General features: G+C 56.2%; 3 protein-coding genes and 2 pseudogenes across 3 annotated transcripts; all 5 read right to left on the bottom strand.

Moving 5' to 3' along the window:
• Positions 1–2293: 2293 nt before the first annotated feature.
• LOC116742279 (voltage-dependent N-type calcium channel subunit alpha-1B-like) lies at positions 2294–18186 on the bottom strand. The gene is given in 8 exon segments (XM_032609603.1): positions 2294–2830; positions 3214–3443; positions 3683–3890; positions 5184–5204; positions 5206–5301; positions 5451–5586; positions 16390–16806; positions 18182–18186. Coding segments are annotated over 8 exon segments (1650 nt in total).
• A 967-nt stretch (positions 18187–19153) lies between these two features.
• On the bottom strand, positions 19154–21120 carry LOC116742278 (annotated as a pseudogene).
• Positions 21121–27076: 5956 nt separating this feature from the next.
• LOC116742277 (voltage-dependent N-type calcium channel subunit alpha-1B-like) lies at positions 27077–33558 on the bottom strand. Its single transcript, XM_032609602.1, is given in 8 exon segments — positions 27077–27613; positions 27997–28226; positions 28466–28673; positions 29968–30084; positions 30234–30369; positions 30723–30734; positions 33205–33291; positions 33395–33558. Coding segments are annotated over 8 exon segments (1491 nt in total).
• A 7694-nt stretch (positions 33559–41252) lies between these two features.
• Positions 41253–46260, bottom strand: LOC116742276 (annotated as a pseudogene).
• A 5584-nt stretch (positions 46261–51844) lies between these two features.
• Positions 51845–58325, bottom strand: LOC116742275 (voltage-dependent N-type calcium channel subunit alpha-1B-like). Its single transcript, XM_032609601.1, is given in 8 exon segments — positions 51845–52381; positions 52765–52994; positions 53234–53441; positions 54736–54852; positions 55002–55137; positions 55491–55502; positions 57972–58058; positions 58162–58325. Coding segments are annotated over 8 exon segments (1491 nt in total).
• Positions 58326–70570: the final 12245 nt, after the last annotated feature.

The following is a 70570-nucleotide window of genomic DNA, read 5'->3' as shown; positions in this document are numbered from 1 at the left end:
ATCAAATATAATTAAAATTTAACAAATGAATACATTTTATCAAAAAGTACGAAGATATACATGTCATGCACATACTTGAATATATGTATATATTTTACATGCACACAGACCTTATTCAAACTACAGCCACTGCTTGACTGGTTCCAGATGCAGACAACTGGTTGATGCTCTTCAAATTTGGCAACTCACTATGAGATTTTCGGGGAAACGTGACAGCTGAGAAGAGACAGTACAGAAACAAAACGCAGAGTCGGGAAAACAAGGCAGTATATCCCCCGCTCTCTGTAATTTTCACCAATTCCAGTGTCTAGAAGAATCCAGACAAGCCAGCATGGCTGTGTGGGTCCGGAAAAGTGGATTCTCTGCCCAACATGGCCTGGGGAAGCAGCTGTGGTTCTGCACAGAATGAATACACTCAAAATAATGTGGGGGGGGGACCAGAGACAAAACATCTACCAAAATACACAAGCTTCTGCTCTGCAGCAGGAGCCAGGGAGGACATGCACAGCCCGAGATTCCGATTTTAATTATATCCTACTTGAGTAAAATACTCTGTTATTTTAAAGTTTCAGAGTGTTGTGCCTTCAAGTAAGGAAATTCTATAAAATGGTTTGGTCACAATCATGCTCAAACCCTAGAACAGGTGGCGGTCTTGTGTGTTTTATTTCTAATATTAACTGTGTGTCTTTTGTTGCATAGCCCTATGGGTTAACGGCATCCACTCACGGGGACACACAGATACGCACACACACACCTCACACTCCAAGTTTCTTTAGGAGAATCATGGGGTAAAAGCCAATGCGAACACTCAAATGGTCCAGCAAAGAGATCATCTCACATTTCAAACTACGGAGGACACGTCCGAATCTACTCATCTAAATGCTCCTTTTGTTCACAAAACAGAGGGTCTCCAGTGCTTTATGCACCACGTCCTAACAGTGGCCTTTTTTGAATGTGGCCCTGAAGCGGGACTTCGTTTGGCTGCCTGCTTTCCCACCTCTTGTGCCAGAAAGAGTGTGGGCTCAGACGCCCAGCTCAGCAGCTGCAGCTGAGCTGCTCCTTCCTCCGAGCTCCGGCCTCATTTCCGTTTGGTTCCCAGCTGCCCTCATCTGCTCAGACGCGGGCACTCCTCCTGCCCCCACCCCATCCAATCCCCCGCTTCCCACCAGCCTCTCCCCGATGAGTCTTCTGTGAAAAGAAATTTGCACAACTACAGAGATCGCGCCCTGCCTGTCAGGCACCCCGTCCCTGAGAATCGGGTGTAGAAAGACTGACCGGCCCACGCGGGCCATGCTACACATGCCCGGCAGCCTCTACTGGTTCGAGGAAAAAGGGCAAACGGCCGCTTCATTCCAACTACGACGGACCTACTGGATGTTCTGCACGTTCTCCATTACATCCGCTTTCTACTCAGTTGCTGTTTGGAATAGTTTCCACAAAGCCCACTCGCAGTCCACACAGGCCTCCCGTCCCGCCCCCGGGAGCCTGCGCGAGGGGCTAGGAGGTCAGGCACTTGGTCGAGAGCCGCGGGAGGGGTGGTCTGGTCGGCCGCCTGGACTGGACACAGAGCATGTCCTCGAGCAAGCCGAGAACACACATCCTGAGAGGCTGAGGTCCTCCTATAGGTTTCATGTTTTCCAGTCATGTTAACATTCCCTTCCCCGTTATTCTGGTTTTTTAATTTTATTTTCTGATCAAGTATATAGAGTCAACAAACGAGTGAAGGGTGTCGTGACTGAAAATCAAAACCAACAGCAAGAACGTTGTCCAGATTTGGTCCCTGTCGGGGCTGACTGTGTCTGGCAGAGGACAGAGCATCTGCGTGTGTTTCTAGTGCCTATTTGCCATTTTAGGTACGAAGGGCGCCACCGGACTGTTGGTGTGCGGGGGCTGACGAGACCTGCTCGGTTTACCACCGACTCTGTCCTGAGGTCTCGCCCGCTCCTCTGCACCACACGTTTGGATGAAGGATGATCCGCACAAGATTCAGACCTCCTGCAAAACGTTCCCAGGACACACCTCGGATGCTGGGTCCTTCACCCAGTGCCGCTCAGCACACACAGCCGCGTCCTGTGTAGGCTCTGAGCTGTGAGACCCAGGGAGGCAGCGCGGGAGGGGTAGAGGGGGAGCCACATCCCTCTACAAACCGCTCTACCCAGCGCGAGGAAGGAGACACAGGGGCGAGGCTCTACTCCCGGGGCTGCGGCCCCCGCCTCAGCGCCCGAGCGCTCCCGGAGCCCAGCGCGGATGATAAAACTCATCACCTGGGACGCGCCCGCCGGTCGCGGTGCGGCTAGCACCAGTGGTCTTAGTCGGGGTGGTGGTAGCTGTGCCGCACCCGGCCGTCCCCGCCAGAGCTGAGCCCCAGAGTGCAGTGGTAGCCGTTGGGCACCCGGCGGAGGGGGTGCGACTGGGAGGTCAGGGAGGACACGTAGGAAGTCCGGGACGAGCGGCCCGAGTTGGTGGCCACGGCCTCCTCGAAGGTGAGCGTGTCCTCAGGCTGGGTGCGGGCAGCAGCCTCGCTGTCCAGATGCCGCCCCAGGTATGGGTCGGAGCCGATCCGAGAGCTGGGGGCCAGGGGCTGGCTGAGGGGCTCTCTCTGTAGCAGGGTGTTGTGTTCTGAAAGGCTACGGCTAAGCCGGCTGGGGGAGAAGGCAGGGAGGCTGGTCTGAGCCCCAGCAAAGTGGACGGGCGAGGAATTGGCCGTCTTATAGGCGACGCTGGGACGGAGCGTCAGCGGGGTCTGGGGCAGCTGCCTCAGCCCGCCGCGGCCAGGGGTGCTAGCACCAGATGTTGGCAGCAGGGGGCTCCCGTTCGCTGAAGCACTGCCCTGCAGGAAACGGGAACGCAGCAACCCCCAAAGGACAGGGCGAACAGAGCACAGCACAGGGGAGAGCCATGGCGGGGGGCGGGGGCGGGCAGCTAGGATGGACCTGGGGCGGCTCCAGGAGGGTGGGATGGCAGTCTGGGGATGGTGGTGACAGCAAGAGATAGGCTCAGGGCCAGGGACCAGGAGCCCACAGCCCAGCCCAGCTCAGTCAGAAGGAAAGCAAAGAAGGGACTGGACAGCAGGAGGGCCAGGGCTCCGCCCGGCAGGATGGACGGGCCCGGGAAGCAAGGAGCGCAGGCTTGGGCCTAGGAACCAGGACGGGAAGGGGCTCCCTCCCGGACCCCAGGGAGCGCGGGCGAGGCGGGGTCCTGAGGCCCACGTACCTGTCTCGGGGGTCCTGGCTCCTGCCCAGCGGCTGGCGACGCAGGGTGACTGCTAAGGGAGAGCTGGGACTGTGGCGGCTCACGGACCCCAAAGCGGTCGCAGGAGTAGAAGCGCTGCTTCTCGGAGGAGGCGGAGGGCTGCCTTCGCTCCTGGGACCGGCTGCGCTCCCGCCAGCAGCCTGCTGGCCCGTCCCCTGAGGGCGGTCCTGGCCCCGCGGCGCTGTTGGGTGCTGGCGGGGGGAGAGGAGAAGTCAGCACAGCCAAGCCGGCGGCGAGACAGACCCCACCCCGGCCTGGCCCCCCAGGGCCAGTAGAGGGTCCCAGGGCAGAGCTGGGTTGGGGGGCTCCTGCCTGGTCTCAGGCTCAGGGCTGGCTGTGGGGTTGTGAGGTGCAGAAAGGAAGAGGGTTCCCATGTGCTCTTGAGCCCCCAACTCGAGCCACCGCCCCTCGAAAGACCCCTCGCACGCACCGCCATCTATGTCTGCGGACAGGCTGGGCCCCTTCTCCAGGGACCTCGGCTTCCTGTCCCTGCGGCGATGGCAGCGGTGGTGATGGTGGGGGGCGGCCTGGCTGGCCGGAGCGCGGTCCAGGGCGGCGTTGCACAGACGAGCCACGAGGGGGCGCTGGGGCGCCAGAGTGGAGATGGAGCGCTTCATGGGGCTGGCGCCTGGGGCCGGCTGCGGGCGGGGACACGGGTGGGCGCACGGCCTGAGAGTGGGGTCCAGGGAGGCCCAGGGCGGCGGGGAGGCCGCCATGACCCGGGGCTGGGCAGACCACAGGACACGTCCCATCGGGAAGAATGGGCCTGGGACTCTATCCCTGAAGTTGGGGCGTCTCCCCAGACAAGGGAGGCTGTGTCCCAGGGTGCTGGTGGGGGAGGGGGGAGCATGGCGCCACGGAGGGCCTGGCCTACGGTCTGGCAGGGTCCCTGGGGAGGCCCACGCGGGGCTGGGGTTCAGGGACCACCAAGCCCTGCCCTCTCCCTGGACTGGTCTTGCCCACCCGAGACCCACCGCTTCTTCAGAAGCGCTCTTTGCACAAAATGCTGTTTGTGTGCCTGTCTGTCTCTCCCAGGCCGGGCGGGGCCCAGGAGGCCTCTTGGCCTCAGCGTCCCTACAGGACAGGGAGGTGCAAGGAAGAGGGAGCCTATTGGCCTGGCTGGAAGGATCCCGGGAGGGGGGGCCCAGAGCTGCCTCAGCGGCCACAGTGAGACCACTGTGCCAGCCCTTTCGTCCATCCAGCACCGTGAGGCTGCTCTCCCAGGGCTGAAAGCACAACCCACGGAAACGGACTCACCCAGAGCCACTGCTCGGGCTCAAGCATCAAGGAGGGAGAAGAGGCGCCAGCATGGCACCAAAGGGAGGTGGCCAGGCCAGGAGGGCACCAGGCGCAGTGGGCAGAGACGGGGGAGTGAGGGGGTTGGAAGAGGAATGCTCAAACCAGGGCTGAGCCCGGGAAACAGTACTGCAGCCCCCTGGCCAGGGGCTTCCTGCCAGGTGGTCAAGCGAGTCCCAGAGAAAGAACGTCCAGTGTCCAGAGAGGGAGCAGGGTCACCCCCAGGGCCTCCGAGAGGACATGAGGGAAAAGGGTGGCTTGAGGAGGCCCTGTGTGTGATTTCTGGGGGAGTGAAGAGCTGGAGTGGGAGAGGTGTGTCCCAGAGACAGGGAAGGGCTTGGTCAGTGACACGGGGCAGCGGGGACTCTTGCTGGCCTGGCCACACCTCTCGAGGCCAGCATCGTGTTCTGAGGGTTCCAGTGACACGGGGCAGCGGGGACTCTTGCTGGCCTGGCCACACCTCTCGAGGCCAGCATGGTGTTCTGAGGGTTCTGAGGGCCGGTGGTGTCCAGGCTACAGTGCATTCGGGGAGGCACCACCCCAGCAAAGCCCGCATGTGGGACACAAGCTCCTCCATGCCAAGTCTCCTCAGCCCCAACCCCCTCCCATGACCCCAACCCTCCCAGACCACCCACCTGAGTCTCTGCTGCCAGGCGGTGGCATGGAGGCCGCTTGGCCCTGGCTCTCCAGCTCGGGATGGGGCTCCCCGTCAGGGCCTCTCAGGGCCATGCTCTGCATCTGGACATCCACAGCCTGGGGGGGACAGCAGCCCCCCAGTCACACCCACCCCCATCGCACTCTCACCTTCTCCCCCATGCCAGCCTCCCCCATCCTGCTCTCGCCCTCACCCTCCCACTCTCACCCCACCCCCAACTCGAACCCCCAGCCCTGGGACCCCTCACTGGTTTTCCTGTCTGCACCACCGGGATCTCCGTGGAGTGGCCATGCTCCAGGGGCATCGTCACCTCGCAGGGCACCTCCTGGGTCCTCTGAGTGCCCCAGGAGACCGACTCCTTTATGCCACCCTCCTGGGTATGTCTGTGGAGGAGAGAGGATTGTCCTGTGGGCCTGGAGGTCCATGGACCACAGAACCTGGCTCCCACCCGCCAGAAACCTCCACCCCGACCCTGTTCTGGGCTAGAAGGAGCCCAGAGGAAGGAGGCCCCTTGAGTGTGGCCACTCTCCAGTGGAGGTACAGCAGTGGTCGTGCCCGCTCAGAGTTGATGGGCAGAGAGCCAGGAATCTCAGGGAGCAGCAGAGGGGCGAGACCAGGACAAACAGACAGGAGTCTCTGCCTGGGCCTAGACCCTCTTGGACATGGCGCTCTGTGCATCTCCTGACCCTCTCCAGCTCACCAAGCCCATCCACTTCCACCCACCACAAGGCCTCACCTGGTCTCTTCACTGCCAGAACATGGAGTTGGCCAGCACACCCGGGGAGGAACTCCAAAGGCTACCCCATCACGGCCCTGGCTGCCCACCCTGGCCCCAGGTGTCAGTGTGGACACAGCTCTCCTTCTTGGGGACAAAGCTACAACCTTTCATGCACGGCCTCCAGGCAGGCTCGACTCACATGCCGGGCAAGGGAGGACCAAGGAAGACACTAGAGGCGTCTGCATATGGCCTGGAGGAGCCACTTAGCTCCCAGAGGCTGTGCTGAGCCAGGGGAGAGATGCAAGCCCAGAATCGGAGCACAGAGACAGACAGCGTGGACAGAATCAGAAAGATGAAAGCTCTGGTGGGAAGCCTGCTCAGAGAGGGAGACAGCAGTCAGGCCCCAGACACATGCTGGCTGAGTTTTGGGAGCATTGAGGGCTCTTGAGAGGGCGGAGCGCTGGAGGGATGGAAGGTGCTTACTCACCAAGGGGGTGACGGAGGATGCAGGGGCAGGTGGGAGCAGGTTTGGGGATGAGGCCATGTGGCCTGCTCGCCCACCCGGGAAGGAGGCCTGGCGGTGTCCTCAGTTTACCCCCCTCCTCGCAGCTCAGCCCGCTGGGCCCTCAGCAGCAGGATGGGAGGGACATGGGACCACCCAGGCCCCAGAGGCTGTTCTCACCCCGCAGGGCCCTCTGGAGCCCCAGGAATGAAGGCAGGATGCCTCTCTCCAGCACCCTTCCTTCTTAAGGCTCCGTGAACCCACGAAGCCCTAGAGAAAACGCTCCCTCCCCAGCCCGGGAAGTTCTGCACATGCGGGGCTGGGGGCAGGCTCCTCAGGTGCACCCTGCAGAGACCTTGCAGGCCGCTGCTCCCCCAGGGTCAGACCCTCAGGGCTAGACAACTCCACCCACATCAGGGGCTTAGGGGACGGAGGAGCAGAGTGTGGTCCTGAGCTCAGAACAAAAACAGGCTCTGTCAAAAAAGCTGGTCTGTCCCCTCCTTTCTAGGGAAGAGAAGGGAAGGAGAAGAGGCAGCTGGTGGGCTCCAGCTCCATGTTCCCGAGCCTCCCCGGGGGCTCTCAGAGGCGCAGCCCTGGGGGACAAGGGGCCAGTGCAGGGACACCTCGTGGTGTCTGCTTCCCTCTGTTTGGGAAGGAAGCAGAGATGTTCGGGGCAGAGAAGAGAAAGAAACAGTGAGACAGCACAGCAGCAGACAAACAGATGGACAAGCCCCAGAAGAGACACTGGAGCCCGGCCGCAGCACAGACAGCCTGCGGGTTGTGGGCGTGGGGTCTACCTTGTATGCAACTTGAGCAGGGCATTTCTTCCCCAGCCCCAGGGGCGGGGACATGTGTTTCAGCATCTCAAACGTATCATTGTAACTGATGCGCCCACTGGAGGCCCGGCCCACAGGACAGAGGCAGAGTGGGGTCCACGGGAGGGGCGCAGCAGGAGGGAAGGGGGAGGAAGCAGACAAGAAAACAGAGCCAGTTAACCAGCATCGGATTAAACGAAAAAAACAGGTCAAATGAGGGATTTCTCTGCTGAGCTCGATCCCCTCCTTGCCTCCAGCCTCACCTCCGCACTCTGGTCCCACGCAGGGAGCGGGCAGGGGGGCATCTGAGCTAATGAACATGGAGGGAATGACAGGCTGCATCGGGGCGGCTTTGGGTTGTCAACTCTGATTTTACACTTTCAGAAGCCACGGGTAATGCCAAATTGGAAAAGAGCTGTTTCACCATGCCAGGGCAGCTGGTAGAGTTAAGTGACCAGCAAGGCCGGCTGGAGATCCACAGCAGAAACATCAGCTTGCCTGATGAGCAAATTCACGCTCAATTTGCTTCCAAGTTAGCCGAGAGGCTTAAGAAGTGGAGAAAAGTCTAAAGCAGGCCAGAAAACTAGAGCGAGAGCCACGCTGTTCTGCAGGGAGCCCCGAGGCTCCAGAGACGAAGTCCACGGGGCCAAGGCCAGCTCCAGGCCCAGAGACACCCGAGGCCGGCCCGGGGCAGGGCTGCTGCTGGGTCACGGCTGGGTGGAAAATGAGAGACTGCAGAGGGGGCGGGGGGGGCAGCTGGGGTGAGATGTGGCTTGGTGCCCCTCTTGTACCCTCCTGACAGCATGCCAGGAAGGGCTGGGACCAACATAAGGGATAAGGCTCCAGACTCAGGGAGGTGTCCAGGGGTTGTTGACTGTGTCCTCCTCCGAGGCAGACAGGCCACCAGTCCTGAAGCCTCACCTCCACCCCTGGGATGGCTGCCTACGGGACCTGCTTGGGCTCCCAGAGACACAGGCAGGTTCAGGCCACCAAAGAGAGAAGGCGGACAGCCTTCTCCTGGCAGGTGGATCCACCCCAGGGTCTGGACCTCCTCCCAGGGCTCCTGGACTCAGCTGAGTGGCTCCATCCAGAGGTGAAGAAGGACCTGTCTTTGGGCCCCCACTGCCTCTGCCCTCTCCTCCCCCCAGGAACCAGAAAGCCCTGGGTTGTTGGACTCTACTGACCAGAGGGGCAGCTGCTCCTGGTCTACCGGCACCACACCCCGCTCCTCGGGGGCCCTTGGCCTCTGGACTGTCTGACCTTCAGTCCACCTTCAAGAGCCCGGAGGCAAATCCGGGTGAGACGCCTGCTTCCTTGGCACGGGGGGGACCCGGTCCCCATCCTCACGGCCCGGCCAGAAAGCTCTGTGCACACCGTCTCATGAGGCTGCCTGTCCCCAGCCAGCTGGAGGGGTCGGGAGTCAGATGGGGAACCGAAGTGTCCCGGAGGTTGGAGTGCGGGCAGGACAGGGCAGGAGGGACGAGAGGTGAGGTGTCATCATTCCCAAACCAGGCAGGCAGTGTGTGCTGTGTTTGCATTTCGGGCAGGGAAGAGTACGTCAGTTGGAGGCTCTGAAGTAGCACACCTGGCTGGCCAACCTACGAGGGCAGTTCTTCCCTAAGCCAACGGGTGGCGCAAGACAACGCAACAAACTGTACATATCCTTATAATGAATCCGGCAACTGGAAAAGGAAACGTCACAGGCCATGGCAACCGAGGCACGAGGAGCCCGTCCCGCCCGCCCAGCCTTGCGCAGTCCGGAGGTGGAGCCGAGGCAGGCTGGACAGGCGGCTCCCGGCTGGGGCCTGGGCCGGAGAGCCCCAGGAGGCGCGGCGGCCCGCAGACAGTTTCCAGAGCCCACTGCAGCCGGGAGACGTTCCCTACAGAACAGCCTCGGGCCCTGTGTGTCCGCTCTGCACACAGCACCACTGGGCCTCGTTCACGGCTGTCTGGCCGCCCCTCCCCTCACTCCCTGAGTGCCTGAGCCCCCAGGGCCCCCTTGGCCGAGCCTTCTCTGCACACCTGGCTCTCCTGACTATCCCTGCCTCTCTGAGCACACCGTGTCCTTCCCTGGGGTCTGCGGGTCTGGCTAAGGGTCCCCCTTGTCCCTGGGTGGGCACCCCAGCCCACACTGACGCTTGCCTTTCCGGCAAGATGGCCCCCTCAGTCTCACCAACTCCAAACTGTGTTGCGTTTACTTCTGGGAAAGAGGGATTGAAGAGGAAGCCCCATTCCAGCCTCACACAAGGTGTTTGCTAACCTTGTGGACCCAAGGGACCAGCACAAAGAGGCTGGAAGCCTGGCGGAGGCACAGCCCCTACCGTCACCCCTGTTCCTCGGCCCATCTTCTCTCTTCTGCCATCAAACCCCTCAGCCGCCACCAGAGGAAAAGTGGGGGCCTGATCCTGTCACTCTGGTTCCAAAGCTTTTCTCTCTGTCTATAAAATGAAGTCGAGGGGCTTCCCTGGTGGTGCAGTGGTTGAGAGTCCGCCTGCCGATGCAGGGGACGCGGGTTCGTGCCCCGGTCTGGGAAGATCCCACATGCCGCGGAGCGGCTGGGCCCATGAGCCATGGCCGCTGAGCCTGCGCGTCCGGAGCCTGTGCTCCACAACGGGAGAGGCCACAACAGTGAGAGGCCTGCGTACTGCAAAAAAAAAAAAAAAAAAATGAAGTGGAAGTTAGCTGTTTGGCCACCCTTACAGCCCCTCTGCGATGCACCCTCCCCCGTGAGCCAGGCACCCAGCCCCTTCCCGTGCCCCCGCCCCCACCCTCCTCTAGAGCGAGCTCCATCCACCCCGCTCCTTCAGTCAGCTCAGCTGCCACCTCCGCTGACCCACCAGCCAGAGGTAAGCTCTCTCTCCGCAGACACACCTGGCCTGCAGCTCCTCTGCCCCACGCCCGGCTGGGCCGAGCAGAGCTGAGAGCACACGCCTGCTTCCCTGTGGGCCCCAGGCCCCAGCACATGGCACAGACTCAGGGACGTTTACTGGACAGATGGGTGACCACGAGGGTGAGCAGACAGATCGCTCACGGTAGCGGGTAGTGACCCTCCTGCTGAGTCTCCACACTTCACCACGAAGCGCTGAGGCAACAGCAAAAGGGAGGGTGGGGGAAGGCGGCGCCAGAAAGCAACAACTCCACGCCTTCCTCATCCCCCCACAGCATGCATGTGTACACACACATGTGCACGTACACGCCCAAGCACACCTGCATTCACACACACATACACACACGCGCGCAAAGATGCGCTGCAGTCACGTGCTCACAATCACACGTGCTGCTGCACATGCAAAAACACGTGCACACACACACGTGTGCCCGCCTGCACGTAAACACACTCACAAGCACTCGGGTGCACACAGACCTGTGCGCAGACAGCACACACATGCACGTACTGTGCACACTCACGTAACACACACACACACACAGAAGCTCAGGAAGCTTCATAAAGTTTGTTTTTGCTTCAGCCTCCCCAAGAATGGGGAGACGGCAGATGGTCCCTGGGAAATAAAGATGGTCACGGCCCTGCAGCTGTCACAGAGGCTAGTTGAAGGCTCAAGCACGCTCTGCCCTGCCCAGTCGTGGGGTACAGACCCAGCCTGCTCAGCTGCCCCAGCCTCTCGTGGGAGAAGCAAGTCTGAGTGTCAGTTGCAGGTCGTGCCTGTGCTACTTCCGGACTGGGGGTCTTGTGTTATCTTGCTCTGGGCTGACGCTTACATTTTGCTATCTACTCTTCCGTAAGCACTTCACCATATTCCTGAAGGCCTATGCCTTCCAGAGGCCCCAGTTCTAGAACCCTGGATTTGGGAAACAGTCAGCCGTCTCTGCACAATCACAAAGCTGCCGTCTGACCCACGTCCACTTCTTGTGTGTCCTAATTCTGCTCCACCTGGGGCTGACTGGTGAGGTGCTGGCTCTACAGTCCATAAAGATCTGGGAGACATGATCCTCCTCTCGCAGGCCTGCACTGACTTGCCTTTGCCTGTTAGTCCAAGGCATGCTCTATACAACATCTGTGTTTTTCTCCTCTAGAAAAATATATGCCCAGAAGCAGCAGCATCTCTTCAGACCACAGTCAGGATGACCCTCCTGGAATGAGCCTCAATCCTGCCTCACTGGACTCTCTCCCCGCCCTCTGCCTGACAAGGACCAGGCCTTGGGTGTGGTCAGTCTCCCCTCCAGTCTGACTGGGCCTTCCTGACCAGAGAACCCAGGAATACCCCTGAGCCTGTGGACTCAAGCATGTGCTGTGGGCAAATGTGCTGATGCATCAAAAAAAATGATGGGACTCTCCAAGACCATGAAAAATCACATACAACACAAACCATAAATAACAGCCAGGCTTGTTCTACACTGTGTGAAAACTGTCAATTTTTCACTACACTGGAACACACTCAGAGATGCTCTGGGCCTGGAAGAGCCCCAGGGCCCTGGTGCTGCCCAGACCGGAAAGGGCCTCACATAACGCCTTCTGGATCTTCACTGTGATGGGAAGGGGGATCCAGGGAGACTGCATAAGAAGTGGGTACGGGAGCCCAGCCAAGCTGCCAGGATTTTGGGGCCTGGAAAGCTCCAGAGTATTCCCCTTGCTGAACATGGATTCAGAGTCCCAGGTGCTCTGTGGGTAGCAGGATCCTCCCATGAGGACGCTGACCCTCTCCTAAAGGCCTCTGCCACACAAAGGGTGACCAAACACAGAGCTGCGCCACAGGGACGCGGGCAGGCCAGGGAGCCTGAGGGAGAGGAGGCGGGAAGCGGCGGCACCCCAGTTCTAGGGTCTTCTCGTCCCCCTGGAGCCCCCGCCCTGGGGCACAGCTCACTCCCGGGCTCACCGTGAGTGGCGCGCTGAGCAGGCCTGAGCCTTGCCGACGGCCGGATCTCTCGGGCCCTCTGCGTCCTGTGTTCTGCTGCAGAGAGTACACCCTTAGTAACTCCTAACTCCTCAAGCCACGGATCGAGAGGGTGAGTGAAGGAGCGAGCAGGGAATGAGTGAGCGATGAAGGAACAGACAAAATCGGCAGATGGTGGATCCGTGCTGCCGTGCTGACCCCGAGGACGAAATGTCACAGGCGTGCAAGCCTCTCCCACGAAACACAGTCTCCACCGCCTCCTGACCCCAAGCCACTCCATTCAGGACCCCCTTGCTCCACACCCTAAACTATAACCTAATCCTAACAAGAAGCCTATCCCTAACCCGTACCCTAACCCGTACCCTAACCCTAACCCTAACCCTAACCCGTACCCTAACCCGTACCCTAACCCTAACCCGTACCCTAACCCGTACCCTAACCCGTACCCTAACCCGTACCCTAACCCGTACCCTAACCCGTACCCTAACCCGTACCCTAACCCGTACCCTAACCCGTACCCTAACCCTAACCCGTACCCTAACCCGTACCCTAACCCGTACCCTAACCCGTACCCTAACCCTAACCCGTACCCTAACCCGTACCCTAACCCGTACCCTAACCCTAACCCTAACCCGTACCCTAACCCGTACCCTAACCCTAACCCGTACCCTAACCCGTACCCTAACCCGTACCCTAACCCGTACCCTAACCCGTACCCTAACCCTAACCCGTACCCTAACCCGTACCCTAACCCGTACCCTAACCCGTACCCTAACCCCTAACCCCTAACCCGTACCCTAACCCGTACCCTAACCCGTACCCTAACCCTAACCCGTACCCTAACCCGTACCCTAACCCGTACCCTAACCCTAACCCGTACCCTAACCCGTACCCTAACCCTAACCCGTACCCTAACCCTAACCCGTACCCTAACCCTAACCCTAACCCGTACCCTAACCCTAACCCTAACCCGTACCCTAACCCTACCCCTAACCCGTACCCTAACCCTACCCCTACCCTACCCTAACCCGTACCCTAACCCGTACCCTAACCCGTACCCTAACCCTAACCCGTACCCTAACCCTAACCCGTACCCTAACCCGTACCCTAACCCGTACCCTAACCCTAACCCGTACCCTAACCCTAACCCGTACCCTAACCCTAACCCTAACCCTAACCCGTACCCTAACCCGTACCCTAACCCTAACCCGTACCCTAACCCGTACCCTAACCCTAACCCTAACCCGTACCCTAACCCGTACCCTAACCCTAACCCCTAACCCTAACCCCTAACCCGTACCCTAACCCGTACCCTAACCCGTACCCTAACCCGTACCCTACCCTAACCCGTACCCTAACCCTAACCCGTACCCTAACCCGTACCCTAACCCGTACCCTAACCCTAACCCGTACCCTAACCCGTACCCTAACCCGTACCCTAACCCGTACCCTAACCCTAACCCGTACCCTAACCCGTACCCTAACCCGTACCCTAACCCGTACCCTAACCCGTACCCTAACCCTAACCCCTAACCCTAACCCTAACCCTAACCCTAACCCTAACCCTAACCCCTAAACCCTAACCCTAACCCTAACCCTAACCCTAACCCTAACCCCTAACCCGAACCCAAACCCTAACCATAAACCGAACCCTAACCCTAAACCGAATCCTAACCCCTTAACCTAAAAAACCCTAAACCCTAAACCTAACCCTAAGCACCTAACCCCTGATACTAACCCTAACCTAAACCCTAACCCTTACCCCCAACTCCAACCCTAAACGCTACCCGAACCCTAACCCTATACCTAATTCTTACCCCTAATTATTTTTTGGGGGTTTATTTTAAATAATGTTTTTCTGGGGTAAAAATATAGCACAACAACTAAATAATACAGACACTAACCTGATTGTCCCTCAATATCTAAGTCTTAAATACTTGGTATTTCTGTTCTATCGACTGTTATGTAGCCTATAAAAAGTGTGAGAGCTAAATCTGTTTTTCTATAGTGAGAAACATGATGTTCCACATGTAAGGAACACCTGCGTATAAATGAGAAAGTTACACACTACGTTGGTCGTTTCAGGGAGTGGGAAAGGATGGCAAGTGGTAAAATATTATCTTTTCCCTTTAATCTTTTTAAATTTCACTTGTTACAAAGAAATTTGAAATATAATTGTAGTTTTTAAAAGTAACAATGGAAATTTGAAAGAAAAAAATATATATTGTGTGTTTAATTACATTTCATAGAATTATTATCCTGAATAATAATTCTGTTAGTACACCAGTATAGAGACTATTTCTTAATATTTAGGTGAGAACTATTTCCTTCTGTTTTGAGAATAATTCTGTAAACTCATTTCCAGTAATGGCACTCTTCCCCAAATCAAAGGTTTAGCAAGGGAGATGCAAGCAGAATACTCATGAAAAACACAAAGCAATACAACAGCAACCAAAACAGTTCCTAACTTCAATAACAGCTCAATTTAGAAAGAGGGCTTATATCTTCAGACAAACGCATTCCTTCCTTGACTTCCTAACCAGTCAAAATCTGTGTATTCTACCAGAAAACCTGTGATAGTTATTCCCATAAAGTACCCTTTACTGCTTCATGCCTCCGTTACATTTCCCAAGCACTAGTGTTGAATGTACAGGTTAAAACAAATCCTAACGGTGATTCATTTTATAATGTGTGCTCTTTGTCGTATCCTAGGTGCCAAAGTCTTCTCCATGGCTGGGACCTCAAATAATATTCCTTTATGATGCCTATCTGGAGAGGGGGAAGGTTTAATAAATACCTAACCCTAAGCGTACCCTAACCCGTACCCTAGCCCTAACCCGTACACTAACCCTAATATATACCCTAACACATACCCAAACCCTAACCTGTAGCTGTACCCTAACCTGTACCCTAAACCGTACCCTAACCCTAACCCGTACCCTAAACCCTAACCTGTACCCTAACCCCAACCCCTAACCCCCAATCTTAACCCTAACCCTAAACCCTAACCCTAACCCCCTAACCCCTAACCCCTAACCCCTAAACTTAACCCTAACCCGAGCCCCGACCCCTGACCCTGACCCTGACCCTTCCCTGTAAAAACAAGTTCATCTGACTATAATTCATTCCAAGAACACAACCCTATTGAGGGAGAGAGGAAATAGCTACTCTAAGCTCTGGATGATAGACCAAAAAACAGATGTAAAGAAAGCTACATCACTGCTGTTTTCGACTCCAACAGACAGGTATAATGAAGCAAGGAATCCCCCTGGTCCTCCAGGATCTGCCTGGGGACCTAATCTGGGAAATTCATATAGATCAAGACATGGCTCTGAGCTGAATTTCTGCAAAACAAGACAATCCCGTGCAAAGAACAACCCAGTAGAGCTTTGTATCCCATCAGCTACAGGAAGAGAATGGCTGCAAGCTACTGAAAGCCAGCAGCATTTACAATTTAACTCCCATGGCCTCTGCAGTGGTACGTCTGAGTTTTCTGTTTGCTTCCCTTTTCTGACTCTCTTCTCAATATATGCACATTTCTTAATATAATGTCATAGTGGAAGCAAAACAGACCTTCAATTTTTAGACCTCAATTTATAAAACAATTAGAGGTTCTAGGAGTTTTGCTTTTAAATTCAAGTACCACATAATTTGAAAATCGTACAAGTTCTAATTATTCAGTTCCAATACACCAAACACTGGAGAGGTCCCTCTCAGCGGAAGCGCCACCGAATCCACAATGAAAGGGCAACAAGGTGCCCTCCTCCCTTCTCTTCTGCCAGGGTGACCACTATGTGTTTAAATCCACGCCCCCTAGCAAGTTTCTAAGGTGAAATTCTGACACCCTTCCCTTTCCCATCCCAGCAGCTGGCCAAGGGCCGGCGGGGCTGGAGAAGTGCAGTAACCAAGGCTGGGCCAGCTGGCCAGAGTGGGGGTTGGCGGGGGGCGGGCGGGGGCTCCCAGCACGTGAAATCACCATGCAGGATAAATCCCTTGGACTTCCCATGGGCCAAGGGCGAGTCTCTCGAGGCACCCGGCCCCTCTCAGGTTCTGCTTGCAGAGACATCGCCGGGGAGGGGCACTTGGCTGCTTAGGAAAAACGCGCACGAGTGAGCTTTACACCCGCAGATGTACTGTAAAACTGGAGTGGGTAGGCTCGGGCTCGTCCTCAAAGCCTTTACTCCAAAGGCGAGCCCTTCCTGCTGCCGCCAGGTTAGGGAGCTTCGCGACTGTACCAAACAGCTCTGGTGTAATTCGTCGTTCTCTCCTCCACCCACCCCACCGAGCCCCTGTCCCCTTACCTGCGGTCCGCTGCCCTCCGCTCCGCGCTCGGATGCCGCTGGGGTGCCAGAGACCCACGGGACGGGTCGTTCCCAGCCGCCGCGCGCTGGCTCCCTAGAACACCGCCGGCTCGCGCGGCGCCGACGGCGAAGAGCCCCGTAGGACCCCCCGTGCCAGGTGCGCTCTGGCCGGGACGCCCACTTCCGGGAGAGTCGCCGCCGCGCTCAGGTGAGCCGCAGCCAATGCCGAGCAAGACCCGCCCCGGCGGCGCCGCGTCCGCGCGGCACAGCACGATCTTGGCGCTCCGGGCACCGGCGCCGCGGGCCGAGCCTCTCCTCTCCTGAGAGCCCGCTAACGATACCCCGGCGCGCGGGGCACCGCGGCGCGGAGACCGCTCCAGGCTGGACTCACCGCCACCGACGCCGCCAGGAGGAGCGCTTGGCGGAACTCGGCAAACAACCCAATGGAAATGGAAAAAGGACTTGAAAAGACCCTTCTCCGGAGAAGACATACAAATGGTCAACAAGCACATGAAGAGACGTTAATCATCATGAGTCGTGATGAAATGCAAGTTAACACCACAGCGCCATATACCCCTCCACACACCAGAAGGCCCACAATCAAGAAAGCTAAAACTAACAAGTGTTGGCAAAAATTTAGAGAAACTGATACAGAATTTCCCATAGGAAAATGAATAAGTTCTGGAGGTGGATGCTGAGAAGATTTGTACAACAACGTGAATGTAGTTAATGCCATGGAACTGTACGCTCAAAATGATTTAAATGGCAAATGTTATGTTATGTGGGGGGGGGAGGTTAACATAATTTAGCCCCTGCTTTATACCAGACCCCAGAGTCAAAGCTTCTCATCCATTTTCTCACTTTTACTTAACCTCCTAGGATCTTCACACTCCATTTAACAGATGAAGCTAAGCCTGAGAGGTTAAACTAAGTGACTTGCCCGAGGCTCAGTCGGCCAAGTCTACACTGTTCAATGTTACTGTATTTACTGAGCACCTACCGAGCAATACCTCCAGCACCTGCTAGAGACATTGTGGGAGGACCAGGGTGAACGGGGGCTGAAAGCAGGTTACAAAACATGGGCAGATCCTGGGGCCCTGCTCTCAGACACTGAAGTTTCTTGGAGTGGAGGGGATGGCCTGTGTCACGCTTGTGGAGCCTTTTATTCCACCCCACCGCACCCCCACAGAGGAGGGAAGCAGCTGGCCTGATACTGAATATTAGCTCAGCTGGGGAGGAGTCCTGGGGCTCTGAAGAAGGCATCTCCTGCCCCACTCCCAACATTGCCCCCTAGAGTCCAGTATGTGGGCACAAGCATCCCTGTGGCGGGCAGGACGCACATCTCACGGCACCCCTCTCCTCCCGCCGTGCAGTAGTGACACTGTACCCATACACGTGCCAGAAGGACAACGAACTCTCCTTCTCTGAGGGCACCATTATCTGCGTCACCCGCCGCTACTTCCGATGGCTGGTGTGAGGGCATCGGCTCAGAGGGGTCTGGATTCCTCCCCGGGAACTATGTGCAGGCCAGCTGCTGACAGCCTGGGATCTCTGGGATGCTGACCCAGGCACCGCCTTCAGTGAGCCTCTTGAGACCACTCCAAAGCCTGCTCCAGTCAAGACTGGACCAGTCCTACACGCCTCCTGGGCTGTGAGCTGTGTCTGTTCCTTCCCCCCATTGCAGTGGGAATGGGTCCTGGTAAAGACAGAGGAGGTACCCAGAGGCCTGCTGGAGACAGGAAAGTACTGGAAGCCAGGGAGTTTGGTGACCTTATCCACAGGGGACCCTTACGCCATGCAAGACAGGGTCTCCAGCTGCAAGTGCCAACTTTGAATACAATTCTGATGACCTCCTGATGATTGCCCTGCAGGGCTAGCGGGCCGAGGGACTGAAAGGCAGCCCACTTGTACGGCTCCCGCTAATTGAGCCTCCTCTGCCTGCCCTAAGCAGCAGAATCTCCCATGTCCTCGGTGCTCACGGAGCCTCCACACTAGACCCCTGTGCCCCTCCGCTCTCCCATGTCCTCGGTGCTCACGGAGCCTCCACACTAGACCCCTGTGTCCCTCCGCTCTCCCATCTCCTCGGTGCTCACGGAGCCTCCACACTAGACCCCTGTGCCCCTCTGCTCTCCCATCTCCTCGGTGCTCGCGGAGCCTCCACACTAGATCCCTGTGTCCCTCTGCTCTCCCATGTCCTCGGTGCTCACGAAGCCTCCACACTAGACCCCCGTGCCCCTCTGCTCTCCCATCTCCTCGGTGCTCGCGGAGCCTCCACACTAGATCCCTGTGTCCTCCGCTCTCCCATCTCCTCGGTGCTCACGGAGCCTCCACACTAGACCCCTGTGCCCCTCCGCTCTCCCATGTCCTCGGTGCTCACGGAGCCTCCACACTAGACCCCTGTGCCCCTCCGCTCTCCCATCTCCTCGGTGCTCACGGAGCCCTCCACACTAGACCCCTGTGCCCCTCCGCTCTCCCATCTCCTCGGTGCTCACGGAGCCCTCCACACTAGACCCCTGTGTCCATCCGCTCTCCCATCTCCTCGGTGCCCACGGAGCCCTCCACACTAGACCCCTGTGCCCCTCTGCGGAGGTGGGCTGCACCCTGCTCTTCTGCCTGCTGCCTGCTTTGTTGTGTATTCAGGCTTGGTTCCCCAAGCTGGGCACTCCTCCAAGAGTGGGGACCAGCTCCCTCACTTAAGTGGGGCTCTCTGAGAGCAGAGATCACCTCGCCCTCATCCCTCAGACTGCAGCGTGAGAGATCTCACTCAGCTCTGCCCCTTCACCTCCTTTAGCTCTGAAACACCAAAAGAGGGAGGTGGGCCTTGGGTTTCCACTGGCTCTGCTTTAAAGCATCATGGCTTTCTGTTCCATACGGGAGGAGGGGGACTCAGAGGGCCCAGTCAGTGGGGCGACTTTGGTTAAGTCCCTGGTTTCTTGCTGCATAGACGAGGCTGGGGTGCGAGGAGACATCTTCGGGCTCTGTGAGGTCCCTGGCTGGCCAGACCCGAGCCCCGGGATAGTGTGCTACCTCTTTCCACCAACAGGAGGTGACTGTTCCCTCTAGCTTTTTTTCCTGTGGGGATGCTGACAGGGTGGGGGGCGGGGCGGGAGGCAAGGAGTGTAGTGTAGGGTCACAGTAGGTAAAGCAAGATCTAGGCCTGGGACCGTCGGCAGGGAGCGCCACCTCTCTCCGCAGGGAATCCGGTGCGGGGGAGGTCGGGGTGGGGGGAACATTTCGGGACCTGGGTCCCCTGGACAGAAGACTGGAGGACGGAGGCCATGCAGCCCAAGGCAACAGTTAACCATGACGCGGCGAGACATGTTCCTTCTCTACCCTGACAGGGAACCCCGTCCTCCCAGCTGGGAGGACAAGGTTTTTGGAAACACTGCTGCCTGCTCAGATATGCGCGCCACCCTGGCGCGGCCAGACTCTGGAATTCGCTTGCAGTGGAACTGGGGGAGGCAGCCGAGCTGGGTTAACTGCACAGATGGGGACAGCTCCCAGCTCCCTCCTCCAGTCCCCAAATGGACCACCCTGGGATTCCAGGAAATCCCGGAGGGATATACCAAAACGAAAGGGAGAGGGAGTAATAAAACTAGCTTTCTCTTTCCGGACCCCCACCGCCCACCCCTCCCTGCCCGGGTGCCCTCTGCAGGCCACGTCCTCAGCACCTGTTGCAGGTGTAGGCACACTTCGGTGGAGGTTTCCCAGGGCACCACCCTGGCGCGGAAGGAGCTGGACTCGGCCTTCTGCGCCTCCTGCATAAGGCGGTGCATGGGGTAGCGATGGCGCAGGAAGGCCGCGTCGCCGCCTGCCAGCAGCCCCATGGGGCAGAAGTCGTTGGCGCCGTCGCTCACGTAGAAAAGGCGCTCGAAGTGCACGCCGTCGTGGGCCCGCTCGCGCAGGTAGTCGCTGAGCACCTTGTGCTTGCACATGTTGGCGGGGCAGCGAGCGCAGCTGTGCGCGTGGAAGGGCCGCAGCGCCAGCAGCCCGCAAGGGTCGCGCCCCGAAGGGTTGCTGAAGATGCGCCGGAACAGGCCGTGGTGGCTGGCGGCGCGCAGCGCACTCTCCACGCCAAAGGTGTTGGCGTCTGAGATGAGAATAACCTCAAAGCAGGCGCCCTGCTTGGCCACAAACTGCAGCAGCTCGCCCATGCCGGGCGACAGGGGGATGGCCTCGTACATGGCGCGCAGGTCCCGCGGCCGCACGCCCTACTCGCCCAGGTACTGGAAGACGCGCTGCATGTACTCGTTGTAGAAGCCCTCGCGCTAGGTGGCACGCAGGCTCTCAGGCAGCCGCTGGCCCGCCGCAGCCCGCGCACGACAGACTCGTCGCTGTTTTCGTCCACGATAGTCTCGTCAAAGTCGAAGGTCAGGAGGAAGCGCGGCACGCCCGGCGCAGCCATCCCGCTGTCCTCTACCAGCTTTGTCCTGAGCGATCAAATCTTTTTGTGGTCACCAAAAAGAGTCCCTCAGAGGAAAGGGGGACAGAACCTCTGAGCTTCTCCTTCAGGGTGGGGAGCGGCGGCTGCAGAGGTCTGTCCCGGCTGAGTTTGGAGTGTAAAGAGTGGGGAGAGCGCCTAACTGAGGTATTTGGGCGCAGGATGGAGCAAGGGGTGCTTACGGGAATTGGAGGGGACGCTGTGTCTTATCCATCCCCGGATTTCTGGGCTCCGGCTCTCACGAGTCCCTCCAGTCCAGAGGGTCCGTGAATGATGTGCATCTGGGCCGTTCCCTCCACTTGCCCCCCATCCCCATGTTACGTATTTTTAACCACAATAAAAAAAAAAATGAATGAAGCACTGATAATACATGTTACAACATGGATAAACATTGAAAACATTCTAAGTCAAAGAAGTCATATTGAAAAGGCCACTCGTATCACAATCATCTTGTGTGCTTTAAATCCATAGCAGTTTTGAAAATGAGGGGATGGGACTTCCCTGGTGGTCCAGTGGTTAAGACTCTGCGCTCCCAATGTAGGGGGCACAGGTTCGATCCTTGGTCGGGGAACTAAAATCCCGTGTGCAAAGCATGGCCAAAAAATAAAATAAAATAAACGTCATTGGCCTGGTTTTGGGTCATAGCATCGCCCTTGAACCCATCAGAGCACCCATAGGATGTAACATGGGATTGGCTAGATGTGGATCATATGCCCATCTACAAGGCAGGTGGAACGTAGCATCAGCCCTCTGGAAATGTTTGGACTGGAAACAGGTAAGAAGTTCCCAAATGAAAGCTGAGGTTCTGGACTTTGGCATGAGAACAGATGCTGGCAGAAAGCAGCAGATTCCACATCACTGACAGCCCACTGCACAGCTGTGGGATCTGAAGGCCAAGGAAGGAAGGGGTTGATTTAGGGTCAAGGGCTGCAGCCACCCATCCAGTGCTCTTGCTGTCCTCCCACAACAGCAAGAACCTCTTCCTCTTGCAAAAGGCACAGCGCTCATTGATGTCTCTGGTGGTGGGAGCCCAGGAGTCACACCTGCCCCCTGGCCACATTACTCACCCATCCCCCGAGAACAATATTGCTCATTTATCCAGTCTCCGCCCTCCTTTACAAAGAGCAGAGACTAAATGCTATGGTGGTTAGGAAATTCTTACTCAGTGAAGCAGTGGGAGGCTCAAGGATTATTCCGTATCATGGAATCCATAATTGGCAGCTTTCAGAGCCCACATGGGTGCACGTGGCTCTCCAAGACCATGCAGCCTCAGTGTGAAACTGTCCATTGGGTGGCCCAGTTGTTCCCGTATCTTTGACTCTTAATGAGTATGAATATCAAAAGTTTGTTACAGCTGGAAGCCCAAAGGATTGCAAGGCCATGGTCTGCTGTATGGTTGTTGTGTCAGGGACACACTCAAATGTTTAGACGGTTATTACCTCTCTTGGCAGGCTATGAGCCTGTGAGGGAGGAGGCCCTTTTCTCAACCACATGGATGTTAGTAACTGAAACATCCCAAAGGACTGTCTGTGCTGCCCAGGTAGCTAGCTGTTCAGTTGCCCAGCAGCATGGTCAGCTCAGTAATTGGCCACAGAGGCTTGACAGGGACCAGACTGGCCTGAGCTGGAGGACCACAGATGCCTGCCTGGGTGGTCAGAGGTCAAGGGCTGTCCTGAGACCTGATGTCTATTGATGCTCACTCAGATGGGACAAAGGATGGCTGCAGTCCCAGGAGGGCCCCACCAGCCCTCAGGAGGCAGCACTTGGGGGCTGGTAGGTCGCTGCACCAAGTTCTGTATAAATTCATAACATGACCATGGAGTGACCTCAGCCAGGCCTGTGCTGGACCGGGGCTGCCCAGGCCAAGTGGGGCCAGCACTACTCTTTCCAATTCAGATGGGAGGAGGAAACCCTGTGGACTTCTGAGGCCCTAACAACAGTTGACTGAGGTTGAGTTGGATTTGAAACAGTCAGTGACCTGAGCAGACATTTCATTCTTCTGCTATCAGGTTCCAGGACGGAGGGTAGATAACCAGCGGTCCAGGTGAACCCCACACTCATGAGTGACCCAGGGCAAGTCCTGTCCATCCTAGAGGACACAGAGGTGAGGGGTTAGGGGGGTCGTGGGCCAGTTATGCTTAACACTAACCCACTAACCCTAACGCCCAAATCTCTACTGTTAACTCCCTAACCCTAACCTCCTAATCTCTAAACCTAAACCCTAATACTCCTAAACCCTAGCCCCTATATACTCGACCTTGACCTGTAAACTCCTAACCCTTACCCTGGCCCTGACTCAGACCATCTAACCTAACCCTCTAATCCTGACCCTCTAGCCTGCATCCTTTAACTCTAATCCCTCAAAACTTCATCCTCGGACTTCCCTGGTGGCGCAGTGGTTGAGAGTCCGCCTGCCGATGCAGGGGACACGGGTTCGTGCCCCGGTCCGGGAAGATCCCACATGCCGCGGAGCGGCTGGGCCCGTGAGCCATGGCCGCTGGGCCTGCGCGTCCGGAGCCTGTGCTCCGCAACGGGAGAGGCCACAACAGTGAGAGGCCCGCGTACCACAAAATAAATAAGTAAATCGCTGCGATCTTTAATTGCAGACTAAATAAAAAAAAAAAAAAACCTCATCCTCTTTTTTTTTTTTGGTTACACCTGGTCTTAGTCGCAGCAGGCAGGCTCCTAAGTTGTGGCTTCAGGGCTCCTTAGTCGTGGCTCGTGGGTTCCTTAGTTGCAGCTTGCCAACGCCCTAGTTGTGGCATGCGGGCCCCCTAGTTGTGGCATGCGAACTCTTAGTTGCGGCATGAATGTGGGATCTAGGGCCCTGACCAGGGATCGGACCCAGGCCCCCTGCACTGGAAGCACGGAGTCCTATCCACTGCGCCACCAGGGAAGCCCCTCATCCTCTTAATGTACCCTCTAATTCTGTCCCTGAGCCTCTAACCCTGACCCTGGCCCTACATTCTAACCCTGAGCCCTGAGCCTGAATTTCTATCCTTACTCCTGACCCTCTAACTCTGAACCTTACTCTACTCCCTAACCCTAACCTCTGAGCCTGACCATGATCCTACACCACCCTTAACCCTAATCCAAATATAGGCCCATAGCAGAACAGACTAAAAATTTGAACCCTACTCCAATCCCTTTTCCCAGTGTAATCAGAACCATAATTTTCATTTTTGTCTGAAACCTAAGCCTGTTCGATTACGCCTTTTCTAAATGAACTCTAATGTACAGTAAACTGAACAAAACCTTAGTTCTTATACCCACATAACCCTACACTGTTAGTGGTTATATAGACAAACCCTTTGCCTGTAACCTAACCCTAACCTCTAATTCCTAACCCCAACTCTAACTTACATCCCAACCTCAACCCCAAACCTAACTCTAACCTCTAACCATTAACCCACCCAACACAGCCACCCCAAACCTCAGCCAATGCCTGCTCAACTCCCAAACTGTATTCCTACCCCTAAAACAACCACATCCCCCGTGAGTCCTTATCCTGGCTCCTCCAGCCACAGGCCTACCCTGATCTTCACCATGAAGCTGGGCCTAATCCACCCTTGCATCCTAACAGCCCCAGAGCAAGTTGAAGAGGTTCTCACCTTCTTCTGAGCCCCGTACCAACAGAGATGGCTCATCCGCCTGGCTCCGCACCCCTTGCATATATCACCCAGCAGCACGGTGGGGTTTTGTTTTTGATTTTTTGCTAAGTTTTATTTTAATCCAAGGACTTTGCTTCATACAAAATGTCATTGTAGAAACAATAGCAGAATCCAAAGTTTGGCTGATAAATATTACTCAGGCAAACTAGTCAATCACAGAATTTTTTTTTAAAGCAAGTCCCAGTTGTGTTGCATGGTTGGGACTTCTCTTTTTGTTTTTGTTTTTTTAAAACACTGTTCTTAAATATAAAGTTTTGCAACAAACCCTTGATTTATATCAAATATAATTAAAATTTAACAAATGAATACATTTTATCAAAAAGTACGAAGATATACATGTCATGCACATACTTGAATATATGTATATATTTTACATGCACACAGACCTTATTCAAACTACAGCCACTGCTTGACTGGTTCCAGATGCAGACAACTGGTTGATGCTCTTCAAATTTGGCAACTCACTATGAGATTTTCGGGGAAACGTGACAGCTGAGAAGAGACAGTACAGAAACAAAACGCAGAGTCGGGAAAACAAGGCAGTATATCCCCCGCTCTCTGTAATTTTCACCAATTCCAGTGTCTAGAAGAATCCAGACAAGCCAGCATGGCTGTGTGGGTCCGGAAAAGTGGATTCTCTGCCCAACATGGCCTGGGGAAGCAGCTGTGGTTCTGCACAGAATGAATACACTCAAAATAATGTGGGCGGGGGGACCAGAGACAAAACATCTACCAAAATACACAAGCTTCTGCTCTGCAGCAGGAGCCAGGGAGGACATGCACAGCCCGAGATTCCGATTTTAATTATATCCTACTTGAGTAAAATACTCTGTTATTTTAAAGTTTCAGAGTGTTGTGCCTTCAAGTAAGGAAATTCTATAAAATGGTTTGGTCACAATCATGCTCAAACCCTAGAACAGGTGGCGGTCTTGTGTGTTTTATTTCTAATATTAAATGTGTGTCTTTTGTTGCATAGCCCTATGGGTTAACGGCATCCACTCACGGGGACACACAGATACGCACACACACACCTCACACTCCAAGTTTCTTTAGGAGAATCATGGGGTAAAAGCCAATGCGAACACTCAAATGGTCCAGCAAAGAGATCATCTCACATTTCAAACTACGGAGGACACGTCCGAATCTACTCATCTAAATGCTCCTTTTGTTCACAAAACAGAGGGTCTCCAGTGCTTTATGCACCACGTCCTAACAGTGGCCTTTTTTGAATGTGGCCCTGAAGCGGGACTTCGTTTGGCTGCCTGCTTTCCCACCTCTTGTGCCAGAAAGAGTGTGGGCTCAGACGCCCAGCTCAGCAGCTGCAGCTGAGCTGCTCCTTCCTCCGAGCTCCGGCCTCATTTCCGTTTGGTTCCCAGCTGCCCTCATCTGCTCAGACGCGGGCACTCCTCCTGCCCCCACCCCATCCAATCTCCCCCGCTTCCCACCAGCCTCTCCCCGATGAGTCTTCTGTGAAAAGAAATTTGCACAACTACAGAGATCGCGCCCTGCCTGTCAGGCACCCCGTCCCTGAGAATCGGGTGTAGAAAGACTGACCGGCCCACGCGGGCCATGCTACACATGCCCGGCAGCCTCTACTGGTTCGAGGAAAAAGGGCAAACGGCCGCTTCATTCCAACTACGACGGACCTACTGGATGTTCTGCACGTTCTCCATTACATCCGCTTTCTACTCAGTTGCTGTTTGGAATAGTTTCCACAAAGCCCACTCGCAGTCCACACAGGCCTCCCGTCCCGCCCCCGGGAGCCTGCGCGAGGGGCTAGGAGGTCAGGCACTTGGTCGAGAGCCGCGGGAGCCGGGGTGGTCTGGTCGGCCGCCTGGACTGGACACAGAGCATGTCCTCGAGCAAGCCGAGAACACACATCCTGAGAGGCTGAGGTCCTCCTATAGGTTTCATGTTTTCCAGTCATGTTAACATTCCCTTCCCCGTTATTCTGGTTTTTTAATTTTATTTTCTGATCAAGTATATAGAGTCAACAAACGAGTGAAGGGTGTCGTGACTGAAAATCAAAACCAACAGCAAGAACGTTGTCCAGATTTGGTCCCTGTCGGGGCTGACTGTGTCTGGCAGAGGACAGAGCATCTGCGTGTGTTTCTAGTGCCTATTTGCCATTTTAGGTACGAAGGGCGCCACCGGACTGTTGGTGTGCGGGGGCTGACGAGACCTGCTCGGTTTACCACCGACTCTGTCCTGAGGTCTCGCCCGCTCCTCTGCACCACACGTTTGGATGAAGGATGATCCGCACAAGATTCAGACCTCCTGCAAAACGTTCCCAGGACACACCTCGGATGCTGGGTCCTTCACCCAGTGCCGCTCAGCACACACAGCCGCGTCCTGTGTAGGCTCTGAGCTGTGAGACCCAGGGAGGCAGCGCGGGAGGGGTAGAGGGGGAGCCACATCCCTCTACAAACCGCTCTACCCAGCGCGAGGAAGGAGACACAGGGGCGAGGCTCTCCTCCCGGGGCTGCGGCCCCCGCCTCAGCGCCCGAGCGCTCCCGGAGCCCAGCGCGGATGATAAAACTCATCACCTGGGACGCGCCCGCCGGTCGCGGTGCGGCTAGCACCAGTGGTCTTAGTCGGGGTGGTGGTAGCTGTGCCGCACCCGGCCGTCCCCGCCAGAGCTGAGCCCCAGAGTGCAGTGGTAGCCGTTGGGCACCCGGCGGAGGGGGTGCGACTGGGAGGTCAGGGAGGACACGTAGGAAGTCCGGGACGAGCGGCCCGAGTTGGTGGCCACGGCCTCCTCGAAGGTGAGCGTGTCCTCAGGCTGGGTGCGGGCAGCAGCCTCGCTGTCCAGATGCCGCCCCAGGTATGGGTCGGAGCCGATCCGAGAGCTGGGGGCCAGGGGCTGGCTGAGGGGCTCTCTCTGTAGCAGGGTGTTGTGTTCTGAAAGGCTACGGCTAAGCCGGCTGGGGGAGAAGGCAGGGAGGCTGGTCTGAGCCCCAGCAAAGTGGACGGGCGAGGAATTGGCCGTCTTATAGGCGACGCTGGGACGGAGCGTCAGCGGGGTCTGGGGCAGCTGCCTCAGCCCGCCGCGGCCAGGGGTGCTAGCACCAGATGTTGGCAGCAGGGGGCTCCCGTTCGCTGAAGCACTGCCCTGCAGGAAACGGGAACGCAGCAACCCCCAAAGGACAGGGCGAACAGAGCACAGCACAGGGGAGAGCCATGGCGGGGGGCGGGGGCGGGCAGCTAGGATGGACCTGGGGCGGCTCCAGGAGGGTGGGATGGCAGTCTGGGGATGGTGGTGACAGCAAGAGATAGGCTCAGGGCCAGGGACCAGGAGCCCACAGCCCAGCCCAGCTCAGTCAGAAGGAAAGCAAAGAAGGGACTGGACAGCAGGAGGGCCAGGGCTCCGCCCGGCAGGATGGACGGGCCCGGGAAGCAAGGAGCGCAGGCTTGGGCCTAGGAACCAGGACGGGAAGGGGCTCCCTCCCGGACCCCAGGGAGCGCGGGCGAGGCGGGGTCCTGAGGCCCACGTACCTGTCTCGGGGGTCCTGGCTCCTGCCCAGCGGCTGGCGACGCAGGGTGACTGCTAAGGGAGAGCTGGGACTGTGGCGGCTCACGGACCCCAAAGCGGTCGCAGGAGTAGAAGCGCTGCTTCTCGGAGGAGGCGGAGGGCTGCCTTCGCTCCTGGGACCGGCTGCGCTCCCGCCAGCAGCCTGCTGGCCCGTCCCCTGAGGGCGGTCCTGGCCCCGCGGCGCTGTTGGGTGCTGGCGGGGGGAGAGGAGAAGTCAGCACAGCCAAGCCGGCGGCGAGACAGACCCCACCCCGGCCTGGCCCCCCAGGGCCAGTAGAGGGTCCCAGGGCAGAGCTGGGTTGGGGGGCTCCTGCCTGGTCTCAGGCTCAGGGCTGGCTGTGGGGTTGTGAGGTGCAGAAAGGAAGAGGGTTCCCATGTGCTCTTGAGCCCCCAACTCGAGCCACCGCCCCTCGAAAGACCCCTCGCACGCACCGCCATCTATGTCTGCGGACAGGCTGGGCCCCTTCTCCAGGGACCTCGGCTTCCTGTCCCTGCGGCGATGGCAGCGGTGGTGATGGTGGGGGGCGGCCTGGCTGGCCGGAGCGCGGTCCAGGGCGGCGTTGCACAGACGAGCCACGAGGGGGCGCTGGGGCGCCAGAGTGGAGATGGAGCGCTTCATGGGGCTGGCGCCTGGGGCCGGCTGCGGGCGGGGACACGGGTGGGCGCACGGCCTGAGAGTGGGGTCCAGGGAGGCCCAGGGCGGCGGGGAGGCCGCCATGACCCGGGGCTGGGCAGACCACAGGACACGTCCCATCGGGAAGAATGGGCCTGGGACTCTATCCCTGAAGTTGGGGCGTCTCCCCAGACAAGGGAGGCTGTGTCCCAGGGTGCTGGTGGGGGAGGGGGGAGCATGGCGCCACGGAGGGCCTGGCCTACGGTCTGGCAGGGTCCCTGGGGAGGCCCACCGCGGGGCTGGGGTTCAGGGACCACCAAGCCCTGCCCTCTCCCTGGACTGGTCTTGCCCACCCGAGACCCACCGCTTCTTCAGAAGCGCTCTTTGCACAAAATGCTGTTTGTGTGCCTGTCTGTCTCTCCCAGGCCGGGCGGGGCCCAGGAGGCCTCTTGGCCTCAGCGTCCCTACAGGACAGGGAGGTGCAAGGAAGAGGGAGCCTATTGGCCTGGCTGGAAGGATCCCGGGAGGGGGGGCCCAGAGCTGCCTCAGCGGCCACAGTGAGACCACTGTGCCAGCCCTTTCGTCCATCCAGCACCGTGAGGCTGCTCTCCCAGGGCTGAAAGCACAACCCACGGAAACGGACTCACCCAGAGCCACTGCTCGGGCTCAAGCATCAAGGAGGGAGAAGAGGCGCCAGCATGGCACCAAAGGGAGGTGGCCAGGCCAGGAGGGCACCAGGCGCAGTGGGCAGAGACGGGGGAGTGAGGGGTTGGAAGAGGAATGCTCAAACCAGGGGCTGAGCCCGGGAAACAGTACTGCAGCCCCCTGGCCAGGGGCTTCCTGCCAGGTGGTCAAGCGAGTCCCAGAGAAAGAACGTCCAGTGTCCAGAGAGGGAGCAGGGTCACCCCCAGGGCCTCCGAGAGGACATGAGGGAAAAGGGTGGCTTGAGGAGGCCCTGTGTGTGATTTCTGGGGGAGTGAAGAGCTGGAGTGGGAGAGGTGTGTCCCAGAGACAGGGAAGGGCTTGGTCAGTGACACGGGGCAGCGGGGACTCTTGCTGGCCTGGCCACACCTCTCGAGGCCAGCATCGTGTTCTGAGGGTTCCAGTGACACGGGGCAGCGGGGACTCTTGCTGGCCTGGCCACACCTCTCGAGGCCAGCATGGTGTTCTGAGGGTTCTGAGGGCCGGTGGTGTCCAGGCTACAGTGCATTCGGGGAGGCACCACCCCAGCAAAGCCCGCATGTGGGACACAAGCTCCTCCATGCCAAGTCTCCTCAGCCCCAACCCCCTCCCATGACCCCAACCCTCCCAGACCACCCACCTGAGTCTCTGCTGCCAGGCGGGGCATGGAGGCCGCTTGGCCCTGGCTCTCCAGCTCGGGATGGGGCTCCCCGTCAGGGCCTCTCAGGGCCATGCTCTGCATCTGGACATCCACAGCCTGGGGGGACAGCAGCCCCCCAGTCACACCCACCCCCATCGCACTCTCACCTTCTCCCCCATGCCAGCCTCCCCCCATCCTGCTCTCGCCCTCACCCTCCCACTCTCACCCCACCCCCAACTCGAACCCCCAGCCCTGGGACCCCTCACTGGTTTTCCTGTCTGCACCACCGGGATCTCCGTGGAGTGGCCATGCTCCAGGGGCATCGTCACCTCGCAGGGCACCTCCTGGGTCCTCTGAGTGCCCCAGGAGACCGACTCCTTTATGCCACCCTCCTGGGTATGTCTGTGGAGGAGAGAGGATTGTCCTGTGGGCCTGGAGGTCCATGGACCACAGAACCTGGCTCCCACCCGCCAGAAACCTCCACCCCGACCCTGTTCTGGGCTAGAAGGAGCCCAGAGGAAGGAGGCCCCTTGAGTGTGGCCACTCTCCAGTGGAGGTACAGCAGTGGTCGTGCCCGCTCAGAGTTGATGGGCAGAGAGCCAGGAATCTCAGGGAGCAGCAGAGGGGCGAGACCAGGACAAACAGACAGGAGTCTCTGCCTGGGCCTAGACCCTCTTGGACATGGCGCTCTGTGCATCTCCTGACCCTCTCCAGCTCACCAAGCCCATCCACTTCCACCCACCACAAGGCCTCACCTGGTCTCTTCACTGCCAGAACATGGAGTTGGCCAGCACACCCGGGGAGGAACTCCAAAGGCTACCCCATCACGGCCCTGGCTGCCCACCCTGGCCCCAGGTGTCAGTGTGGACACAGCTCTCCTTCTTGGGGACAAAGCTACAACCTTTCATGCACGGCCTCCAGGCAGGCTCGACTCACATGCCGGGCAAGGGAGGACCAAGGAAGACACTAGAGGCGTCTGCATATGGCCTGGAGGAGCCACTTAGCTCCCAGAGGCTGTGCTGAGCCAGGGGAGAGATGCAAGCCCAGAATCGGAGCACAGAGACAGACAGCGTGGACAGAATCAGAAAGATGAAAGCTCTGGTGGGAAGCCTGCTCAGAGAGGGAGACAGCAGTCAGGCCCCAGACACATGCTGGCTGAGTTTTGGGAGCATTGAGGGCTCTTGAGAGGGCGGAGCGCTGGAGGGATGGAAGGTGCTTACTCACCAAGGGGGTGACGGAGGATGCAGGGGCAGGTGGGAGCAGGTTTGGGGATGAGGCCATGTGGCCTGCTCGCCCACCCGGGAAGGAGGCCTGGCGGTGTCCTCAGTTTACCCCCCTCCTCGCAGCTCAGCCCGCTGGGCCCTCAGCAGCAGGATGGGAGGGACATGGGACCACCCAGGCCCCAGAGGCTGTTCTCACCCCGCAGGGCCCTCTGGAGCCCCAGGAATGAAGGCAGGATGCCTCTCTCCAGCACCCTTCCTTCTTAAGGCTCCGTGAACCCACGAAGCCCTAGAGAAAACGCTCCCTCCCCAGCCCGGGAAGTTCTGCACATGCGGGGCTGGGGGCAGGCTCCTCAGGTGCACCCTGCAGAGACCTTGCAGGCCGCTGCTCCCCCAGGGTCAGACCCTCAGGGCTAGACAACTCCACCCACATCAGGGGCTTAGGGGACGGAGGAGCAGAGTGTGGTCCTGAGCTCAGAACAAAAACAGGCTCTGTCAAAAAAGCTGGTCTGTCCCCTCCTTTCTAGGGAAGAGAAGGGAAGGAGAAGAGGCAGCTGGTGGGCTCCAGCTCCATGTTCCCGAGCCTCCCCGGGGGCTCTCAGAGGCGCAGCCCTGGGGGACAAGGGGCCAGTGCAGGGACACCTCGTGGTGTCTGCTTCCCTCTGTTTGGGAAGGAAGCAGAGATGTTCGGGGCAGAGAAGAGAAAGAAACAGTGAGACAGCACAGCAGCAGACAAACAGATGGACAAGCCCCAGAAGAGACACTGGAGCCCGGCCGCAGCACAGACAGCCTGCGGGTTGTGGGCGTGGGGTCTACCTTGTATGCAACTTGAGCAGGGCATTTCTTCCCCAGCCCCAGGGGCGGGGACATGTGTTTCAGCATCTCAAACGTATCATTGTAACTGATGCGCCCACTGGAGGCCCGGCCCACAGGACAGAGGCAGAGTGGGGTCCACGGGAGGGGCGCAGCAGGAGGGAAGGGGGAGGAAGCAGACAAGAAAACAGAGCCAGTTAACCAGCATCGGATTAAACGAAAAAACAGGTCAAATGAGGGATTTCTCTGCTGAGCTCGATCCCCTCCTTGCCTCCAGCCTCACCTCCGCACTCTGGTCCCACGCAGGGAGCGGGCAGGGGGGCATCTGAGCTAATGAACATGGAGGGAATGACAGGCTGCATCGGGGCGGCTTTGGGTTGTCAACTCTGATTTTACACTTTCAGAAGCCACGGGTAATGCCAAATTGGAAAAGAGCTGTTTCACCATGCCAGGGCAGCTGGTAGAGTTAAGTGACCAGCAAGGCCGGCTGGAGATCCACAGCAGAAACATCAGCTTGCCTGATGAGCAAATTCACGCTCAATTTGCTTCCAAGTTAGCCGAGAGGCTTAAGAAGTGGAGAAAAGTCTAAAGCAGGCCAGAAAACTAGAGCGAGAGCCACGCTGTTCTGCAGGGAGCCCCGAGGCTCCAGAGACGAAGTCCACGGGGCCAAGGCCAGCTCCAGGCCCAGAGACACCCGAGGCCGGCCCGGGGCAGGGCTGCTGCTGGGTCACGGCTGGGTGGAAAATGAGAGACTGCAGAGGGGGGGGGGGGGGGCAGCTGGGGTGAGATGTGGCTTGGTGCCCCTCTTGTACCCTCCTGACAGCATGCCAGGAAGGGCTGGGACCAACATAAGGGATAAGGCTCCAGACTCAGGGAGGTGTCCAGGGGTTGTTGACTGTGTCTCCTCCGAGGCAGACAGGCCACCAGTCCTGAAGCCTCACCTCCACCCCTGGGATGGCTGCCTACGGGACCTGCTTGGGCTCCCAGAGACACAGGCAGGTTCAGGCCACCAAAGAGAGAAGGCGGACAGCCTTCTCCTGGCAGGTGGATCCACCCCAGGGTCTGGACCTCCTCCCAGGGCTCCTGGACTCAGCTGAGTGGCTCCATCCAGAGGTGAAGAAGGACCTGTCTTTGGGCCCCCACTGCCTCTGCCCTCTCCTCCCCCCAGGAACCAGAAAGCCCTGGGTTGTTGGACTCTACTGACCAGAGGGGCAGCTGCTCCTGGTCTACCGGCACCACACCCCGCTCCTCGGGGGCCCTTGGCCTCTGGACTGTCTGACCTTCAGTCCACCTTCAAGAGCCCGGAGGCAAATCCGGGTGAGACGCCTGCTTCCTTGGCACGGGGGGGACCCGGTCCCCATCCTCACGGCCCGGCCAGAAAGCTCTGTGCACACCGTCTCATGAGGCTGCCTGTCCCCAGCCAGCTGGAGGGGTCGGGAGTCAGATGGGGAACCGAAGTGTCCCGGAGGTTGGAGTGCGGGCAGGACAGGGCAGGAGGGACGAGAGGTGAGGTGTCATCATTCCCAAACCAGGCAGGCAGTGTGTGCTGTGTTTGCATTTCGGGCAGGGAAGAGTACGTCAGTTGGAGGCTCTGAAGTAGCACACCTGGCTGGCCAACCTACGAGGGCAGTTCTTCCCTAAGCCAACGGGTGGCGCAAGACAACGCAACAAACTGTACATATCCTTATAATGAATCCGGCAACTGGAAAGGAAACGTCACAGGCCATGGCAACCGAGGCACGAGGAGCCCGTCCCGCCCGCCCAGCCTTGCGCAGTCCGGAGGTGGAGCCGAGGCAGGCTGGACAGGCGGCTCCCGGCTGGGGCCTGGGCCGGAGAGCCCCAGGAGGCGCGGCGGCCCGCAGACAGTTTCCAGAGCCCACTGCAGCCGGGAGACGTTCCCTACAGAACAGCCTCGGGCCCTGTGTGTCCGCTCTGCACACAGCACCACTGGGCCTCGTTCACGGCTGTCTGGCCGCCCCTCCCCTCACTCCCTGAGTGCCTGAGCCCCCAGGGCCCCCTTGGCCGAGCCTTCTCTGCACACCTGGCTCTCCTGACTATCCCTGCCTCTCTGAGCACACCGTGTCCTTCCCTGGGGTCTGCGGGTCTGGCTAAGGGTCCCCCTTGTCCCTGGGTGGGCACCCCAGCCCACACTGACGCTTGCCTTTCCGGCAAGATGGCCCCCTCAGTCTCACCAACTCCAAACTGTGTTGCGTTTACTTCTGGGAAAGAGGGATTGAAGAGGAAGCCCCATTCCAGCCTCACACAAGGTGTTTGCTAACCTTGTGGACCCAAGGGACCAGCACAAAGAGGCTGGAAGCCTGGCGGAGGCACAGCCCCTACCGTCACCCCTGTTCCTCGGCCCATCTTCTCTCTTCTGCCATCAAACCCCTCAGCCGCCACCAGAGGAAAAGTGGGGGCCTGATCCTGTCACTCTGGTTCCAAAGCTTTTCTCTCTGTCTATAAAATGAAGTCGAGGGGCTTCCCTGGTGGTGCAGTGGTTGAGAGTCCGCCTGCCGATGCAGGGGACGCGGGTTCGTGCCCCGGTCTGGGAAGATCCCACATGCCGCGGAGCGGCTGGGCCCATGAGCCATGGCCGCTGAGCCTGCGCGTCCGGAGCCTGTGCTCCACAACGGGAGAGGCCACAACAGTGAGAGGCCTGCGTACTGCAAAAAAAAAAAAAAAAAATGAAGTGGAAGTTAGCTGTTTGGCCACCCTTACAGCCCCTCTGCGATGCACCCTCCCCGTGAGCCAGGCACCCAGCCCCTTCCCGTGCCCCCGCCCCCACCCTCCTCTAGAGCGAGCTCCATCCACCCCGCTCCTTCAGTTCAGCTCAGCTGCCACCTCCGCTGACCCACCAGCCAGAGGTAAGCTCTCTCTCCGCAGACACACCTGGCCTGCAGCTCCTCTGCCCCACGCCCGGCTGGGCCGAGCAGAGCTGAGAGCACACGCCTGCTTCCCTGTGGGCCCCAGGCCCCAGCACATGGCACAGACTCAGGGACGTTTACTGGACAGATGGGTGACCACGAGGGTGAGCAGACAGATCGCTCACGGTAGCGGGTAGTGACCCTCCTGCTGAGTCTCCACACTTCACCACGAAGCGCTGAGGCAACAGCAAAAGGGAGGGTGGGGGAAGGCGGCGCCAGAAAGCAACAACTCCACGCCTTCCTCATCCCCCCACAGCATGCATGTGTACACACACATGTGCACGTACACGCCCAAGCACACCTGCATTCACACACACATACACACACGCGCGCAAAGATGCGCTGCAGTCACGTGCTCACAATCACACGTGCTGCTGCACATGCAAAAACACGTGCACACACACACGTGTGCCCGCCTGCACGTAAACACACTCACAAGCACTCGGGTGCACACAGACCTGTGCGCAGACAGCACACACATGCACGTACTGTGCACACTCACGTAACACACACACACACACAGAAGCTCAGGAAGCTTCATAAAGTTTGTTTTTGCTTCAGCCTCCCCAAGAATGGGGAGACGGCAGATGGTCCCTGGGAAATAAAGATGGTCACGGCCCTGCAGCTGTCACAGAGGCTAGTTGAAGGCTCAAGCACGCTCTGCCCTGCCCAGTCGTGGGGTACAGACCCAGCCTGCTCAGCTGCCCCAGCCTCTCGTGGGAGAAGCAAGTCTGAGTGTCAGTTGCAGGTCGTGCCTGTGCTACTTCCGGACTGGGGGTCTTGTGTTATCTTGCTCTGGGCTGACGCTTACATTTTGCTATCTACTCTTCCGTAAGCACTTCACCATATTCCTGAAGGCCTATGCCTTCCAGAGGCCCCAGTTCTAGAACCCTGGATTTGGGAAACAGTCAGCCGTCTCTGCACAATCACAAAGCTGCCGTCTGACCCACGTCCACTTCTTGTGTGTCCTAATTCTGCTCCACCTGGGGCTGACTGGGGAGGTGCTGGCTCTACAGTCCATAAAGATCTGGGAGACATGATCCTCCTCTCGCAGGCCTGCACTGACTTGCCTTTGCCTGTTAGTCCAAGGCATGCTCTATACAACATCTGTGTTTTTCTCCTCTAGAAAAATATATGCCCAGAAGCAGCAGCATCTCTTCAGACCACAGTCAGGATGACCCTCCTGGAATGAGCCTCAATCCTGCCTCACTGGACTCTCTCCCGCCCTCTGCCTGACAAGGACCAGGCCTTGGGTGTGGTCAGTCTCCCCTCCAGTCTGACTGGGCCTTCCTGACCAGAGAACCCAGGAATACCCCTGAGCCTGTGGACTCAAGCATGTGCTGTGGGCAAATGTGCTGATGCATCAAAAAAATGATGGGACTCTCCAAGACCATGAAAAATCACATACAACACAAACCATAAATAACAGCCAGGCTTGTTCTACACTGTGTGAAAACTGTCAATTTTTCACTACACTGGAACACACTCAGAGATGCTCTGGGCCTGGAAGAGCCCCAGGGCCCTGGTGCTGCCCAGACCGGAAAGGGCCTCACATAACGCCTTCTGGATCTTCACTGTGATGGGAAGGGGGATCCAGGGAGACTGCATAAGAAGTGGGTACGGGAGCCCAGCCAAGCTGCCAGGATTTTGGGGCCTGGAAAGCTCCAGAGTATTCCCCTTGCTGAACATGGATTCAGAGTCCCAGGTGCTCTGTGGGTAGCAGGATCCTCCCATGAGGACGCTGACCCTCTCCTAAAGGCCTCTGCCACACAAAGGGTGACCAAACACAGAGCTGCGCCACAGGGACGCGGGCAGGCCAGGGAGCCTGAGGGAGAGGAGGCGGGAAGCGGCGGCACCCCAGTTCTAGGGTCTTCTCGTCCCCCTGGAGCCCCCGCCCTGGGGCACAGCTCACTCCCGGGCTCACCGTGAGTGGCGCGCTGAGCAGGCCTGAGCCTTGCCGACGGCCGGATCTCTCGGGCCCTCTGCGTCCTGTGTTCTGCTGCAGAGAGTACACCCTTAGTAACTCCTAACTCCTCAAGCCACGGATCGAGAGGGTGAGTGAAGGAGCGAGCAGGGAATGAGTGAGCGATGAAGGAACAGACAAATCGGCAGATGGTGGATCCGTGCTGCCGTGCTGACCCCGAGGACGAAATGTCACAGGCGTGCAAGCCTCTCCCACGAAACACAGTCTCCACCGCCTCCTGACCCCAAGCCACTCCATTCAGGACCCCCTTGCTCCACACCCTAAACTATAACCTAATCCTAACAAGAAGCCTATCCCTAACCCTAACCCTAACCTGTACCCTAACCCTAACCCTAACCCTAACCCTAACCCTAACCCTAACCCTAACCCTAAACCCTAACCCTAACCCTAACCCTAACCCTAACCCTAACCCAACCCTAACCCGTACCCTAACCCGTACCCTAACCCTAACCCGTACCCTAACCCTAACCCCTAACCCCAACCCTAACCCTAACCCGTACCCTAACCCGTACCCTAACCCTAACCCGTACCCTAACCCGTACCCTAACCCTAACCCTAACCCTAACCCCTAACCCTAACCCGTACCCTAACCCTAACCCCTAACCCTAACCCCTAACCCTAACCCGTACCCTAACCCGTACCCTAACCCGTACCCTAACCCGTACCCTAACCCCTAACCCGTACCCTAACCCGTACCCTAACCCGTACCCTAACCCTAAACCCTAAACCCTAACCCGTACCCTAACCCGTACCCTAACCCGTACCCTAACCCTAACCCGTACCCCTAACCCTAAACCCTAACCCTAACCCGTACCCTAACCCTAACCCGTACCCTAACCCGTACCCTAACCCGTACCCTAACCCGTACCCTAACCCGTACCCTAACCCTAACCCTAACCCGTACCCTAACCCTAACCCTAAACCCTAAACCCTAACCCTAACCCGTACCCTAACCCGTACCCTAACCCGTACCCGTACCCTAACCCGTACCCTAACCCGTACCCTAACCCGTACCCTAACCCTAACCCGTACCCTAACCCGTACCCTAACCCGTACCCTAACCCGTACCCTAACCCTAACCCGTACCCTAACCCGTACCCTAACCCTAACCCGTACCCTAACCCGTACCCTAACCCCTAACCCTAACCCCTAACCCGTACCCTAACCCGTACCCTAACCCGTACCCTAACCCGTACCCTAACCCGTACCCTAACCCTAACCCCTAACCCTAACCCCTAACCCGTACCCTAACCCGTACCCTAACCCGTACCCTAACCCGTACCCTAACCCTAACCCGTACCCTAACCCGTACCCTAACCCGTACCCTAACCCGTACCCTAACCCGTACCCTAACCCTAACCCGTACCCTAACCCGTACCCTAACCCGTACCCTAACCCGTACCCTAACCCTAACCCGTACCCTAACCCGTACCCTAACCCGTACCCTAACCCGTACCCTAACCCTAACCCGTACCCTAACCCGTACCCTAACCCTAACCTGTACCCTAACCCTAACCCATACCCTAACACTAACCCGTACCTTAACCTGTACCCTAACCCTTACCTGAAGCCTTACCCTAACCCTTCCACTAATCCTAAACCGTACGCTAACACTAACCTGTACTCTAACACGTACGCTCACCCGAAACCGCAGTCGTACCCTAAATTGTACCCTAAACCGTCCCCATCCCCTAAATCTAACCCTAACCCTAACCTGTACCGTAACCCTAACCCATACTCTAACCCATACCCTAAACCCTTATCCTTAAACCTAACTTAATTTTTTCTTTTGTATTGAAAAAATTTTTTTCTGGGATTAAAACAAATTCGCAGAGCCACAAAGTAAAACAGAAAGCAACCTGAGTGTCCCTCCAAACGCTAAGTCTGAAATACTTGATACTTGTGTTCTATGCACTGATATGTAGCCTATAAAAAGTGTGAGAGTTAAGTCTGTTTTTCTACACTGAGAAACATGATGTTCCAGATGTAAGGAAAACATGTATAAAATGAGAAAGCTACACATTATGCTGGTCGTTTCAGGGAGTGGGAAAGGATGGCAAGTGGTAAAATATTATCTTTTCCTCTAATCTTTTTAAATTTCACTTGTTACAAAGAACTTGAATTATAATTGTACTTTTAAAAAGTAACAATGGAAATTTAATAGAAAAAATATATATTGTGTGTTTAATTACATTTCATAGAATTATTATCCCTGAATCATAATTCTGTTAGTACACCCGTATAGAGATTATTTCTTAATATTTAGGTGAGAACCATTTCCTTCTGTTTTTGAAAATAATTCTGTAAATTCATTTCCAGTAATGGCACTCTTCCCCAATTCAAAGGTTTAACAAGGGAGATGCAAGCAGAATAATCATGAAAACACAAAGCAATACAACAGCAACAAAACATTCCTAACTTCCAATAACAGCTCAATTTAGAAGAGGGCTTATATCTTCAGACAAAAGCATTCTTCCTTGACTTCCTAACCAGTCAAAATCTGTGTATTCTACACAAAACTGTGATGTTATTCCCATAAAACTACCCTTTACTGCTTCTGCCTCCGTTACATTTCCCAAGCACTAGTGTTTGAATGTACAGGTTAAAAACAAAATCCTAACGTGATTCATTTATAATATGTGTGCTCTTTGTCTTATCCTAGTGCCAAAGTCTTCTCCATGGCTGGACCTCAAATAATATTCCTTTATGTGCTATCTGGAGAGGGGGAGAGGTTTAATAAATACCCTAACCCTAAAGCGTACCCTAACCCGTACCCTAGCCCTAACCCGTACACTAACCCTAATATATACCCTAACACATACCCAAACCCTAACCTGTAGCTGTACCCTAACCTGTACCCTAAACCGTACCCTAACCCTAACCCGTACCCTAAACCCTAACCTGTACCCTAACCCCAACCCCTAACCCCCAATCTTAACCCTAACCCTAAACCCTAACCCTAACCCCCTAACCCCTAACCCCTAACCCCTAAACTTAACCCTAACCCGAGCCCCGACCCCTGACCCTGACCCTGACCCTTCCCTGTAAAAACAAGTTCATCTGACTATAATTCATTCCAAGAACACAACCCTATTGAGGGAGAGAGGAAATAGCTACTCTAAGCTCTGGATGATAGACCAAAAAACAGATGTAAAGAAAGCTACATCACTGCTGTTTTCGACTCCAACAGACAGGTATAATGAAGCAAGGAATCCCCCTGGTCCTCCAGGATCTGCCTGGGGACCTAATCTGGGAAATTCATATAGATCAAGACATGGCTCTGAGCTGAATTTCTGCAAAACAAGACAATCCCGTGCAAAGAACAACCCAGTAGAGCTTTGTATCCCATCAGCTACAGGAAGAGAATGGCTGCAAGCTACTGAAAGCCAGCAGCATTTACAATTTAACTCCCATGGCCTCTGCAGTGGTACGTCTGAGTTTTCTGTTTGCTTCCCTTTTCTGACTCTCTTCTCAATATATGCACATTTCTTAATATAATGTCATAGTGGAAGCAAAACAGACCTTCAATTTTTAGACCTCAATTTATAAAACAATTAGAGGTTCTAGGAGTTTTGCTTTTAAATTCAAGTACCACATAATTTGAAAATCGTACAAGTTCTAATTATTCAGTTCCAATACACCAAACACTGGAGAGGTCCCTCTCAGCGGAAGCGCCACCGAATCCACAATGAAAGGGCAACAAGGTGCCCTCCTCCCTTCTCTTCTGCCAGGGTGACCACTATGTGTTTAAATCCACGCCCCCTAGCAAGTTTCTAAGGTGAAATTCTGACACCCTTCCCTTTCCCATCCCAGCAGCTGGCCAAGGGCCGGCGGGGCTGGAGAAGTGCAGTAACCAAGGCTGGGCCAGCTGGCCAGAGTGGGGGTTGGCGGGGGGCGGGCGGGGGCTCCCAGCACGTGAAATCACCATGCAGGATAAATCCCTTGGACTTCCCATGGGCCAAGGGCGAGTCTCTCGAGGCACCCGGCCCCTCTCAGGTTCTGCTTGCAGAGACATCGCCGGGGAGGGGCACTTGGCTGCTTAGGAAAAACGCGCACGAGTGAGCTTTACACCCGCAGATGTACTGTAAAACTGGAGTGGGTAGGCTCGGGCTCGTCCTCAAAGCCTTTACTCCAAAGGCGAGCCCTTCCTGCTGCCGCCAGGTTAGGGAGCTTCGCGACTGTACCAAACAGCTCTGGTGTAATTCGTCGTTCTCTCCTCCACCCACCCCACCGAGCCCCTGTCCCCTTACCTGCGGTCCGCTGCCCTCCGCTCCGCGCTCGGATGCCGCTGGGGTGCCAGAGACCCACGGGACGGGTCGTTCCCAGCCGCCGCGCGCTGGCTCCCTAGAACACCGCCGGCTCGCGCGGCGCCGACGGCGAAGAGCCCCGAGGACCCCCCGTGCCAGGTGCGCTCTGGCCGGGACGCCCACTTCCGGGAGAGTCGCCGCCGCGCTCAGGTGAGCCGCAGCCAATGCCGAGCAAGACCCGCCCCGGCGGCGCCGCGTCCGCGCGGCACAGCACGATCTTGGCGCTCCGGGCACCGGCGCCGCGGGCCGAGCCTCTCCTCTCCTGAGAGCCCGCTAACGATACCCCGGCGCGCGGGGCACCGCGGCGCGGAGACCGCTCCAGGCTGGACTCACCGCCACCGACGCCGCCAGGAGGAGCGCTTGGCGGAACTCGGCAAACAACCCAATGGAAATGGAAAAAGGACTTGAAAAGACCCTTCTCCGGAGAAGACATACAAATGGTCAACAAGCACATGAAGAGACGTTAATCATCATGAGTCGTGATGAAATGCAAGTTAACACCACAGCGCCATATACCCCTCCACACACCAGAAGGCCCACAATCAAGAAAGCTAAAACTAACAAGTGTTGGCAAAAATTTAGAGAAACTGATACAGAATTTCCCATAGGGAAAATGAATAAGTTCTGGAGGTGGATGCTGAGAAGATTTGTACAACAACGTGAATGTAGTTAATGCCATGGAACTGTACGCTCAAAATGATTTAAATGGCAAATGTTATGTTATGTGGGGGGGGGAGGTTAACATAATTTAGCCCCTGCTTTATACCAGACCCCAGAGTCAAAGCTTCTCATCCATTTTCTCACTTTTACTTAACCTCCTAGGATCTTCACACTCCCATTTAACAGATGAAGCTAAGCCTGAGAGGTTAAACTAAGTGACTTGCCCGAGGCTCAGTCGGCCAAGTCTACACTGTTCAATGTTACTGTATTTACTGAGCACCTACCGAGCAATACCTCCAGCACCTGCTAGAGACATTGTGGGAGGACCAGGGTGAACGGGGGCTGAAAGCAGGTTACAAAACATGGGCAGATCCTGGGGCCCTGCTCTCAGACACTGAAGTTTCTTGGAGTGGAGGGGATGGCCTGTGTCACGCTTGTGGAGCCTTTTATTCCACCCCACCGCACCCCCACAGAGGAGGGAAGCAGCTGGCCTGATACTGAATATTAGCTCAGCTGGGGAGGAGTCCTGGGGCTCTGAAGAAGGCATCTCCTGCCCCACTCCCAACATTGCCCCCTAGAGTCCAGTATGTGGGCACAAGCATCCCTGTGGCGGGGCAGGACGCACATCTCACGGCACCCCTCTCCTCCCGCCGTGCAGTAGTGACACTGTACCCATACACGTGCCAGAAGGACAACGAACTCTCCTTCTCTGAGGGCACCATTATCTGCGTCACCCGCCGCTACTCCGATGGCTGGTGTGAGGGCATCGGCTCAGAGGGGTCTGGATTCCTCCCCGGGAACTATGTGCAGGCCAGCTGCTGACAGCCTGGGATCTCTGGGATGCTGACCCAGGCACCGCCTTCAGTGAGCCTCTTGAGACCACTCCAAAGCCTGCTCCAGTCAAGACTGGACCAGTCCTACACGCCTCCTGGGCTGTGAGCTGTGTCTGTTCCTTCCCCCCATTGCAGTGGGAATGGGTCCTGGTAAAGACAGAGGAGGTACCCAGAGGCCTGCTGGAGACAGGAAAGTACTGGAAGCCAGGGAGTTTGGTGACCTTATCCACAGGGGACCCTTACGCCATGCAAGACAGGGTCTCCAGCTGCAAGTGCCAACTTTGAATACAATTCTGATGACCTCCTGATGATTGCCCTGCAGGGCTAGCGGGCCGAGGGACTGAAAGGCAGCCCACTTGTACGGCTCCCGCTAATTGAGCCTCCTCTGCCTGCCCTAAGCAGCAGAATCTCCCATGTCCTCGGTGCTCACGGAGCCTCCACACTAGACCCCTGTGCCCCTCCGCTCTCCCATGTCCTCGGTGCTCACGGAGCCTCCACACTAGACCCCTGTGTCCCTCCGCTCTCCCATCTCCTCGGTGCTCACGGAGCCTCCACACTAGACCCCTGTGCCCCTCTGCTCTCCCATCTCCTCGGTGCTCGCGGAGCCTCCACACTAGATCCCTGTGTCCCTCTGCTCTCCCATGTCCTCGGTGCTCACGAAGCCTCCACACTAGACCCCCGTGCCCCTCTGCTCTCCCATCTCCTCGGTGCTCGCGGAGCCTCCACACTAGATCCCTGTGTCCTCCGCTCTCCCATCTCCTCGGTGCTCACGGAGCCTCCACACTAGACCCCTGTGCCCCTCCGCTCTCCCATGTCCTCGGTGCTCACGGAGCCTCCACACTAGACCCCTGTGCCCCTCCGCTCTCCCATCTCCTCGGTGCTCACGGAGCCCTCCACACTAGACCCCTGTGCCCCTCCGCTCTCCCATCTCCTCGGTGCTCACGGAGCCCTCCACACTAGACCCCTGTGTCCATCCGCTCTCCCATCTCCTCGGTGCCCACGGAGCCCTCCACACTAGACCCCTGTGCCCCTCTGCGGAGGTGGGCTGCACCCTGCTCTTCTGCCTTCTGCCTGCTTTGTTGTGTATTCAGGCTTGGTTCCCCAAGCTGGGCACTCCTCCAAGAGTGGGGACCAGCTCCCTCACTTAAGTGGGGCTCTCTGAGAGCAGAGATCACCTCGCCCTCATCCCTCAGACTGCAGCGTGAGAGATCTCACTCAGCTCTGCCCCTTCACCTCCTTTAGCTCTGAAACACCAAAAGAGGGAGGTGGGCCTTGGGTTTCCACTGGCTCTGCTTTAAAGCATCATGGCTTTCTGTTCCATACGGGAGGAGGGGGACTCAGAGGGCCCAGTCAGTGGGGCGACTTTGGTTAAGTCCCTGGTTTCTTGCTGCATAGACGAGGCTGGGGTGCGAGGAGACATCTTCGGGCTCTGTGAGGTCCCTGGCTGGCCAGACCCGAGCCCCGGGATAGTGTGCTACCTCTTTCCACCAACAGGAGGTGACTGTTCCCTCTAGCTTTTTTTCCTGTGGGGATGCTGACAGGGTGGGGGCGGGGAGGGAGGCAAGGAGTGTAGTGTAGGGTCACAGTAGGTAAAGCAAGATCTAGGCCTGGGACCGTCGGCAGGGAGCGCCACCTCTCTCCGCAGGGAATCCGGTGCGGGGGAGGTCGGGGTGGGGGGAACATTTCGGGACCTGGGTCCCCTGGACAGAAGACTGGAGGACGGAGGCCATGCAGCCCAAGGCAACAGTTAACCATGACGCGGCGAGACATGTTCCTTCTCTACCCTGACAGGGAACCCCGTCCTCCCAGCTGGGAGGACAAGGTTTTTGGAAACACTGCTGCCTGCTCAGATATGCGCGCCACCCTGGCGCGGCCAGACTCTGGAATTCGCTTGCAGTGGAACTGGGGGAGGCAGCCGAGCTGGGTTAACTGCACAGATGGGGACAGCTCCCAGCTCCCTCCTCCAGTCCCCAAATGGACCACCCTGGGATTCCAGGAAATCCCGGAGGGATATACCAAAACGAAAGGGAGAGGGAGTAATAAAACTAGCTTTCTCTTTCCGGACCCCCACCGCCCACCCCTCCCTGCCCGGGTGCCCTCTGCAGGCCACGTCCTCAGCACCTGTTGCAGGTGTAGGCACACTTCGGTGGAGGTTTCCCAGGGCACCACCCTGGCGCGGAAGGAGCTGGACTCGGCCTTCTGCGCCTCCTGCATAAGGCGGTGCATGGGGTAGCGATGGCGCAGGAAGGCCGCGTCGCCGCCTGCCAGCAGCCCCATGGGGCAGAAGTCGTTGGCGCCGTCGCTCACGTAGAAAAGGCGCTCGAAGTGCACGCCGTCGTGGGCCCGCTCGCGCAGGTAGTCGCTGAGCACCTTGTGCTTGCACATGTTGGCGGGGCAGCGAGCGCAGCTGTGCGCGTGGAAGGGCCGCAGCGCCAGCAGCCCGCAAGGGTCGCGCCCCGAAGGGTTGCTGAAGATGCGCCGGAACAGGCCGTGGTGGCTGGCGGCGCGCAGCGCACTCTCCACGCCAAAGGTGTTGGCGTCTGAGATGAGAATAACCTCAAAGCAGGCGCCCTGCTTGGCCACAAACTGCAGCAGCTCGCCCATGCCGGGCGACAGGGGGATGGCCTCGTACATGGCGCGCAGGTCCCGCGGCCGCACGCCCTACTCGCCCAGGTACTGGAAGACGCGCTGCATGTACTCGTTGTAGAAGCCCTCGCGCTAGGTGGCACGCAGGCTCTCAGGCAGCCGCTGGCCCGCCGCAGCCCGCGCACGACAGACTCGTCGCTGTTTTCGTCCACGATAGTCTCGTCAAAGTCGAAGGTCAGGAGGAAGCGCGGCACGCCCGGCGCAGCCATCCCGCTGTCCTCTACCAGCTTTGTCCTGAGCGATCAAATCTTTTTGTGGTCACCAAAAAGAGTCCCTCAGAGGAAAGGGGGACAGAACCTCTGAGCTTCTCCTTCAGGGTGGGGAGCGGCGGCTGCAGAGGTCTGTCCCGGCTGAGTTTGGAGTGTAAAGAGTGGGGAGAGCGCCTAACTGAGGTATTTGGGCGCAGGATGGAGCAAGGGGTGCTTACGGGAATTGGAGGGGACGCTGTGTCTTATCCATCCCCGGATTTCTGGGCTCCGGCTCTCACGAGTCCCTCCAGTCCAGAGGGTCCGTGAATGATGTGCATCTGGGCCGTTCCCTCCACTTGCCCCCCATCCCCATGTTACGTATTTTTAACCACAATAAAAAAAAAATGAATGAAGCACTGATAATACATGTTACAACATGGATAAACATTGAAAACATTCTAAGTCAAAGAAGTCATATTGAAAAGGCCACTCGTATCACAATCATCTTGTGTGCTTTAAATCCATAGCAGTTTTGAAAATGAGGGGATGGGACTTCCCTGGTGGTCCAGTGGTTAAGACTCTGCGCTCCCAATGTAGGGGGCACAGGTTCGATCCTTGGTCGGGGAACTAAAATCCCGTGTGCAAAGCATGGCCAAAAAATAAAATAAAATAAACGTCATTGGCCTGGTTTTGGGTCATAGCATCGCCCTTGAACCCATCAGAGCACCCATAGGATGTAACATGGGATTGGCTAGATGTGGATCATATGCCCATCTACAAGGCAGGTGGAACGTAGCATCAGCCCTCTGGAAATGTTTGGACTGGAAACAGGTAAGAAGTTCCCAAATGAAAGCTGAGGTTCTGGACTTTGGCATGAGAACAGATGCTGGCAGAAAGCAGCAGATTCCACATCACTGACAGCCCACTGCACAGCTGTGGGATCTGAAGGCCAAGGAAGGAAGGGGTTGATTTAGGGTCAAGGGCTGCAGCCACCCATCCAGTGCTCTTGCTGTCCTCCCACAACAGCAAGAACCTCTTCCTCTTGCAAAAGGCACAGCGCTCATTGATGTCTCTGGTGGTGGGAGCCCAGGAGTCACACCTGCCCCCTGGCCACATTACTCACCCATCCCCCGAGAACAATATTGCTCATTTATCCAGTCTCCGCCCTCCTTTACAAAGAGCAGAGACTAAATGCTATGGTGGTTAGGAAATTCTTACTCAGTGAAGCAGTGGGAGGCTCAAGGATTATTCCGTATCATGGAATCCATAATTGGCAGCTTTCAGAGCCCACATGGGTGCACGTGGCTCTCCAAGACCATGCAGCCTCAGTGTGAAACTGTCCATTGGGTGGCCCAGTTGTTCCCGTATCTTTGACTCTTAATGAGTATGAATATCAAAAGTTTGTTACAGCTGGAAGCCCAAAGGATTGCAAGGCCATGGTCTGCTGTATGGTTGTTGTGTCAGGGACACACTCAAATGTTTAGACGGTTATTACCTCTCTTGGCAGGCTATGAGCCTGTGAGGGAGGAGGCCCTTTTCTCAACCACATGGATGTTAGTAACTGAAACATCCCAAAGGACTGTCTGTGCTGCCCAGGTAGCTAGCTGTTCAGTTGCCCAGCAGCATGGTCAGCTCAGTAATTGGCCACAGAGGCTTGACAGGGACCAGACTGGCCTGAGCTGGAGGACCACAGATGCCTGCCTGGGTGGTCAGAGGTCAAGGGCTGTCCTGAGACCTGATGTCTATTGATGCTCACTCAGATGGGACAAAGGATGGCTGCAGTCCCAGGAGGGCCCCACCAGCCCTCAGGAGGCAGCACTTGGGGGCTGGTAGGTCGCTGCACCAAGTTCTGTATAAATTCATAACATGACCATGGAGTGACCTCAGCCAGGCCTGTGCTGGACCGGGGCTGCCCAGGCCAAGTGGGGCCAGCACTACTCTTTCCAATTCAGATGGGAGGAGGAAACCCTGTGGACTTCTGAGGCCCTAACAACAGTTGACTGAGGTTGAGTTGGATTTGAAACAGTCAGTGACCTGAGCAGACATTTCATTCTTCTGCTATCAGGTTCCAGGACGGAGGGTAGATAACCAGCGGTCCAGGTGAACCCCACACTCATGAGTGACCCAGGGCAAGTCCTGTCCATCCTAGAGGACACAGAGGTGAGGGGTTAGGGGGGTCGTGGGCCAGTTATGCTTAACACTAACCCACTAACCCTAACGCCCAAATCTCTACTGTTAACTCCCTAACCCTAACCTCCTAATCTCTAAACCTAAACCCTAATACTCCTAAACCCTAGCCCCTATATACTCGACCTTGACCTGTAAACTCCTAACCCTTACCCTGGCCCTGACTCAGACCATCTAACCTAACCCTCTAATCCTGACCCTCTAGCCTGCATCCTTTAACTCTAATCCCTCAAAACTTCATCCTCGGACTTCCCTGGTGGCGCAGTGGTTGAGAGTCCGCCTGCCGATGCAGGGGACACGGGTTCGTGCCCCGGTCCGGGAAGATCCCACATGCCGCGGAGCGGCTGGGCCCGTGAGCCATGGCCGCTGGGCCTGCGCGTCCGGAGCCTGTGCTCCGCAACGGGAGAGGCCACAACAGTGAGAGGCCCGCGTACCACAAAATAAATAAGTAAATCGCTGCGATCTTTAATTGCAGACTAAATAAAAAAAAAAAAAAACCTCATCCTCTTTTTTTTTTTTGGTTACACCTGGTCTTAGTCGCAGCAGGCAGGCTCCTAAGTTGTGGCTTCAGGGCTCCTTAGTCGTGGCTCGTGGGTTCCTTAGTTGCAGCTTGCCAACGCCCTAGTTGTGGCATGCGGGCCCCCTAGTTGTGGCATGCGAACTCTTAGTTGCGGCATGAATGTGGGATCTAGGGCCCTGACCAGGGATCGGACCCAGGCCCCCTGCACTGGAAGCACGGAGTCCTATCCACTGCGCCACCAGGGAAGCCCCTCATCCTCTTAATGTACCCTCTAATTCTGTCCCTGAGCCTCTAACCCTGACCCTGGCCCTACATTCTAACCCTGAGCCCTGAGCCTGAATTTCTATCCTTACTCCTGACCCTCTAACTCTGAACCTTACTCTACTCCCTAACCCTAACCTCTGAGCCTGACCATGATCCTACACCACCCTTAACCCTAATCCAAATATAGGCCCATAGCAGAACAGACTAAAAATTTGAACCCTACTCCAATCCCTTTTCCCAGTGTAATCAGAACCATAATTTTCATTTTTGTCTGAAACCTAAGCCTGTTCGATTACGCCTTTTCTAAATGAACTCTAATGTACAGTAAACTGAACAAAACCTTAGTTCTTATACCCACATAACCCTACACTGTTAGTGGTTATATAGACAAACCCTTTGCCTGTAACCTAACCCTAACCTCTAATTCCTAACCCCAACTCTAACTTACATCCCAACCTCAACCCCAAACCTAACTCTAACCTCTAACCATTAACCCACCCAACACAGCCACCCCAAACCTCAGCCAATGCCTGCTCAACTCCCAAACTGTATTCCTACCCCTAAAACAACCACATCCCCCGTGAGTCCTTATCCTGGCTCCTCCAGCCACAGGCCTACCCTGATCTTCACCATGAAGCTGGGCCTAATCCACCCTTGCATCCTAACAGCCCCAGAGCAAGTTGAAGAGGTTCTCACCTTCTTCTGAGCCCCGTACCAACAGAGATGGCTCATCCGCCTGGCTCCGCACCCCTTGCATATATCACCCAGCAGCACGGTGGGGTTTTGTTTTTGATTTTTTGCTAAGTTTTATTTTAATCCAAGGACTTTGCTTCATACAAAATGTCATTGTAGAAACAATAGCAGAATCCAAAGTTTGGCTGATAAATATTACTCAGGCAAACTAGTCAATCACAGAATTTTTTTTTAAAGCAAGTCCCAGTTGTGTTGCATGGTTGGGACTTCTCTTTTTGTTTTTGTTTTTTTAAAACACTGTTCTTAAATATAAAGTTTTGCAACAAACCCTTGATTTATATCAAATATAATTAAAATTTAACAAATGAATACATTTTATCAAAAAGTACGAAGATATACATGTCATGCACATACTTGAATATATGTATATATTTTACATGCACACAGACCTTATTCAAACTACAGCCACTGCTTGACTGGTTCCAGATGCAGACAACTGGTTGATGCTCTTCAAATTTGGCAACTCACTATGAGATTTTCGGGGAAACGTGACAGCTGAGAAGAGACAGTACAGAAACAAAACGCAGAGTCGGGAAAACAAGGCAGTATATCCCCCGCTCTCTGTAATTTTCACCAATTCCAGTGTCTAGAAGAATCCAGACAAGCCAGCATGGCTGTGTGGGTCCGGAAAAGTGGATTCTCTGCCCAACATGGCCTGGGGAAGCAGCTGTGGTTCTGCACAGAATGAATACACTCAAAATAATGTGGGCGGGGGGACCAGAGACAAAACATCTACCAAAATACACAAGCTTCTGCTCTGCAGCAGGAGCCAGGGAGGACATGCACAGCCCGAGATTCCGATTTTAATTATATCCTACTTGAGTAAAATACTCTGTTATTTTAAAGTTTCAGAGTGTTGTGCCTTCAAGTAAGGAAATTCTATAAAATGGTTTGGTCACAATCATGCTCAAACCCTAGAACAGGTGGCGGTCTTGTGTGTTTTATTTCTAATATTAAATGTGTGTCTTTTGTTGCATAGCCCTATGGGTTAACGGCATCCACTCACGGGGACACACAGATACGCACACACACACCTCACACTCCAAGTTTCTTTAGGAGAATCATGGGGTAAAAGCCAATGCGAACACTCAAATGGTCCAGCAAAGAGATCATCTCACATTTCAAACTACGGAGGACACGTCCGAATCTACTCATCTAAATGCTCCTTTTGTTCACAAAACAGAGGGTCTCCAGTGCTTTATGCACCACGTCCTAACAGTGGCCTTTTTTGAATGTGGCCCTGAAGCGGGACTTCGTTTGGCTGCCTGCTTTCCCACCTCTTGTGCCAGAAAGAGTGTGGGCTCAGACGCCCAGCTCAGCAGCTGCAGCTGAGCTGCTCCTTCCTCCGAGCTCCGGCCTCATTTCCGTTTGGTTCCCAGCTGCCCTCATCTGCTCAGACGCGGGCACTCCTCCTGCCCCCACCCCATCCAATCTCCCCCGCTTCCCACCAGCCTCTCCCCGATGAGTCTTCTGTGAAAAGAAATTTGCACAACTACAGAGATCGCGCCCTGCCTGTCAGGCACCCCGTCCCTGAGAATCGGGTGTAGAAAGACTGACCGGCCCACGCGGGCCATGCTACACATGCCCGGCAGCCTCTACTGGTTCGAGGAAAAAGGGCAAACGGCCGCTTCATTCCAACTACGACGGACCTACTGGATGTTCTGCACGTTCTCCATTACATCCGCTTTCTACTCAGTTGCTGTTTGGAATAGTTTCCACAAAGCCCACTCGCAGTCCACACAGGCCTCCCGTCCCGCCCCCGGGAGCCTGCGCGAGGGGCTAGGAGGTCAGGCACTTGGTCGAGAGCCGCGGGAGCCGGGGTGGTCTGGTCGGCCGCCTGGACTGGACACAGAGCATGTCCTCGAGCAAGCCGAGAACACACATCCTGAGAGGCTGAGGTCCTCCTATAGGTTTCATGTTTTCCAGTCATGTTAACATTCCCTTCCCCGTTATTCTGGTTTTTTAATTTTATTTTCTGATCAAGTATATAGAGTCAACAAACGAGTGAAGGGTGTCGTGACTGAAAATCAAAACCAACAGCAAGAACGTTGTCCAGATTTGGTCCCTGTCGGGGCTGACTGTGTCTGGCAGAGGACAGAGCATCTGCGTGTGTTTCTAGTGCCTATTTGCCATTTTAGGTACGAAGGGCGCCACCGGACTGTTGGTGTGCGGGGGCTGACGAGACCTGCTCGGTTTACCACCGACTCTGTCCTGAGGTCTCGCCCGCTCCTCTGCACCACACGTTTGGATGAAGGATGATCCGCACAAGATTCAGACCTCCTGCAAAACGTTCCCAGGACACACCTCGGATGCTGGGTCCTTCACCCAGTGCCGCTCAGCACACACAGCCGCGTCCTGTGTAGGCTCTGAGCTGTGAGACCCAGGGAGGCAGCGCGGGAGGGGTAGAGGGGGAGCCACATCCCTCTACAAACCGCTCTACCCAGCGCGAGGAAGGAGACACAGGGGCGAGGCTCTCCTCCCGGGGCTGCGGCCCCCGCCTCAGCGCCCGAGCGCTCCCGGAGCCCAGCGCGGATGATAAAACTCATCACCTGGGACGCGCCCGCCGGTCGCGGTGCGGCTAGCACCAGTGGTCTTAGTCGGGGTGGTGGTAGCTGTGCCGCACCCGGCCGTCCCCGCCAGAGCTGAGCCCCAGAGTGCAGTGGTAGCCGTTGGGCACCCGGCGGAGGGGGTGCGACTGGGAGGTCAGGGAGGACACGTAGGAAGTCCGGGACGAGCGGCCCGAGTTGGTGGCCACGGCCTCCTCGAAGGTGAGCGTGTCCTCAGGCTGGGTGCGGGCAGCAGCCTCGCTGTCCAGATGCCGCCCCAGGTATGGGTCGGAGCCGATCCGAGAGCTGGGGGCCAGGGGCTGGCTGAGGGGCTCTCTCTGTAGCAGGGTGTTGTGTTCTGAAAGGCTACGGCTAAGCCGGCTGGGGGAGAAGGCAGGGAGGCTGGTCTGAGCCCCAGCAAAGTGGACGGGCGAGGAATTGGCCGTCTTATAGGCGACGCTGGGACGGAGCGTCAGCGGGGTCTGGGGCAGCTGCCTCAGCCCGCCGCGGCCAGGGGTGCTAGCACCAGATGTTGGCAGCAGGGGGCTCCCGTTCGCTGAAGCACTGCCCTGCAGGAAACGGGAACGCAGCAACCCCCAAAGGACAGGGCGAACAGAGCACAGCACAGGGGAGAGCCATGGCGGGGGGCGGGGGCGGGCAGCTAGGATGGACCTGGGGCGGCTCCAGGAGGGTGGGATGGCAGTCTGGGGATGGTGGTGACAGCAAGAGATAGGCTCAGGGCCAGGGACCAGGAGCCCACAGCCCAGCCCAGCTCAGTCAGAAGGAAAGCAAAGAAGGGACTGGACAGCAGGAGGGCCAGGGCTCCGCCCGGCAGGATGGACGGGCCCGGGAAGCAAGGAGCGCAGGCTTGGGCCTAGGAACCAGGACGGGAAGGGGCTCCCTCCCGGACCCCAGGGAGCGCGGGCGAGGCGGGGTCCTGAGGCCCACGTACCTGTCTCGGGGGTCCTGGCTCCTGCCCAGCGGCTGGCGACGCAGGGTGACTGCTAAGGGAGAGCTGGGACTGTGGCGGCTCACGGACCCCAAAGCGGTCGCAGGAGTAGAAGCGCTGCTTCTCGGAGGAGGCGGAGGGCTGCCTTCGCTCCTGGGACCGGCTGCGCTCCCGCCAGCAGCCTGCTGGCCCGTCCCCTGAGGGCGGTCCTGGCCCCGCGGCGCTGTTGGGTGCTGGCGGGGGGAGAGGAGAAGTCAGCACAGCCAAGCCGGCGGCGAGACAGACCCCACCCCGGCCTGGCCCCCCAGGGCCAGTAGAGGGTCCCAGGGCAGAGCTGGGTTGGGGGGCTCCTGCCTGGTCTCAGGCTCAGGGCTGGCTGTGGGGTTGTGAGGTGCAGAAAGGAAGAGGGTTCCCATGTGCTCTTGAGCCCCCAACTCGAGCCACCGCCCCTCGAAAGACCCCTCGCACGCACCGCCATCTATGTCTGCGGACAGGCTGGGCCCCTTCTCCAGGGACCTCGGCTTCCTGTCCCTGCGGCGATGGCAGCGGTGGTGATGGTGGGGGGCGGCCTGGCTGGCCGGAGCGCGGTCCAGGGCGGCGTTGCACAGACGAGCCACGAGGGGGCGCTGGGGCGCCAGAGTGGAGATGGAGCGCTTCATGGGGCTGGCGCCTGGGGCCGGCTGCGGGCGGGGACACGGGTGGGCGCACGGCCTGAGAGTGGGGTCCAGGGAGGCCCAGGGCGGCGGGGAGGCCGCCATGACCCGGGGCTGGGCAGACCACAGGACACGTCCCATCGGGAAGAATGGGCCTGGGACTCTATCCCTGAAGTTGGGGCGTCTCCCCAGACAAGGGAGGCTGTGTCCCAGGGTGCTGGTGGGGGAGGGGGGAGCATGGCGCCACGGAGGGCCTGGCCTACGGTCTGGCAGGGTCCCTGGGGAGGCCCACCGCGGGGCTGGGGTTCAGGGACCACCAAGCCCTGCCCTCTCCCTGGACTGGTCTTGCCCACCCGAGACCCACCGCTTCTTCAGAAGCGCTCTTTGCACAAAATGCTGTTTGTGTGCCTGTCTGTCTCTCCCAGGCCGGGCGGGGCCCAGGAGGCCTCTTGGCCTCAGCGTCCCTACAGGACAGGGAGGTGCAAGGAAGAGGGAGCCTATTGGCCTGGCTGGAAGGATCCCGGGAGGGGGGGCCCAGAGCTGCCTCAGCGGCCACAGTGAGACCACTGTGCCAGCCCTTTCGTCCATCCAGCACCGTGAGGCTGCTCTCCCAGGGCTGAAAGCACAACCCACGGAAACGGACTCACCCAGAGCCACTGCTCGGGCTCAAGCATCAAGGAGGGAGAAGAGGCGCCAGCATGGCACCAAAGGGAGGTGGCCAGGCCAGGAGGGCACCAGGCGCAGTGGGCAGAGACGGGGGAGTGAGGGGTTGGAAGAGGAATGCTCAAACCAGGGGCTGAGCCCGGGAAACAGTACTGCAGCCCCCTGGCCAGGGGCTTCCTGCCAGGTGGTCAAGCGAGTCCCAGAGAAAGAACGTCCAGTGTCCAGAGAGGGAGCAGGGTCACCCCCAGGGCCTCCGAGAGGACATGAGGGAAAAGGGTGGCTTGAGGAGGCCCTGTGTGTGATTTCTGGGGGAGTGAAGAGCTGGAGTGGGAGAGGTGTGTCCCAGAGACAGGGAAGGGCTTGGTCAGTGACACGGGGCAGCGGGGACTCTTGCTGGCCTGGCCACACCTCTCGAGGCCAGCATCGTGTTCTGAGGGTTCCAGTGACACGGGGCAGCGGGGACTCTTGCTGGCCTGGCCACACCTCTCGAGGCCAGCATGGTGTTCTGAGGGTTCTGAGGGCCGGTGGTGTCCAGGCTACAGTGCATTCGGGGAGGCACCACCCCAGCAAAGCCCGCATGTGGGACACAAGCTCCTCCATGCCAAGTCTCCTCAGCCCCAACCCCCTCCCATGACCCCAACCCTCCCAGACCACCCACCTGAGTCTCTGCTGCCAGGCGGGGCATGGAGGCCGCTTGGCCCTGGCTCTCCAGCTCGGGATGGGGCTCCCCGTCAGGGCCTCTCAGGGCCATGCTCTGCATCTGGACATCCACAGCCTGGGGGGACAGCAGCCCCCCAGTCACACCCACCCCCATCGCACTCTCACCTTCTCCCCCATGCCAGCCTCCCCCCATCCTGCTCTCGCCCTCACCCTCCCACTCTCACCCCACCCCCAACTCGAACCCCCAGCCCTGGGACCCCTCACTGGTTTTCCTGTCTGCACCACCGGGATCTCCGTGGAGTGGCCATGCTCCAGGGGCATCGTCACCTCGCAGGGCACCTCCTGGGTCCTCTGAGTGCCCCAGGAGACCGACTCCTTTATGCCACCCTCCTGGGTATGTCTGTGGAGGAGAGAGGATTGTCCTGTGGGCCTGGAGGTCCATGGACCACAGAACCTGGCTCCCACCCGCCAGAAACCTCCACCCCGACCCTGTTCTGGGCTAGAAGGAGCCCAGAGGAAGGAGGCCCCTTGAGTGTGGCCACTCTCCAGTGGAGGTACAGCAGTGGTCGTGCCCGCTCAGAGTTGATGGGCAGAGAGCCAGGAATCTCAGGGAGCAGCAGAGGGGCGAGACCAGGACAAACAGACAGGAGTCTCTGCCTGGGCCTAGACCCTCTTGGACATGGCGCTCTGTGCATCTCCTGACCCTCTCCAGCTCACCAAGCCCATCCACTTCCACCCACCACAAGGCCTCACCTGGTCTCTTCACTGCCAGAACATGGAGTTGGCCAGCACACCCGGGGAGGAACTCCAAAGGCTACCCCATCACGGCCCTGGCTGCCCACCCTGGCCCCAGGTGTCAGTGTGGACACAGCTCTCCTTCTTGGGGACAAAGCTACAACCTTTCATGCACGGCCTCCAGGCAGGCTCGACTCACATGCCGGGCAAGGGAGGACCAAGGAAGACACTAGAGGCGTCTGCATATGGCCTGGAGGAGCCACTTAGCTCCCAGAGGCTGTGCTGAGCCAGGGGAGAGATGCAAGCCCAGAATCGGAGCACAGAGACAGACAGCGTGGACAGAATCAGAAAGATGAAAGCTCTGGTGGGAAGCCTGCTCAGAGAGGGAGACAGCAGTCAGGCCCCAGACACATGCTGGCTGAGTTTTGGGAGCATTGAGGGCTCTTGAGAGGGCGGAGCGCTGGAGGGATGGAAGGTGCTTACTCACCAAGGGGGTGACGGAGGATGCAGGGGCAGGTGGGAGCAGGTTTGGGGATGAGGCCATGTGGCCTGCTCGCCCACCCGGGAAGGAGGCCTGGCGGTGTCCTCAGTTTACCCCCCTCCTCGCAGCTCAGCCCGCTGGGCCCTCAGCAGCAGGATGGGAGGGACATGGGACCACCCAGGCCCCAGAGGCTGTTCTCACCCCGCAGGGCCCTCTGGAGCCCCAGGAATGAAGGCAGGATGCCTCTCTCCAGCACCCTTCCTTCTTAAGGCTCCGTGAACCCACGAAGCCCTAGAGAAAACGCTCCCTCCCCAGCCCGGGAAGTTCTGCACATGCGGGGCTGGGGGCAGGCTCCTCAGGTGCACCCTGCAGAGACCTTGCAGGCCGCTGCTCCCCCAGGGTCAGACCCTCAGGGCTAGACAACTCCACCCACATCAGGGGCTTAGGGGACGGAGGAGCAGAGTGTGGTCCTGAGCTCAGAACAAAAACAGGCTCTGTCAAAAAAGCTGGTCTGTCCCCTCCTTTCTAGGGAAGAGAAGGGAAGGAGAAGAGGCAGCTGGTGGGCTCCAGCTCCATGTTCCCGAGCCTCCCCGGGGGCTCTCAGAGGCGCAGCCCTGGGGGACAAGGGGCCAGTGCAGGGACACCTCGTGGTGTCTGCTTCCCTCTGTTTGGGAAGGAAGCAGAGATGTTCGGGGCAGAGAAGAGAAAGAAACAGTGAGACAGCACAGCAGCAGACAAACAGATGGACAAGCCCCAGAAGAGACACTGGAGCCCGGCCGCAGCACAGACAGCCTGCGGGTTGTGGGCGTGGGGTCTACCTTGTATGCAACTTGAGCAGGGCATTTCTTCCCCAGCCCCAGGGGCGGGGACATGTGTTTCAGCATCTCAAACGTATCATTGTAACTGATGCGCCCACTGGAGGCCCGGCCCACAGGACAGAGGCAGAGTGGGGTCCACGGGAGGGGCGCAGCAGGAGGGAAGGGGGAGGAAGCAGACAAGAAAACAGAGCCAGTTAACCAGCATCGGATTAAACGAAAAAACAGGTCAAATGAGGGATTTCTCTGCTGAGCTCGATCCCCTCCTTGCCTCCAGCCTCACCTCCGCACTCTGGTCCCACGCAGGGAGCGGGCAGGGGGGCATCTGAGCTAATGAACATGGAGGGAATGACAGGCTGCATCGGGGCGGCTTTGGGTTGTCAACTCTGATTTTACACTTTCAGAAGCCACGGGTAATGCCAAATTGGAAAAGAGCTGTTTCACCATGCCAGGGCAGCTGGTAGAGTTAAGTGACCAGCAAGGCCGGCTGGAGATCCACAGCAGAAACATCAGCTTGCCTGATGAGCAAATTCACGCTCAATTTGCTTCCAAGTTAGCCGAGAGGCTTAAGAAGTGGAGAAAAGTCTAAAGCAGGCCAGAAAACTAGAGCGAGAGCCACGCTGTTCTGCAGGGAGCCCCGAGGCTCCAGAGACGAAGTCCACGGGGCCAAGGCCAGCTCCAGGCCCAGAGACACCCGAGGCCGGCCCGGGGCAGGGCTGCTGCTGGGTCACGGCTGGGTGGAAAATGAGAGACTGCAGAGGGGGCGGGGGGGGCAGCTGGGGTGAGATGTGGCTTGGTGCCCCTCTTGTACCCTCCTGACAGCATGCCAGGAAGGGCTGGGACCAACATAAGGGATAAGGCTCCAGACTCAGGGAGGTGTCCAGGGGTTGTTGACTGTGTCTCCTCCGAGGCAGACAGGCCACCAGTCCTGAAGCCTCACCTCCACCCCTGGGATGGCTGCCTACGGGACCTGCTTGGGCTCCCAGAGACACAGGCAGGTTCAGGCCACCAAAGAGAGAAGGCGGACAGCCTTCTCCTGGCAGGTGGATCCACCCCAGGGTCTGGACCTCCTCCCAGGGCTCCTGGACTCAGCTGAGTGGCTCCATCCAGAGGTGAAGAAGGACCTGTCTTTGGGCCCCCACTGCCTCTGCCCTCTCCTCCCCCCAGGAACCAGAAAGCCCTGGGTTGTTGGACTCTACTGACCAGAGGGGCAGCTGCTCCTGGTCTACCGGCACCACACCCCGCTCCTCGGGGGCCCTTGGCCTCTGGACTGTCTGACCTTCAGTCCACCTTCAAGAGCCCGGAGGCAAATCCGGGTGAGACGCCTGCTTCCTTGGCACGGGGGGGACCCGGTCCCCATCCTCACGGCCCGGCCAGAAAGCTCTGTGCACACCGTCTCATGAGGCTGCCTGTCCCCAGCCAGCTGGAGGGGTCGGGAGTCAGATGGGGAACCGAAGTGTCCCGGAGGTTGGAGTGCGGGCAGGACAGGGCAGGAGGGACGAGAGGTGAGGTGTCATCATTCCCAAACCAGGCAGGCAGTGTGTGCTGTGTTTGCATTTCGGGCAGGGAAGAGTACGTCAGTTGGAGGCTCTGAAGTAGCACACCTGGCTGGCCAACCTACGAGGGCAGTTCTTCCCTAAGCCAACGGGTGGCGCAAGACAACGCAACAAACTGTACATATCCTTATAATGAATCCGGCAACTGGAAAGGAAACGTCACAGGCCATGGCAACCGAGGCACGAGGAGCCCGTCCCGCCCGCCCAGCCTTGCGCAGTCCGGAGGTGGAGCCGAGGCAGGCTGGACAGGCGGCTCCCGGCTGGGGCCTGGGCCGGAGAGCCCCAGGAGGCGCGGCGGCCCGCAGACAGTTTCCAGAGCCCACTGCAGCCGGGAGACGTTCCCTACAGAACAGCCTCGGGCCCTGTGTGTCCGCTCTGCACACAGCACCACTGGGCCTCGTTCACGGCTGTCTGGCCGCCCCTCCCCTCACTCCCTGAGTGCCTGAGCCCCCAGGGCCCCCTTGGCCGAGCCTTCTCTGCACACCTGGCTCTCCTGACTATCCCTGCCTCTCTGAGCACACCGTGTCCTTCCCTGGGGTCTGCGGGTCTGGCTAAGGGTCCCCCTTGTCCCTGGGTGGGCACCCCAGCCCACACTGACGCTTGCCTTTCCGGCAAGATGGCCCCCTCAGTCTCACCAACTCCAAACTGTGTTGCGTTTACTTCTGGGAAAGAGGGATTGAAGAGGAAGCCCCATTCCAGCCTCACACAAGGTGTTTGCTAACCTTGTGGACCCAAGGGACCAGCACAAAGAGGCTGGAAGCCTGGCGGAGGCACAGCCCCTACCGTCACCCCTGTTCCTCGGCCCATCTTCTCTCTTCTGCCATCAAACCCCTCAGCCGCCACCAGAGGAAAAGTGGGGGCCTGATCCTGTCACTCTGGTTCCAAAGCTTTTCTCTCTGTCTATAAAATGAAGTCGAGGGGCTTCCCTGGTGGTGCAGTGGTTGAGAGTCCGCCTGCCGATGCAGGGGACGCGGGTTCGTGCCCCGGTCTGGGAAGATCCCACATGCCGCGGAGCGGCTGGGCCCATGAGCCATGGCCGCTGAGCCTGCGCGTCCGGAGCCTGTGCTCCACAACGGGAGAGGCCACAACAGTGAGAGGCCTGCGTACTGCAAAAAAAAAAAAAAAAAATGAAGTGGAAGTTAGCTGTTTGGCCACCCTTACAGCCCCTCTGCGATGCACCCTCCCCGTGAGCCAGGCACCCAGCCCCTTCCCGTGCCCCCGCCCCCACCCTCCTCTAGAGCGAGCTCCATCCACCCCGCTCCTTCAGTTCAGCTCAGCTGCCACCTCCGCTGACCCACCAGCCAGAGGTAAGCTCTCTCTCCGCAGACACACCTGGCCTGCAGCTCCTCTGCCCCACGCCCGGCTGGGCCGAGCAGAGCTGAGAGCACACGCCTGCTTCCCTGTGGGCCCCAGGCCCCAGCACATGGCACAGACTCAGGGACGTTTACTGGACAGATGGGTGACCACGAGGGTGAGCAGACAGATCGCTCACGGTAGCGGGTAGTGACCCTCCTGCTGAGTCTCCACACTTCACCACGAAGCGCTGAGGCAACAGCAAAAGGGAGGGTGGGGGAAGGCGGCGCCAGAAAGCAACAACTCCACGCCTTCCTCATCCCCCCACAGCATGCATGTGTACACACACATGTGCACGTACACGCCCAAGCACACCTGCATTCACACACACATACACACACGCGCGCAAAGATGCGCTGCAGTCACGTGCTCACAATCACACGTGCTGCTGCACATGCAAAAACACGTGCACACACACACGTGTGCCCGCCTGCACGTAAACACACTCACAAGCACTCGGGTGCACACAGACCTGTGCGCAGACAGCACACACATGCACGTACTGTGCACACTCACGTAACACACACACACACACAGAAGCTCAGGAAGCTTCATAAAGTTTGTTTTTGCTTCAGCCTCCCCAAGAATGGGGAGACGGCAGATGGTCCCTGGGAAATAAAGATGGTCACGGCCCTGCAGCTGTCACAGAGGCTAGTTGAAGGCTCAAGCACGCTCTGCCCTGCCCAGTCGTGGGGTACAGACCCAGCCTGCTCAGCTGCCCCAGCCTCTCGTGGGAGAAGCAAGTCTGAGTGTCAGTTGCAGGTCGTGCCTGTGCTACTTCCGGACTGGGGGTCTTGTGTTATCTTGCTCTGGGCTGACGCTTACATTTTGCTATCTACTCTTCCGTAAGCACTTCACCATATTCCTGAAGGCCTATGCCTTCCAGAGGCCCCAGTTCTAGAACCCTGGATTTGGGAAACAGTCAGCCGTCTCTGCACAATCACAAAGCTGCCGTCTGACCCACGTCCACTTCTTGTGTGTCCTAATTCTGCTCCACCTGGGGCTGACTGGGGAGGTGCTGGCTCTACAGTCCATAAAGATCTGGGAGACATGATCCTCCTCTCGCAGGCCTGCACTGACTTGCCTTTGCCTGTTAGTCCAAGGCATGCTCTATACAACATCTGTGTTTTTCTCCTCTAGAAAAATATATGCCCAGAAGCAGCAGCATCTCTTCAGACCACAGTCAGGATGACCCTCCTGGAATGAGCCTCAATCCTGCCTCACTGGACTCTCTCCCGCCCTCTGCCTGACAAGGACCAGGCCTTGGGTGTGGTCAGTCTCCCCTCCAGTCTGACTGGGCCTTCCTGACCAGAGAACCCAGGAATACCCCTGAGCCTGTGGACTCAAGCATGTGCTGTGGGCAAATGTGCTGATGCATCAAAAAAATGATGGGACTCTCCAAGACCATGAAAAATCACATACAACACAAACCATAAATAACAGCCAGGCTTGTTCTACACTGTGTGAAAACTGTCAATTTTTCACTACACTGGAACACACTCAGAGATGCTCTGGGCCTGGAAGAGCCCCAGGGCCCTGGTGCTGCCCAGACCGGAAAGGGCCTCACATAACGCCTTCTGGATCTTCACTGTGATGGGAAGGGGGATCCAGGGAGACTGCATAAGAAGTGGGTACGGGAGCCCAGCCAAGCTGCCAGGATTTTGGGGCCTGGAAAGCTCCAGAGTATTCCCCTTGCTGAACATGGATTCAGAGTCCCAGGTGCTCTGTGGGTAGCAGGATCCTCCCATGAGGACGCTGACCCTCTCCTAAAGGCCTCTGCCACACAAAGGGTGACCAAACACAGAGCTGCGCCACAGGGACGCGGGCAGGCCAGGGAGCCTGAGGGAGAGGAGGCGGGAAGCGGCGGCACCCCAGTTCTAGGGTCTTCTCGTCCCCCTGGAGCCCCCGCCCTGGGGCACAGCTCACTCCCGGGCTCACCGTGAGTGGCGCGCTGAGCAGGCCTGAGCCTTGCCGACGGCCGGATCTCTCGGGCCCTCTGCGTCCTGTGTTCTGCTGCAGAGAGTACACCCTTAGTAACTCCTAACTCCTCAAGCCACGGATCGAGAGGGTGAGTGAAGGAGCGAGCAGGGAATGAGTGAGCGATGAAGGAACAGACAAATCGGCAGATGGTGGATCCGTGCTGCCGTGCTGACCCCGAGGACGAAATGTCACAGGCGTGCAAGCCTCTCCCACGAAACACAGTCTCCACCGCCTCCTGACCCCAAGCCACTCCATTCAGGACCCCCTTGCTCCACACCCTAAACTATAACCTAATCCTAACAAGAAGCCTATCCCTAACCCTAACCCTAACCTGTACCCTAACCCTAACGCTAAGCCTAACCCAAACCCTAACCCTAACCCTAACCTGTACCCTAACCCTAACCCTAACACTAACCCGTACCCTAACCCATACCCTAACCCGTAACCTAACCCGTACCCTAATCCTAACCCATACCCTAACCCTAACCTGTACCCATACGATAAACTGTACCCTAACCCTAACCCCTACCCTAACCCTAACCCGTACCCTAACCCTAACCCGTACCCTAACCCTAACCCTAACCTGTACCCTAACCCTAACCCTAACACTAACCCATACCCTAACCCATACCCTAACCCGTACCCTAATCCTAACCCATACCCTAACCCTAACCTGTATCCATACGATAAACTGTACCCTAACCCTAACCCCTACCCTAACCCTAACCCTAACCCGTACCCGTACCCTAATCCTAACACGTACCCTAACACTAACCCGTACCCTAACCCATACCCTAACACGTAGCCATACCCTAAACTATACCCTAACCCTAACCCGTGCCCTAACCCGCACCCTAACCCTAAACCGTACCCTAACCCATACCCTAATCCTAACCCATACCCTAACACTAACCCATACCCTAACCCTAAACCGTAGCCATACCCTAAACTGTATGCTAACCCTAACCCGTACCCTAACTCTAACCCTAACCCATACCCTAAACAGTACCCTAATCCTAACCCGTACCCTAACCCTAACCGTCACCGTACCCTAACCTGTACCCTAAATCATATCCGTACCCTAACCCTAACCCGTACCCTAATCCTAACCCATACCCTAACACTAACCCATACCCTAACTGGTATCCTAACCCTAACCCGTAGCCATACCTAACCTGTACCCTAAACAGTACCCTAACCCTAACCTGTACCCTAACACTAACCCATACACTAACCCTAACCCTAACCCGTACCCTAACCCTAACCCGTACCCTAACCCATACCGTAACCCTAACCCGTAGCCGTACCCTAACAAGTACCCTAACCCTAAACCTAGCCCTAACCTGTACCCTAATACTAACCTGTACCCTAACCCTAACCCGTACCCTAAACCCTAATCCTTACCCGTGACTTAATTTTTTCTTTTGTATTTTAAAAAATATTTTTCTGGGGTTAAAACAAATTAGCAAAAAAACAAAATAAAACAGAAAGTAACCTGAGTGTCCCTCAAAAGCTAAGTCTGAAATACTTGGTGCATCTGTTCTATGGACTGTTATGCAGCCTATAAAAAGTGTGAGAGCTAAGTCTGTTTTTCTACAGTGAGAAACATGGTGTTCCAGATGCACAGAACAGAACACCTGGATAAAATGAGAAAGCTACACGTTGTGCTGGTCGTTTCAGGGAGTGGGAAAGGAGGGCAAGTGGTAAAATATTATCTTTCCCTTTAATCCTTTAAAATTTCACTTGTTACAAAGAAGTCGAATTATTATTGTACTTTTAAAAAGTAACAATGGAAATGTAAAAGAAAGAAATATATACTGTGTGTTTAATTACATTTCATAGAATTATTATCCCTGAATCATTATTCTGTTAGTACACCAGTATAGAGATTATTTCTTAATATTTAGGTGAGAACCATTTCCTTCCATTTTTGAGAATAATTCTGTAAACTCATTTCCAGTAATGGCACTCTTCCCCAAATCAAAGTTTTAACAAGGGAGATGCAAGCAGAATAATCATGAAAACACAAAGCAATACAACAGCAACAAAAAATTCCTAACTTCCAATAACAGCTCAATTTAGAAGAGGGTTTATATCTTCAGAACAAGAGCATTCCTCCTTGACTTTCTAACCAGTCAAAATCTGTGTATTCTACAGAAAATCTGTGATGTTATTCCCATAAAACTACCCCTTACTGCTTCTGCCTCCATTAGATTTCCTAAGCACTAGTGTTTTAATGTACAGGTTAAAAACAAAATCCTAATGTGATTTATTTATAATGTGTGTGTTCTTTGTGTTATCCTAGTATCTGAAGTCTTCTCCATGGCTGGAACCCAAATAATATTCCTTTAGTTGCTAAGTGGTATCTAGAGAGTGGGAGAGGTTTAATTAATACCCTAACCCTAAAGCGTACCCTAACCCTAACCCTAACCCGTACCATAACCCATACCCTAACCCGTACCCTAACCCTAACCCTAACCCTAACCCAAAAACCTGTTAGAACTAAAAAGTGAATTCAGTAAAGCTGCAGGGTAAAAAATCAGTACATAAAAATCACTTTTCTTTCTTTTTTTTATATATTTTTTAATATTTATTTATTTATTTATCTTTGGCTGCATTGGGTCTTCGTTGCTGTGCACGGCCTTTCTCTAGTTGCAGCGGGTGGGGCCCTCTCTTCATTGCGGTGCACGGGCTTGTCATTGCGGTGGCTTCTCTTGTTGCAGAGCATGGGCTCTAGGTGCGAGGGCTTCAGTAGTTGTGGCACACGACCTCAATAGTTGTGGCTCGTGGGCTTTAGAACACAGGCTCAGTAGTTGTGCTGCACGGGCTTAGTTGCTCCATGGCATGTGGGATCTTCCCGGACCAGGGCTCGAACCCGTGTTCCCTGTATTGGCAGGCACATTCTTAACCACTGAGCCACCAAGGAAGCCCTAAAAGTCACTTGTCTTTCTATACACTAATAATGTGCCAGCCATCAGAAAGAGAAATTAAGAAAACAATCCCATTTACAATTGCATCCAAAAAATACTTAGGAAAAAATTGAACCAAGGATGTGAAAGCACACTGAAAACTGTAAAACACTGATGAAAGAAACTGAACAGACACAAATGAATGGAAAGATATCCCGTGCTCATGGATGCAAAGAACATTGTTAAAATGTCCATTCTACCAAAACCAATATTCAAATGCAAAGCAAGCCTGGTCAGAACTCCAATGGCATTCTTCCCAGAAATATAGCAAACGTTCCTAACATTTGTGTGGAAACACAAAGGCCCCTGAATAGCCAAAGGGAGTCTGCGAAAGGAGAACTGGTTGGAGGCATCTCCCTCCCTGACTTCACACTACATTATGAAGCTACAGTCATCAAAAAGTGTGGAATTCACACAAAAACAGGCACGCAGACCAGAGGAAGAGAACAGAGACCCAAGAAATAAACCTACGGTTATGCGGTCAGTTAATTCACAAGAAAACAGGCAAGAACATACACTGGGGAAACAACAGTCCCCTCAATAAATGGTGCTGGCAAAACTGGACACCACACACCAAAGAACACTGCACTCTGTCTAAACCACACAAAAACTGGCTAAAAACCCAGTGTTCGGCATCAAGCCCTTCCTCTCTTGGGTCCTCTGAGGACAGACACCCTCAGCAGTGAACCAGACACAAGAACCTTCTCCCCCACTTTTCCTCACCTTTTCCTTTAGCAGCATCACCTCCCAGCAGGTCCAGAGGAGACCTGGCTCCTGTCAGCGTGAACCGGACCCCACAATGTCCCAAAGCCCCAGTGGGTCCTGAGGAGACCCGGCTTCTGTAGGCGAGGACTCGGCCCCGGGTTGTCCTGAAGCCCAGGCCGTCAGCATGGACTTGGCCCTGCGTGTTCCAGAAACCAAACCCCAGTAGGGCTTAAGGAGACCGGGCTCCCATCAGCTGCGCGCAGAGCCAGGTCCACAGGCAGAACACGCATTTGCCAATCGAGTCACGGAGGCGGGCTCGCGTTCCCCGCCAGCCAATGGGAAAGGGCAGACCAAGCGCCCTGCCAGTTCAGCAGAGGCCCCGCCCCCGGAGGGCAGTTCTGCTCCATCCGTTGTGCTGTGGAAATTCAAATTGAAATACAGCCAAATGACCCATGAATTCTCCAAAATAGTTAAGGAGCAATTAACTCCTTAACCGTAAGAAATGAAATGACTATAGACACAGGCTTTACTTTTTTTTTTTAATATTTATTTATTTAGCTTCACTGCGTCTTAGCTGTGTCACATGGGACCTTTTTTTTTTTCTTAAGTTGCAGCATGCGAACTCTTAGTTGAGGCATGTGGGATCTAGTTCCATGACCAGGAATGAAACCCAGGCCCCCTGCATTGGGAGCGCGGAGTCTTAGCCACGGGACCACCAGGGAAGTCCCTAGACAAGAACCTTAAAACTTATGCCAAATTCACACAAATATATTCACAGACATTTCAAATGCAAGGCTATCAAAATTACAGAGAAACATAGAAGAAAATCTACATGACCTTGGGTTTCGGCTATAGATCATGAGCTTTGAGTTTTAACATACAAAGGCCAATCACAAAAGATAAAAACATGGTGGACTTCATAAAATTAAATATTTCTACTCTGAAAGACCTTATTCAGAAAGTCAAAATGAGGCAGGAGATAAATGCTCTCCAGCCTACACATTTACAACTGGCCTCCTGTTCACACTTTCTGGGGTGAGAAAAAAATGGGCTCCAGGCTGGACATTCATTACCAGCCCCCTGTTTACTCTTCCTGAAGCAAGAGACAAACGGGCTCCAGGACTACACATTTATGACTGCACTCCTGTCTATATTTCGAGATCTGCACCTCGATATAAAAACCAGCAACAGAAATAGGGTAAATAACCAGGCATTGAACATTTTTATGGGAGGAACAGAGTGGGACTAAACCCTGTTAAAAGATCAAGAGGTCATACATTTCCCATCCTTGGGGCAAAGGAAACATTGCACATGTGCAGAAAGACTCCTTGGGGGTCAAAAAGGAAGGGGCACCACCCCATAATAGGTGATGCTAAGGTCGTCCCATAGGCCTCTGGGCTGTAATCCATCTTAGAAAAGAGTTCTACACACATGTTGGGGAGGGTCTTAGGGCAGGGCAAGTGTGGAAAAAGAAACCAGATAACTGGCCAGAGGTGAACAGAGACCCGGAAGAACTGCCCCGTATACATGACGAAACCGTCCCTTTACTGCATTCCTCCTCATTGGGGGGCGTCCACACCCTTTCTCTCCGGTGTGCATCTCTGCCTTGCTTCTGTCTTAACTAAACAAACTGCTTCTCTGTGTGCTCTCCCACTTGTTGTGCTATGTCTCTAATAATAAATTTTGTATTTGTTTTTAGTTTTTACCTCAATGAGAAATGCATTTTTCATGGGGGGCAAGAGCTTGTTGGGGGGGGGGCTAGGATTCCTGGTTTTCATCCAGGTTACCCAGGTTCAATTCCTGGGCAGGGAATGAAGATCTCGCTTCATGCCACCACTCACTGCTGCCTCTCCAAGATCAAAAAAACAAGCCACAAACTGGGAGAAAAATACTTGTAAACCACATATCCAGTAAAGGATTTGGACTCAAAATAGACAAAGACCTCTAAAACAGCCCCATTTAAAAAATGGGTAAGGATTTGAACACACATCTGGCCAAAAAATATATACAGATAATAAAAATCATACAAAAATTGGGCTTCCCTGGTGGCGCAGTGATTGACAGTCCGCCTGCCAATGCAGGGGACACGGGTTCGTGCCCCGGTCCGGGAAGATCCCACATGCCGCGGAGCGGCTGGGCTCGTGAGCCATGGCCGCTGAGCCTGCGCGTCCAGAGCCTGTGCTCCGCAATGGGAGAGGCCACAACAGTGAGAGGCCCGCGTACCGAAAAAAAAAAAAATCATACAAAAATTATACAAAAATATCATATAGGGCTTCCCTGATGGCGCAGTGGTTGAGCGTCCGCCTGCCGATGCAGGGGACACGGGTTCGTGCCCCGGTCCGGGAAGATCCCACATGCCGCAAAGCGGCTGGGCCCGTGAGCCATGGCCGCTGAGCCTGCGCGTCCGGAGCCTGTGCTCCGCAGCGGGAGAGGCCACAACAGTGAGAGGCCCGCACCGCAAAAAAAGATAAAATAAAATACGGCATTGTTTCTCATCATCAAAAAAAAAAAATTAAAAAAAAAAAAAAAAAAAAAAAAAAAAAAATATCATATACTATTAGGGATTTCCAAATTAAAATCGTGAGCTACCACAGCACGCCTACTAGGATGGCTAAACTCCAAAACTATGGCAATACCGACTGCTGGCGGGTGAGGAGAAACAGGAACACCCCCTCATAGCTGGGGGTGCATGCACAGCCACGTTGCAAGGCAGTTTCGCAGCTTTTTTCCACGACTAATCAAGTCTCCCCTTGGGGCCCAACAATTATGCGTCCAGGATGTAGGCAACTGCTTTGAAAATCTCTGTCCAAAAGCAGACAAGGATGCAATTATGCACAGCAGCACTATTTATAGTGGCTAAAAGCCTGAAGAAATCAGGATATCCTTCACTAGATGACTGCGTAAGCAAAGTGGAGTGCATCCATGTCAAGGCGAGCAGAATATACGGCGCCAAAATATGCCTCTCTGGCATAAGGATTATTTCAGTCTCATTCAAAATAAGAAAGAAAGAGAAAACTGAGACTGACTTTTATGAAGGACATTTATAATAAGGAAATCTCCATGTGTAAGGGCGTGTCCCTCTGTGCACCAGAAATAGAAGGATGATTAAATCTCAAGTCACTCTTATCAAGGGAGAAGTCCCGACTTAAATCTGCATACAGTACCCTTGTTTACTGTGCTTTGCATGATAACCTGCCATTATTGGCTTCCCCCCTTCCCCAAGGTCTTTTGTTTTTATCTGAAGAGGGTATTTGGTATTTAAGGTGATGGCTTTGGCCATTTCAGGGAGTGACTCAGTTTTTCTGGGTAGCTCCCCTGTATACAGGAGGTATACATGCTGTTAAATTTCTGTTTTTCTCCTGTTAATTGTCTTTTATTATGGGGCGGGGGTGGGGCTCAACCAAGAACCTAGAAGGACAGAGTGAAAATTGTTTTTCCTCCCATACACATGCAATAGAATACTACGCAGCAGTAGAAAGGAATGAACCATCAACCCATTGAAAGACATGGATAAATCCTCAGTGCGTATTGTTAAGTGAAAGAATCCAGTCTGAGGAGGCTGCACACAGTATGACCCCATTTACGACATTCTGGGAAAGGCAAAGCCACATAGATGATAAGCAGATCATGGGGTGGGGGATTTGAAGTGTTCCATGTGATACTTTAGGATGGATACCTGTCACTATGCATTTGTCTAAGCCCGTAGGTGTGTATAGCCCAAGGGGTCAATCAAACTCTATTCAAATTTAGTTATTTATGGTGTAGCAGTATTACAGGATGGAATACTCAACGTGACAGAATCTAACTGTATTAGAAATGCATGGAAAAAACTCACTGTAGGAGATGGGATAAAAGGTGCTGACCAAAGTTAACTTTGGAAATGAACGCAATATCTAGACTAAACGCAGAATGGACTGTACACAAACAGTGGACTTTATTTTATGGAGTTCTTTCCAGGGTGTAGCAGCTAACAATTCTGAAACCTCTGCACATGTAATCTGGAAAGGAGCAATGCACACATAAATGGCAGATGGTGGGAGCCAGGCTCCTTGCTGTGGGAGCGGGAAGTTACAGGTAAGCGAGGGGAGAGCCTCTGCCCTCATAATACTTGGCTGAGCTTCCTGGGAGGATGCTGTGGGGAGTTCACTGGCCGCAGGAAATGCACAGATCTTTACACTGGGAAGGCTCTGCAGACATAGAAACCTCACACCCCATCTTTCCACTCATACCTGCTGCAAACACTCAGCCCTCTGGAACCAGCCAGTTGCAGCTTTTTAGACATTCTCGCCCCCAGGCAGATAAAGGAGCATAAGGGTCTTGCTTACCCCTAAGCTGTCCCAGAGTCCAGGCCCTGGGGTTGAAGCCAGAATGGGGCTGCCTAGACCTCTGACCAGCAGGTGAGAGGAGGGAGGAAGACCCGTCCTGAGGGCAGAGGTTCCCTCAAGCCTGTGAGCCCTGGAGCCCTGATGGGATTCACTCCCAGTGGGGACATGGGTGGAGCCTGCAGTGGTTCCGTTTTCCACCTGGGCCCCTTTGATGAAAACACGGCAGCAATGGGCCCAGACGTCTCCTGGTGGTGTCTCAAACTGACACAGCAGTTTTATAAAGGAACGGGAGAATGAAGCTGAGCTCCTGACAGCCACTCCTTCTGGCTCTGAGTTGCTTCTATCAGGCCCACAGACACATCCGTGGAGTCTGCTGTAACCCGCCTTCCCCCACCTGGCCTTTCCTCTTCCTCCCTGTGATGATCCCAGTGACATTTCCAGCCCGGGCCCCTCTCCCAGGCCAGACGCCTCTGTCCAGCCACTGCATCCCCGTCTCCCTTGGGGGCTAACAGGCCCCTCAGAGGAGTGGGATCCCGCAGCCCCCCACACCCAGGAGCAGCCCCACCTTCCCAGGACAGATCCCTCCCCCATATCCTCTGCTGTAGCTCCTCTCTGAAGTACCTGGATAACAGTGTCTGATGCACGCTTCCTGAGTTGTTTTACAGATTTCTACCAGATGGAAGACATTACCTACTGTACTTGATGATCAAGAGCCCCCAGACCTACTGGCACCTAAGGATTGATACTGTTCACCACCCTGTTAGCTCACTATCAACCAACCAGAGAATTGTGCACCAGCTGATCTCATACCCTGTGACTCCCTCCTCCAAATTCACACTAATTCCCCTCTACGCCCACAGCCCTGGCCCAACCCCGATCTTGTGCCTGGTTCCTCCATCAGGCCTGACAAAGCT

The sequence above is a fragment of the Phocoena sinus genome, chromosome 17 (genome assembly GCF_008692025.1).
Source record: "Phocoena sinus isolate mPhoSin1 chromosome 17, mPhoSin1.pri, whole genome shotgun sequence".
In the NCBI taxonomy this organism is placed as follows: domain Eukaryota; kingdom Metazoa; phylum Chordata; class Mammalia; order Artiodactyla; family Phocoenidae; genus Phocoena; species Phocoena sinus.
Note: the sequence above shows the minus strand (reverse complement) of the source record. Positions and strands in the feature narration are given on the sequence as shown.